The sequence below is a fragment of the Erpetoichthys calabaricus genome, chromosome 5 (assembly GCF_900747795.2).
Source record: "Erpetoichthys calabaricus chromosome 5, fErpCal1.3, whole genome shotgun sequence".
In the NCBI taxonomy this organism is placed as follows: domain Eukaryota; kingdom Metazoa; phylum Chordata; class Cladistia; order Polypteriformes; family Polypteridae; genus Erpetoichthys; species Erpetoichthys calabaricus.
The window spans coordinates 21681601-21743575 of record NC_041398.2 but is presented as its reverse complement, the minus strand read 5'-3'; the positions used below and the strand labels follow the sequence as shown (position 1 = coordinate 21743575).

The following is a 61975-nucleotide window of genomic DNA, read 5'->3' as shown; positions in this document are numbered from 1 at the left end:
TGCTCATTCAGCCAAAAGAATATTTGTGAGGTCAGGCAATGATGTTGGGCGGGTGAGAAGACCCGACTCGCAACTGGCATTCCAGTTCATTCCACGGCTGTTGAGTGAGTTTTGTCAAAATAGCAAATGGCTGAGGTTTCTAAAAAGCCCACAGAACAGGGGGGTATTTTTCGTACGTGGATTAGTCGTTTAGCCGGATGTAATTATTGACGATTTGGCCTGATCCTGGATCTGTCGGTTTTTCGAAACTCTTGCTGGAAGTGTTGTCATAGCAGCACATCCTAATCCTCAAAGCTGCTCGGAGCAGGTATGTTCTACGTAAACAAGGATTAGCTCACACACTTAATCAGTGACAGTGCGTGGAAGTCATCCAATCATGGCTTCGCCATTCATGAATAAGCGAGCAATTGATATCCGTACGCAAATTATAAGAAGAGAATTTCATATAGAGAGGGTTTTGTGCGATCGGCAAGATCCTTTATTGCTCCCGGAGGAAATTCTTTTCGAAAGATACCGCTTTAGCCGAGGGGGAACATTATACCTCAAAAGATTTATTAGCTCCGTATATTCAAAGTCAAACTCGGTGAAGTCGGGCTCTCACAACCACACAGACAGTAGGCATTGCTTTGAGGTTTTTTACAAGTGGCACTTTTTTATATACTGTAGGCGATGCGGAACAGCTATCGAAAAGTGCAGTTTGCCAGGCAATTCGTAAAGTCTGTTCGGCTCTGAAACATTTCCTTCGGGTTTTCATTGTGTTTCCTGGACACCTGCGTGTGCAGACACAAGAGGCGTTTCATGCCATTGCAGGTAGGTAATACACAGGCAAAAACACCCACAGTTCTGTGAAGAATCTCACAATCAGCCTAACATTCTCATTACCAGGATTTCCAAATGTGATTGGGGCACTTGGGACTGATCAGAGTGGAGTTTGATCAAACATTATTTGGAAAATGTACCTCTCCTCCTGATGAATAATCAGACACAGTGTCTTCATCAAATATTTGACCTTCGTCAATATCTCGTTGGTCAGACACAAGTTCAAGGGATATGACATTCCCTGCAACTGACCCAACAAAAAAGAGAAGGCTATATGGAACATACCTATAGCACACATGGAGGACAAATCTATGCAATGACCATCCTTTACCTGAAATGAAGTGACCACTGCATCCTGCCACTGGTTCTGAGGAGGAGCTTCCCCCTGGAATGCCCTCACAAACAGGGCGATGGGCATTTTGCTGGAGAGCCAACTCTTCTGCAGGGGTTAGGTCTGGACCGCGTGGACCTCCACCTGTTTCTTGCTTGTCTGCCTTCTTATTAGCTTTAAAATTAATGTTCTTTACATTATATATGATTCTTTATGTCATCAATTCTTTAAATAGTTATATACCAATATTTACCAGTTTGAAGTATATTCTTGTACTTCACTTTAACCTGTTCCCATATTCTCCTTGTGCTCATGTTTGATCTGGAATTATGACATATTAAATAATAATTAATCTGACACATAGGAAATGAAACGCTGCATTCAGCAAGTACAGTGGACACTACTTAGCGTTTAATTTGTCGGCCACTTTTTGCCAGCCGTCTTTTCGAGTCTGGGCTGCTTTTGCAGTGTTACCCCTTGTGCATATTAAATCTTGAAATTCTTCATGTCCTTCGAATAAAACTGTCTTGTGCCGCGTGTGTGAAAAAAAAATGCGCCCGTTCTTTCGTCATTTTGTTACAGTCTAGCAAAGACTTGCTGATCGTGTTTTCTAGACTCGATATATATTTGGGCTTTTCACTCAGCGTGGGTGCGCGCATTCATCTCGGATGATTAGATCCAGCTCGACTAATCTACTACACAGCTGCGTTTGAAAAACTGACTTATCCCGGATGAGTTTCACTGGCATTAACTTATCCAAGAAGAGGCATCTGATCTCGGATGATTTAAACGACGTACGGAAAATACCCCCCAGATCTCACCCAAGGCAAGCCTGACCTAGGAAAATGGGAGGCTTAAGGCCTGATGAGACCTACAAAAAAGTTAATACGCCTCAAAGTTCAAAAAAGAGCAAATAGTCTCATGAAGCACCTTGAGCATGGGAAAGGCACTATATAAATAAAATGTGTCATTATAATATTATTATTATTGTTGTTGTTATCAACAACAACAATAGTAGCAATAATAATAATATTGTTGTTGCTATTGATGTTGTTGTTGTTATAACATCTCACCAGGGTAGAACCACGTAATTTAAGATTAAGGTTTTACTGACAAACAAAAAAAATGCCCAATAAAGTAGAAGTTGCCCACAAAAGGACAATCTAGTTACAAACGCAGTCTATAAAGTGTGGTCAAAAGCCAGAACTGGAAGGTCCAAAATCTAGTAGAAACAAAGAAAAGGCAATAGGATAACAGAAAACACTCACCAAGCACAGAGGGACTACAAATCCCATGAGCCTTTAGAGGGCTGGGAGCAGTACCTCCACGGAGATTGACAGCAAAAGGGAAACCACTCACACAAAACAAGGGACAAGGCAGAACGTAGTTTAAAACAAAGAAACTAAATAATCAGAATTGACAAAAATAGCATAATTAGGACAATAATAAAAATAAATAAAATGTACATAAATAATGACAACCAAAGACTAAAACATAAACTAAATTGTTTTAATAAAAGGAATTTAAGAATAAGCCAAACAGGAAACTCTCACACAATACAGGGTTGAGGTAGGGACTCTGTGCAGTTCCTCCCCACATCTTTATGGACCTGGTGTTGTGCACAGAGATGCAGACACACTGCATCAGTAAAGGACCTTCACAAAGTGTAAGCACACCACTGCCCAAAATGTCTTTGCATATTGTAGTGTTAACAAAACAATTCACTGGATACAAGGGGTCGAGCCCAAAACATGCCATTATCTCTTTTCTCCAGCAAACTTCACAGACCAGAAGGTAGCGTTCTCCTGGCATCCACCAAACCCAGATTGGTCTATCAGACTGCCAGATTTGAAGTGTGATTCATCACTCCACATTTGTACTACCTCATAATTCAATGGTGGCGTCATTTACACCATGCCAGCTGACGCTTGGCATTGCGCCGAGGGATATTAGGCTAAGTGATCAGCGGCTCGACCATAGAAACACAGGTCATGAAGCTTGTGATTGTATCCAGCAGGGGGCGCATGCTCTCTGAGGATGTACAGTATGATCTTTTAGAAATTGCAGCTTTACTTAAAAACCTATATGTATCTATCTATTATATAGTGCCTTTCCCATCTATCTATCTATATCTATTTCATATCTATCTATCAATATCTATATATCTATTATATAGTATCTTTCACATCTATCTATCTATAGTGCCTTTTACATGTATACTGTATATCTATATCTATCTATTTCATATCTATCTATCTATTATATTGTGCTTTTCACACTTATCTGTTATATAGTGCCTTTCACATCCATCTATCTCTATTATATTGTGCTTTTCACATCTATCTTTCTGTACATCTTTTTGTTATATAGTGCCTTTCTTATCTATCTATCTATCTATTATACAGTGCCTTTCACATCTCTCTATATATACATCTACTTGTTATACAGTGCCTTTCTTATCCATCCATCTATCTATCCATTATATGTTCCTTTCTCATCTATCTATCTATCTAAGTGCCTTTCACATCTATCTATCTATTATATAGTGCCTTTCACATCTCTCTATCTATACCAGTGGTTCTCAAACTGTGGGGTGGGCCCCCCTAGGGGGGGCGTGAAGTAAAAAAAAAGGGGATGCAAAGATGTGAAAAAAAGAAAACAAAAATCAAAAATATGAAAAATAACAAATTTACTTAAACTGCATTCTGATATTAGAAAAATAAATATATAGTTAGATAGGGGGGTGCGATTAAAACTGTTATGAAAACTCGGGTTGCAAATACTTAAAGGTTGAGAAACGCTGATCTATACATCTATTTTTTATATAGTGCCTTTCTTATCCATCCATCTATCTATCTATCTATTGTAACAAGGCGCTATATATGCACCTGACCCGACACAGATGGACACAAACACAAGTTTTATTTATCTTCATCTGTGGGCACACGTCTTCCCCGTGTCCCACAGGCAATACACCGTCCATTAAGCACTCAACAACCACCAACAATCCTCTCTCCTTTACCACCACTCCTCCTCCTCCTCCTTCTCCTCCTCCTCCACCACCACCACCACCACCACTCCTCCTCCTCCTCCTCCTCCTCCTCCTCCTCCTCAGGCTTAGTCCTCCTCCTCCCGACTCTCGCTCCTGAATGGTGCTGGCTGGCCCTTTTATAACCCACCTGGAAGCGTTCCAGATGCTTGACCACCTGGACCTAATTGCATTTCCACGTGGGGCTGAAGATTCTTCCAGCCGGGCTGCTGACTCCATGCAGCTCCCCCTAGCGGCCATCCCAGTCCCCAACCAGGCTGTGGAGGACTCCATCTCCCATGGAGCCATGCGACAGGTTGGGGGATCACCGTCTGCCAGGGAGGCTGCCACCAAGCGTCCCGGGGGAGGTCTTGAGCTGCCCATGGTTGCTCCCCCGGAAAAGATGCAGCAGGGGCGTCCCTGCCGGGCATGGGACCCGGCTGTCCGCCACACTATCTATCTATTATGTAGTGCCTTTCACATCTATCTATCTATACATCTATTTGTTATATAGTGCCTTTCTTATCCATTCATCTATCCATCTATCTATCTATCCATTATATGTTCCTTTCTCATCTATCTATCTATCTATCTATTGTTCTCCATAATGCTTAGACCAAAGACCCCCTTTTCTTTGATTTCCCCCTCTGCTCCTCAGTTTCAGATTACAAATTGCAATGCACATTGCAGTCTTTCATTTAAGGGGATTTGTGTTCATTTCGGTCACAGCATCTAGAAATGAAATGACAACACGTTTTCTACACATATACCCCCCCCCCCCCCCCCCCCCCACGTGTACCAATGAAACATTTCAAACTGTGGAGCAGGGGAAGGAAAAAAATTGTTGACATAAAAGTGGAAACAGGCATAACACTCCTGTCTCTTTATGATTTTAATTGCACTTCTAGTCAACATCCTTGAAACGATTCTCACTTTCAAAACTGTCATCCAGTTCGTAATCCACACTCAAGCCAATAAATGAAACTCGAAACCAATAAACGCCTGTGTGAGTGACGTGAGCCCCTCGAGCACCCATACTGATCAGAGGACGCTGGAGGGGCTCACGTCACTCACATCAAGGGGATTGAATACTTTTGTACGCCACTGCAGATGATACAAAAAGTTCATTCTGTTCAGGTTGTCTTTGGCAGACAGTGGAGAAATGACAGAATCTAACAGTGTAATGACCTGTCAGTTTAGAACAGCGTTGATAATTATATACAAAATAAAGCTTGTCTTCAGCCAAAACTCTCAGTCAGGGGTTAATTAAGGTTTCGTTCTTGGCAACCATTACTTCAGAGAGATCAGTTTATATTTGTGATGAGTGTTTGGTTGGGTTACATTAAACCAAGAAGAATGGGGAAGAATTATAGAAAAGTATATTTTTAAAGTTGATGATTTGCCTATATCCAAAGAGAATCATGAGCTTATATATGAAAATAAGCATTATATCTTAGTGCACGTTAATACAGCAAGGGTTAAATCACAAGAAGGCCTGTGCCTGTGTAAATTTGTTATTTTTCTTAGCAAGCTGGAAACCCCTGGCATTTCATGAGTCAAGGTCAGGTATGCAGAGAGGGGCTGACAGACACGAAGACTTTCTCTCCAGGTGGCAGGAACTGGACGGGTTCAAGGAGGGGAGAAGGCCTGCCATGTAGGCATGATGGGTAAGACAGAGTACTCCGCTCCTCGTTAGGCTGGGAAATATGGGTGGAGCTAATCAGAGGCAGAACCAGGGCAACGAGAAGGGGGGAGTCAGATAGGCAGTGAGGTAAACTCTTGATACGGACTCTGAATAAATGAGAGGGAGCCCAGCTGCTAATTGCTCAATTCATCTGAACCGGCTTGTTACTGCAGCCAAAAGGTTCTGAGCAAAATGTGAATGTGCAAGGCTTGAAAACTAACTAACTCTGAAGTTTATGTCTGCAGAAGTTGGGTTTATTTGGACTTTAGACATGTCTTGTCACAGCAGAAGAGTTCACATTCACAATGCTGCGAGTACAAATCTTAAGGCAGGCAAGAAATTCAGAGGACTTTCAATACTTTTGCATGGCACAGTAATTCGCAGATGTCAGCCATGACAGCTTCGAGGCTGCATGTCCCGGCCTCAATTTCTCTCTCTCTCTCTCTCTCTCTCTCACCTTTGCCCACATTTCCTTTTCTCAACAACACTCTTCAAATTCTGTTGGGCATCATGATGACTGTGATTGAACAGCTTTTGTCAGGTCCAGCCACAAATTCTCCACTGGATTGAGTTTTGGACTCTCCAGGACATTGATGTTGTTGTTTCTCCTGTGGTGCATTGGCTTTATGCTTGGGCTTCTTGTCTTGCTGGTCTTCTCCCACTTGGGCAGGATTCTTGCAGCATGTGTTAGGTTTTCCTCCAGGATTTCCCTTTATTTTCCTTCATTCATTTTCTCCTTACAAGTCTTACAGGTTTTTTGGTCAGACCCTGGGAGTACTTCCAGTACTGGAACATAGCCCGACAGAAGCACTCCTGGGTAAGATGGAAGCAGGGACTCCTGTCCTGGCAGCACCCCAGGACACCAACTCCCATACACCTCTGTGGGTGTCCTTACTGGGTCCACACCAGCGGAGCACTGCCATCTACAGTACTGGGGAGGAACTGTCCTTGATGCACCAACTTCAACACATTATCCATTAACTCAGTGGTTCTCAAACTTTCGTATTTCGCAACCCTGCCCCTTTTCTATCTGGAATAATAACTCCCTACATAATAAAAGATAGTTGAGAATAACCCATGATACAACTAACCAAGGTATGATACTCGTGCGGTGTCACGGTATCCTATCATTTTTACTTCCATAAGATTTGCTTGTGTTCGGCTAACTTCGATGAAATATTTGCAATTTATTTTTTTTTATAGTGCTTTAATAACTGTTAAAATTCCTTGTGTAGTTTTTGGTAGTAATTCTAATCCCAAAAACAAAGAATAAATTATTTATTCTTATTATTTTTTTATGTAAAGAAACGATTAAATATGTTTTGATTTTTTTAAATCTCGTAAGCGAGGACACCGATAAAGTCAATCTGCTCGAGACGAACATACAGTGGTGTGAAAAACTGTTTGCCCCCTTCCTGATTTCTTATTCTTTTGCATGTTTGTCACACAAAATGTTTCTGATCATCAAACACATTTAACCATTAGTCAAATATAACACAAGTAAACACAAAATGCAGTTTTTACATGATGGTTTTTATTATTTAGGGAGAAAAAAAATCCAAACCTACATGGCCCTGTGTGAAAAAGTAATTGCCCCCTTGTTAAAAAATAACCTAACTGTGGTGTATCACACCTGAGTTCAATTTCCGTAGCCACCCCCAGGCCTGATAACTGCCACACCTGTTTCAATCAAGAAATCACTTAAATAGGAGCTGCCTGACACAGAGAAGTAGACCAAAAGCACCTCAAAAGCTAGACATCATGCCAAGATCCAAAGAAATTCAGGAACAAATGAGAACAGAAGTAATTGAGATCTATCAGTCTGGTAAAGGTTATAAAGCCATTTCTAAAGCTTTGGGACTCCAGCAAACCACAGTGAGAGCCATTATCCACAAATGGCAAAAACATGGAACAGTGGTGAACCTTCCCAGGAGTGGCCGGCCGACCAAAATTACCCCAAGAGCGCAGAGACGACTCATCCGAGAGGTCACAAAAGACCCCAGGACAACGTCTAAAGAACTGCAGGCCTCACTTGCCTCAATTAAGGTCAGTGTTCACGACTCCACCATAAGAAAGAGACTGGGCAAAAATGGCCTGCATGGCAGATTTCCAAGACGCAAACCACTGTTAAGCAAAAAAGAACATTAGGGCTCGTCTCAATTTTGGTAAGAAACATCTCAATGATTGCCAAGACTTTTGGGAAAATACCTTGTGGACTGATGAGACAAAAGTTGAACTTTTTGGAAGGCAAATGTCCCGTTACATCTGGCGTAAAAGGAACACAGCATTTCAGAAAAAGAACATCATACCAACAGTAAAATATGGTGGTGGTAGTGTGATGGTCTGGGGTTGTTTTGCTGCTTCAGGACCTGGAAGGCTTGCTGTGATAGATGGAACCATGAATTCTACTGTCTACCAAAAAATCCTGAAGGAGAATGTCCGGCCATCTGTTCGTCAACTCAAGCTGAAGCGATCTTGGGTGCTGCAACAGGACAATGACCCAAAACACACCAGCAAATCCACCTCTGAATGGCTGAAGAAAAACAAAATGAAGACTTTGGAATGGCCTAGTCAAAGTCCTGACCTGAATCCAATTGAGATGCTATGGCATGACTTTAAAAAGGCGGTTCATGCTAGAAAACCCTCAAATAAAGCTGAATTACAACAATTTTGCAAAGATGAGTGGGCCAAAATTCCTCCAGAGCGCTGTAAAAGACTCATTGCAAGTTATCGCAAACGCTTGATTGCAGTTATTGCTGCTAAGGGTGGCCCAACCAGTTATTAGGTTCAGGGGGCAATTACTTTTTCACACAGGGCCATGTAGGTTTGGATTTTTTTTTCTCCCTAAATAATAAAAACCACCATTTACAAACTGCATTTTGTGTTTACTTGTGTTATATTTGACTAATGGTTAAATGTGTTTGATGATCAGAAACATTTTGTGTGACAAACATGCAAAAGAATAAGAAATCAGGAAGGGGGCAAATAGTTTTTCACACCACTGTATTTTCGTCCGACAAATATTATACCGCTGTTAGCTGTATCATGAAAATAACCCAATACGCAGTAAATTATTTATCTCAACTTGGCAATATTGGTGCAGTCACGCCGCATTTTCACCTGATTTACGGTTACCCGAATGTTCGCGACAGATACCGATACATCTCGAACTTTCTGGATTGAAAATACGCGACTATAAAAGCAGCAGCAGCGGCGGCGCCGCTTGTCAGTTAGTAGTCATTAGATCTATGCCTTAGAAATGTTCTATTTTAATTTTAGTTATAATGCATTCGTTGTGATTATATGCTTGCAAATTTTAATTTGAAATAAAAATGTAAAAAAGTAATTTTGATGTCTTGTTCATTTATTCGACGCCCCCCTTGTCCCCTTGTACAGCTTGGGGGGGGGGGCGCCCCACCGTTTGAGAACCGCTGCTTAACTTATCCTTTAAGGGTGCTAAGGATAGAGCTGCCAGGGAAAAGGAACAGAGGAAGGCCTAAGAGAAGGTGTATGGATGTAGTGAGAGAGGACGTGCAGGTGATGGGTGTGACAGCAAAATGACAAGGACAGTAAGAGATGGAAGAAGATGATCCGCTGTGGCAACACCTAATGGGAGCAGCCGAAAGAAGAAGAAGATTGCTTCAGTCCCATCCAGGCCAAGTTATGCCTCCTTCCTTACTGTCCTTCCATTACGGTATCCCGGCCAGGAAAGGGTCCAGCACAGCACTCACAATGCATTACAAAATATGTAAAATAATAAAACACATACAGCGTCTGTCTTGAGTTGGACTGAAATATGGCTCGTTAGTGAATCAGCCTTTTAATCTTTAATAATGCGCAATTTAAACTGTAATCTTTAATAGACAAAAGAGTGGGGTGGGGTGGGGAGGTTTGATATTACATAGCTTTTTGCAATGTATGGATTATTAACATTAGAATAATCTGTGTGCCTAATAGCCGACAAGTATCAAAATTATCATGAGGGTGTACCTCAGCATCATTGCACTTATCGAGCATGGCTGTGGTCTACCCTGTATATATGCACAGTACACAGGGACACTTCCAGTCTGATATTGTGCCACTATAGCCTCACCGGGACGCTAACATAGTATAGTGCAGACACATACTGGACAGCAAGACACTCAATAAGCATTATGCATGAACCGCAAAATGTCAGAGAGTTTACAACGAGAAAAAAAAAATACTTAACAAAGATTCTGGACTTACCGTCAGGTTGTTTATTTCGTTTTATTATTTGTTTTCAGATGTTCCGCTATTTGTTTCGGGTACAAGCCTCGCGCGTCATTTTCCACATTTACCTGCCGGTGTTTTAAAGGTGGCGTTGAATCTAAGCGCAGTCGCGGGTGCCTGGCAAAGTCGAAAGACAGCTATAGGGGAGTCCAGTTTGGATTAAAAGTGTAGGCGTACTTTATCTTTTCTGTTTTTGTCTTAGTAACATTAGAGATTAGCTTTAAAAATATTTTATTTTTGTTATTTAGTGTTTAAGTATTTGTATGTTGACATGACTCCCCCGGCAAGCCAGAAATGGTATCTCCCTAGTTTAGGCGAGCTTACCTGGGGAATTGAGAAGCCTCAGTTATGGCCGCAAGAGAGGGGGGAAAGAAGGGTTAGGTTGTGCGAGGTACGCTAGGCTGAGAGGCGCCTGGTGGCTGAGCTGTTGGTTGATGTTATGGAGCCGTTTAGGCTTCTGGGTTTTTTTTTTTGTTTGTTTTTTCGAGGAGTTGTATATATCTACGGAAGCGTATTAGGGCCACGGCGAAGAAAAAAAAATACGGAAAAAGTGATGAAAACCCCCCCCATATATGTCGAGAATAAAGTCGACATGTTGACTTTATTCTCGACATTTCCGCTTTAATCTCGACACTTATGACGAGAATAACTTTGACATGTTGACGTTATTCTCATAGTTTGTCATTAAAGTAGAACATCGTAAACTAAACTTGTTCTTAAAATGAATGTTTAATTTACTAGATTTTCTCAAACCCCGTCATAAGTTAATGGAGCACATTACATGCTTTATATTAAGTTTTCCCTGACCCAGTTGTTAATCGCTACGCGCTTCTTAAACGGACGTCCTCTTGTACTGAGAGGAGCCGCAGGCAGCGATCGCTGCACAGAATTCCTACACTTCATGATATTCCTGCTCTCTAAACATTTAGAATGCTAAAATAAATACTTGATAATATTTTCGTGATGAAATGATGAAATGCATTAATCATTAAACTTGCACGGTAATGTGCTGCTCCCTCGCAGTAAGGGGTCCCCAGGTGTAAGTTCAGTGTAGAGAACTTTATGGCAGGTGTGACGAGGCTCCAAAAAACTGGATGTATGAATGGGTATCGCAGAGGTTTAACTGAAAGATTATGTAAATGTTGGGTTCGTGATCTGGTAGTCGGAGACACGAACACAGAATTCAATGGATGTTTCTTCTGAGCGGGCTTTCTTTATTGCATGCGTGCTATCTCTATCTGACGTACCAAACCCCCAGTTCCTATCCTTCCTTTTTCTTTCTCCACCTAACCAATCATCACACGATAGACGTCTTTGTGAAATTAACACTAGTTGTAAACTTAGACCACGGAGTGTTCAGAACTTTAAAAAAATCTTCGTTATACATATTTAATTATGCCATCCATTCAGTGTTGCGCCCATCCAAACAAGCATCGTGAGCGAGGAAGGAGCGAATCCTGAACGGGGCGCCAGGACATCGCAGGGTGAATAGGAGCAACACAAACACTAGCAGGGTCAATATAGCAGAACAAAACCCCACATCCCACATGACTTTGGAAGGAAACTGAAGCACACCGAGTAAACCCACCAGAAAAACATGCAAACTCAAGGTAGGGAACACCCGGGACCCCCTTGCCTCCACACCACCGTGCCGCCACGTGTTGAATGCATGCTTTAATGCATTTCATCATGAAAATGATATCAAGTATTCATCTTAGCATTGTAAATGTTCAGGGAGCAGGAATATCACGAAATGAATGTATATGGTGATCGCTGCCTGCACCTCCTCTACGTGCCTCAGTTTAAGAAGCACATAGCGATTAACAACTGGGTCGGGGAACACTTAACACAAAACATTAACTTATGATGGGGTTTGACAAAATCTAGTAAATTAAACATTCATTATGAAGTTTAGTTTACGATGTTCTACTTTAATAACTACGAGAATAAACTGAACATGTTGGCCCTAATACGCTACGGTATTTATAACACGGGCTGAAACAAAGTCCAGTTTTGTTTTATTTTAAGGCTGCTGATTCCCTTACATGAACTATAAGTGACTGCGTATATACTGTATCAGGGTATGAGCCTCTGTGTTTTACATATTTTGTTTTTCTTGTTTGCGTTTTCATAATTAGATTTGTTTTGTCACATGATTATATTTTTTTTGTGCAGCCATTTACATCAGCAACTGTTTTCCTTCTCTATCGTGAAATAACAAAATTACAAACTCCACAGAAAACGGTGAACATGACAAAAAAGTCACATTTATAGGCATTGTAAAAATTCATATATTTCTAACTTTCTTATACATGTAAATCTCACACTATTTGCACTTTTCTGAATATAGAGTAAAGCAGGGGTGTTGTGCTGAGTTCAGTATATAAGAAAAACCTTAGGCCTTAATGTTGGGACTCACCTTGAGAACCACTGGTGTAAGAAATGAATTGCTATTGAGCAAATGCCCCTTCCTACATTTAAAAATTGAAACTCCCATGCAGATTTTTCCCTATTGTACACAATATTTTTAAAGTATAAATTATAATTTATTAATTTAGGGAGAAAAAAAACAAAAATGCCAGCACAGTAAATGTAGCAAGAGTTAAACAGAGGCCAGTAAGGACCTCAGGGTCTTGGCAAGCATTAATACCAGCACAACAGATGTTCCCCAACACCCAGAGCTGAAGATGAACCTCTATGTGACTACTGGGCATGTAGAGGACCGGACTGGACAGCTTTTCCTGAATGAATCCGAGTGTGTCTCTGAAGCCCACTTTTACGTGAAAACCGCTTCCCACACTCAGAGCAGCTGTATGGCTTCTCCCCAGTGTGAATTCTCATATGTCTCTGCAGACTGTTCTTTTTTGAGAACTGATACCCACATTCAGTACAGCAATAAAGAGTCTCCCCAGTGTGAATGCGGAAGTGTTTGTGAAGATCACTGAGTCTTAAGAACAGCTCGCCACAGTCGGAACAAGAATGTGGTTTCTCTAAAGTGTGAATTTTCATATGTCTTTGCAAACTGCTTGTACATGAGAACCGTCTTCCACATTCAGAACAGCAGTGCGGTTTCTCTCCGGTGTGAATTCGTCTGTGATTCTGAAGGTGAACCAGTTGTGAGAATCTTTTCCCACATTCAGAGCAGCAGTGCGGCTTCTCACCGGTGTGAATCCTTTTATGAATATTCAGACTGCTTACACAGGCAAAACATTTCCCACATTCGGCACAGCAGTGTGGTTTCTCTCCTGTGTGAATTCTCATGTGTATCTTAAGACTGCCTATTTGTGTAAATCGTTTGCCACACTCTGAACAAGAATGGGGTTTTTCTCCCGTGTGAACTATGGTATGCTTTTGAAGATTGCTTATTTGTGAGAATTGCTTTCCACATTCAAAACAGCAATGTGGCTTCTCCCCAGTGTGAATTCTCATATGTCTCTGAAGACTGCTGATGCATGAGAATCGCTTACCACATTCAGAGCAGCAGTGTGGCTTCTCCCCAGTATGAATCCTCATGTGTTTTTGAAGACTACTTAACCGTGAGAAATGTTTACCACATTCAAAACAACAGTGCGGTTTCTCCCCAGTGTGAATCCTCATGTGAGTCTGTAGATTGCTAATACGGGAGAAAAGTTTCCCACATTCAGAACAGCAGTGCGGCTTCTCCCCAGTGTGTATTTTCATATGTCTCTGAAGAATGCTTACATATGAAAAGAGTTTACCACATTCAGGACAGCAATGACGCTTCTCTAATGTGTGAATTCTTCTCTGTCTCTGAAGACTATTTCTGATTGAGAAACCTGTGCGACTTCTCTTGTGCTTCTGAAGACCACTCACATTAGAGAATCTTCTTCCATGCAGTGAGCTCAGATTCTTACTTTCCGACAAGACTATCAATTTTCTTATGTTTTCATGTTGCTGAGTGGCCAGGAAAGGTAGGGTGCTAGTGCCTTTGTCTTGAAAATCTACTGTAAGACAGAAAATAATTAGTGCAGATATGGACTACAGTAAGTAACTATATAAAAAAAAAGTAGTTAGGATAAGGAAAATTTAAAAAAATTCTAAAATTATCAAGACAGTAAATTTTAAGAGGGCAAAATTGTCCTTGATGTGTTAGCGGTTTTAGATACTGCTGTTGCTATAAGCAGCAACCAGCAAAACTGTACAAGGAGAAAACTGAAACTCATTGACACAGAGTAAAAGATGGAAGAAAGGAAGTTGCAAAAACTTAAATGCTCAAAAGTTGTTGAAAGTCCATCCTATTGGACAAAAATTAAAGAAAGAAACAAACAAACACATATGCAAATAAATGTGACAATAAATAACAATACAAATCTGACATGTGTACAATAATAACTGAATTTGTATTTTGCAGCTTATTTCTTTATGTGTGGTCTGACAGGATAGCCAAGAGCAATTTTTTAATTAAACTTTGTCTGTAAATATGAATTCACTTTCTCACTGTGGGCTACTGCTCGCTATATACATGTAATGAATTATTATTATTATTATTATTACTGAGTGTAGGCTGATGGCCCAAAAATGGCAAAAGTATCCAATGCAGTGTGCAGAAAGTGAAAGGATATGTACCTGCCATTGCCATTTTTTTATCAAAGTCATCGGAATGATCATGGAAACCCTGTGGAGTCAGGCTGGCTCGGCTAATCCATTTTACCCAGTGCTCAGGCACATGTGGACTTTCACATTGCCTCCTATCAGGATCTTATAGTCCCATCCAGTAGAAATGTCAAAACCATTGTCTAAATTTAAAAATTATAAGCTTCAAACCTCGCCCAGGGCCCTAAGCATTATGCCTATCCTGGGGTGTTTTCCACGAGTTGCAGGTCCCTTACTAGCCACAGGGGTCCAAGCAGTAACTTACGCCAAGAAATCCTCCAATTATGAGAATATAAGAACACAGCAGTTGCCATAATAAATTATTTTTAAATGCTCCACCTGCTGCACGGCTGCGCTCGGGTCCTAATTTGGGATCCTGAGGTGGTCCGTCAGGTGTTGGGTGTGGCAATGCATTGTATCAGTACAGGCTCCCAACCTAATCATTAAAGTTACAAGAGTGACCTGAAATGTCAGCATTCGTCACATATTGTCACGTATTAAAGAGGTTCAAAAATGACATCGATACCCACATTAACAATGGAACGAAACCTGACAACCCACAACCCGAGGGGACAATGACTGTCCACAAGTATGCGGCTGCTTCTAAAAAAAAAAAAATTTACGTAAATCCAAAAACGCATTCAACCCTCCCTTAGGAAACGTTTGTTACAAGTGTGCAGACAAGTGAAAATGGCAGCACCCCCGTTTAGCATTTGCACCCGTGTCATAGCTAATCATCAGCTTTGGGATACAACTAAGGGGGCAAAGTCTATAAAAAAATGGTAAGTTAAGAACAAAATGGTAAAAGGAGCATAAGCATTCCAAGCTATATCAAATCACGCACATATTTAGATAGTTTTTGGAAATATTCATAGGCCAGATAACTAACGAATGAAATTAATTAAAAGTAAGAATGAGACGTACAGATTGTAAAATTGGTTTGGATTAAATCCTGCAACCATGTGGAGTCCCCACACGACTGGACCCCCCGGAGGTCGTAGCAATGGAGATAATTAAAACAAAACTGAGTGCCATTATGAACAACGCTGCACATCCTCTATGCCAGGGGTTGCCAAGTCCGGTTCTGGAGGACCACTGTGGCTGCAGGTTTTCATTCTAACCTTTTTTTTTTTTAACGAGTGCCCTGTTTGTGCTGCTAATTAACTACTTTTGAATTCATTTTAATGGACTTGTTTTTTAAGATTTGTTCCTCTGAATTGCTTCATTTCTTTGCTTAAATGGCACCCAAACAAAAATGAAATGTGAGGTGAGGGAGCCAACAAAAGACCAACTAAGTCAGGGCCTGAAACTCCAACCAGTTGCTTAATTAGGCACGGAGTCTTGTCGTTCATTAAACCCGTTCTTTAATTCCATGGGTTGTCACTGCTCTCATTGTGCAATAGCAGATATTTCTGAAATTGTTGATTTTCTCTTTTAATAAGAGCACTGGTGACATGTCTTGTGGACCTGAGCAGAACAACATTCCTGAGACCTTCATCTTTCTTTATTTTCCAGATATTGTATGATGGACATCTGCTGTTTTGGCTCATTTTGTATCTCATTATTGTTTGGCTGCTAATTAAGGAAAAAGAAACAATTAAGGGGTCCGGGTCTTCAATAGCAAGTCAATTACAATTAGATCAAAAGAAGTTAATTAGCAGCAAAAATAGGTCCCTAATTAAGAAAAGGGTTAGAATGAAAACCGGCAGCCACGGTGGTCCTCCAGGACTGGAGTTGGCGACCCCTGCTCTATGTGACCAACACTGAGGACTTCCAGCCAATGAAGTGTGTCAGGAAATGTGACTGGGGGTCCTTTATACCAACAGCAGTATGTCTGTATTTACTAATTTTTATTTTATTTCTATTTATGTTATTTATGTTAATTGTATGTTTTTTTTTCTTCTTTTATTGTAAAGCACTTTGGCCACAGACATTGACATTGTATAGCGACTCACTGGGACTGGAACTGCCCAATCAGATATTTTCTTCCATCTATCCATCCATTATCCAACCCGCTTTATCCATGGTACACTAACTGCATGCAGTTGTTCAGTACATGTAATGCTTCATGTAAGATGAGGGTCTACTGTCTTGCACGTCATACGTTACACAGACTCTGCTCTTCCAGTCTTATTACAAATGGTGGGACACAATGACTATGGCAAAGGTTGTTACATTTTCAATGCCACTTATTTTACTGATTTTATGTAAACACTTACATTTCTCAAGCTGATGAACAGATGAGAGTTGATCCTGTTCTTCTCTGCCATAACTGCCATTTATCCCACCATCGGATGCCAACACTTCAGTCTTCACTGTAAGAGAATCTTGATGTGAAAAACAATCGGTCTCCTGCATAGACTCAAAATCAGTCATCTCCTGTTTAACTTCCAGATGCTCGCTTAAGCTGTACTCATTCTCTAAAGACTCATCTTCCTTCAAACTGTTTCCAGTTGCACCGCTTTGCAAAACAGACAGAAGCTCAGGATCTTCTATTTTGACAATGACAAGCCCCTGTTCAAAACCCCTGTCTTGAATATCACCAGTCCTCCACTCACAGGTCTCCTGTTTCACACCGAGAGCTGCCACTGTAGCAGGAACGGACTCCCACTCACAATCCTCTTCTTTGATCAGCTCTGTTCTTTGCTCCATGGCCTCAGCAGCACTTGAGAAACACACATTCAATACCACATTCTCCTCTTTCTGGAGTATAGGCCCTCGTCTCAAATCAGTTGATCTCAGTTTAAAACTCACATATCTAAAAAATTAAAACAGAGCAGGCAACAGGTGAAACAAATATTTATGATTTATTCCGAGGAGTAGGAAAAAAACAAGAAAAAACCCATCTTAAGAACCAATAAATTCACAAAAACATACTCAAATGGTATATGAAATTGATCTTCAATGTAATATTAAAAATAAAAAACACAAGGTAAACTCAAACAAAAATTAGATATATTGAACCAATGTGTAATTCTTAAAATTAACTAATAAAGCAGATGAAATGAATTCATGTAGTTGCAACAAATATTTGTAACCTCTTTGCAACTCCCTACATTTTAGAATCTCCTAATAATGTGGTCAGATCTTCAACTGAAGGCCGTGTCACATTTGATGAATTTTTTGGTGAGTTTCAGTTGTAGCTTTCATTTACTTTATTTTATAGCAATATATAACAATTTGAATATTTTCTCCTTTGTAAGATAATTTTAATAATCGGCTAATCTATATTTATATATATAATCTATATATCTATCTATCTATCTATATATATATATATATATAATCTATATATATATATATATATATATATATATATATATATATATATATATATATATATATATATATAATCTATATATATATATATAAGGATGTCCTGCGGTGGGTTGGCACCCTGCCCAGGATTGTTTCCTGCCTTGTGCCCTGTGTTGGCTGGGATTGGCTCCAGCAGACCCCCGTGACCCTGTGTTCGGATTCAGCGGGTTGGACAATGGATGGATAGATGGATATATCTAAGGAGAGAGAGACCACTAGGGGGCACCACCTAACCTTAGACACAGCAATACCATGCACAACCCCAAGTTCAAATAAAGAATTTTTAATTGCCAAAACACCTTCTTCACGCAAACACCAATACAAATAAACCAATCACAATCCTCCTTCCTCCTCTAAAATTGTTGCCCTCTGACTCTTCCAGGTGAGGCAGTGGACTTCTTTTAAACAGGACCTGGGAACGCTTCTGGTCCCACAGCATGTCCTCTTGGAAGCACTTCCGGGTTATAAGAAAAATAGGGAGGTCCTCTGCCGACAGCGCTCTCCAACGGCACTTAGGGACTATGACAGGATTGCAACTCCCGACTCCAATTCCCATGTACCCCTGCGGGTGTCCAAACTGGAATGCCTAGGGAGGAGCACTGCCATCTGTTGTAGGGGGTATGGAACTGCTCCTGGCATCTGGCTTCTGCTGGTCCATCCATTATATGCCTCTAGCTGGGCAAGAAGTTTTTCCCTCATCCAGCTGACGTGCCCATCTGTCCTCGATGGTAGATACTATATACAGTATCACCTGATGAGTGCCAATTAGGGAGAAACACATGTTTGTATTATTTGTCAGGTACTGTATCACATATCTATGAGCAGCTTCTCACAGCTGAGAGGACGTGGCAAATGTTTGCCATCTGGCTGACAAACCACTAGCGTTACCTGGTAGGTAATCACCTAAATAATCAAACCTGAATGTAACACTCCGATCTTCACCCTGTCAAATAAGCAAACTAGCCGGCATGGCGCAGAGTCAGAGGCTTTGCCTCAGACACAGATGTCTGAGACTACACTGATAAAAATTAGGTACAAAATACTAATAATTATTAACTGGTTACCTACTTTTTAAAAGTAATTTTGAACTTAGTAAGAAGGTAGATTATACTAAAAAATATTAGGTAGACTTCACTTGACTGAAATTCTGTATATTATTTGCTACATTTAGATAAACTTCACTAAAAAAATGGGTTAAATTTACTCAAGAAAAATGAGTGCAAACTGCTGCCTTAATATTATTGAGTAAATTCTATACCCTGCTTTTTACAGTGTAACGTAAGGGGAAGCAAAGGTGCGAACACCTGATGAGCTTTGATTATGGTGAAAGACGTGTTCTGTACTCTTTGTATTATTTGGCAGGTACTGTGTCATACATATATACATATATATATATATATATACACACACACACACACACACACACACAACATATATACACACATACATACAGTATATATTATATATATAGGCGGCATGGTGGCGCAGTGGGTAGCGCTGCTGCCTCGCAGTTGTGAGACCTGGGGACCTGGGTTCGTTTCCCGGGTCCTCCCTGTGTGGAGTTTGCATGTTCTCCCCGTGTCTGTGTGAGTTTCCTCCGGGCGCTCCAGTTTCCTCCCACAGTCCAAAAACATGCAGGTTAGGTGGATTGGCGATCCTAAATTGGCCCTAGTGTGTGCTGGGTGTGTTTGTGTGTGTCCTGCGGTGGGTTGGTACCTTGCCTGGGATTGGTTCCTGCCTTGTGCCCTGTGTTGGCTGGGATTGGCTCCAGCAGACCCCCGAGACCCTGTGTTCGGATTCAGCGGGTTGGAAAATGGATGGATGGATAGATATAGTAAGGCATTCACGACGAGTGTTCTCCAGACAAGCCAGAACAATTCCAGAACAAGAGGGGGCACTGCTGCTAACGGTATCCTACCCTTTCTCCACAGCCAAGAGAAGATACCCATGTCCATGACTTCCGAAAAAAGTCCCAGCCCCTCCTGAAAAAAAAACCTGCTTTATTTAGAAGAAATGTTGCTTTCTTGCTTGCTTCTGGTATTATTGCAGTGACAGAGTAAGCAGACAGTTAGCATGCAATCAGCGCTCTTGCGCGAGCTGTCCTTACACATATACATTTAGTTTTCATCAAGTTATTAGTCCTGATGTTTCAAAATGGTCGGAGTGGCAATACACAGCTAGTGTCCCAGTCACACAGCCCCATGAGCTCACGTTTGATTGCTAACCTGGACAGGGTCTGTAGGAGTCTGCATGTTCTCCCTATGTGTACGAGGACCGAGTGCGCATAACTGCAAATGTTGTTTTACAGGTGGATATTCAGTGTCGCATCTTTTCATTCCTACATGTGTTGTTGGAAGCCTTGACCTGTCACCTTATCATGTTAAAAAGGAGTTCTGTCACAGATAACATTACGCTGACAGGTACAACATGAATGATACACAATCTGACAAGTATATAAAAAAAAGTCTGTGTTTACAAATTTACAAAATACTGCCGTGTGGACATTTTTGGTGAGCAAAACAAAACCAATAATCAAGTCGGGAGGAGACATCATCACACTGACTGAAGAGGAACCTCAACAATAAAAGCCGAATCCCGCTGGTCCTGCAATTCCACCCTAGCACACTCTCTCTTTCTCTTCCTGACAGGTCATCCAGCAAAATGTTCTCCTTTTGCAGACTGAACAACAAGTTTGCACAAACGAATCACTTTGTGTTGCTAACATACCTGGTACGAACGGTAGCGTCTTCTTAAACTGCGCTAATCACGCATACCGGCGCTGCCACCTCATCCTTTCACGCTCTGCTCCTTTTGCCCGTTACACCCTCTCAGTCTCCTTGAGTCTCGCACCTGGCGTGTGAGAGGCGCCTCGGCATGCTCGCACTCTGAACACCACCGTTACACTCGCACGATTCACTTCGGGGTCGACTTTTGGAACACTTCTCGAAGCGACAGCCTTCCCGCTTACTTAGAAATCCACACAAAGCGGAACGTCGACCTCATCCACAAGCGACTCTGAGCAAGTCTACTGCCGATGCGCATGCGCATATAAAGTTCACGAAAACCGGACTTCAAATCCCAGAAGCACATACGAACCAGCGCTCCCACGTTTTCATTGGACGACGCAACACCATTGAGTACCGCGCACTTTAGCTCCGAGAGCGAATTCCCGTCCCAAAGAAGAGTCTCCTTCTGATACGAAAGCAACGTTTTTAAGTCTAGGGTTTTTTTTAACAACTTTTATTCGATTTTAATCATTTAAATTATTATTCAGGAAATGTATTTTTTAAACAAGTAAACAGAGCGATATAAAATTAGGATAATCAAAAATAAAGTTTAAGACAGTGTTATATTTCAGCCAGGACTCCATCCTTGGCAAGGATTCAAATTCTTTTTTTTTGTTTGTTTTGATTCATTCTTGATTCTTTTATTTATGTTCATGTCAGTGACGTGCGGTGAGGTTCATGGCTTGTGAGGCACTGACTCCTTCAGAGTCAGATTTACAAATATATGAACCCCAAAGAGTAGCTTATTGACTATTCAATTGGCAGGCAGCATGCACATTGACTACTGGTTATGTTTCATAGCTCATCAGCATTCTTTACACACACACAGGTAAGGCACATATTTGGATAAGAAAGAACTTTACCTTTATAGCGGCGTGAGAGAGCGCATTTGCTCCTCACCCTCCATGAGTTCTAAATTTGCAATTCCATAATTCATACTCGCCCTGCGACGGACTGGCGCCCTGCCCGGGGTTTGTTTCTGCCTTGCGCCATGTGGTGGCTGGGATTGGCTCCAGCAGACCCCCGTGACGCTGTGTTAGGATATAGCGGGTTGGACAATGACTGACAATTCATACTCATAATAAACGTGTCTGCATTGGCGACATACAGAGAGACAGCAACAGGCACGCGCCAACTGCACACATCACCCCTGCAGTTTGTGACGGAGAGCGCAGTCCGAGGTGAGGTGAGTCTCGTCCCTGCTGCACTTCGCGTTTCTCCGCTGTATTTGAACAGGTAATGCGCCGGTTCAACGATTTTGACTATTAAAATAATGAAAATTATTGGAATCATACAGAAAACAAATTTATAGCACAGACCAGTGGACAAATTTATTTTATATTATCATTAGATTTTTTTTTTTATTTTTCATGATGACAGTTAAGGCTCTCCTGACCGCACGTCACTGGTTCATGTAACAATGGTTGAATATGTGCATTTATCTATTTATTTATTTTTATTTTTGATGCTGACTATGTCTGTTAGGCTACCTATGTTACATTCATGTGTTTTGTAGGTGATCCCCCAAAAGGCGGCAACTCCTGTCAATCAGTAACAGAAACTGCCCTCTGGCCTGTATATGTGGAGGGTCTCGCACAGTTGCTCGTGCTTCATTTTGAATCTGCTTCCGAGTTTGGTGGTTGTTTCTTTAGTTCTCTGCTTTTGTGATTTAATTATTTTTTTTGCCATTTTTTGTATTTTTGACCTTATTACTCCATTTTTGACCATTCTGTGAATGTTGTTCAATGTGGTGCTGAGGTGTCACCCATTGCATGGCTGCACTTGGATCTCAATCCAGTTGGTTCGCCGTGTAATCAGCGATTGTTCCCAACCCTTCTCTCTCTCTCTCTCTCTCTCTCTCTCTCTCTCTCTCTCACTATGAAGGTCTGTACTGCGACTTGTTGGCTTTGGATTGCCTTTTGTGTTACAGAAAACTCCTTTTTGCCTTTGGTGCTCCTACTGAGCTTCACTCTTAGAGAATTTTGTATGCTGAATGCATCTTTTTTTTTTATTTTGTAAAGACTATGCTTGTCCTTATTATTAGCCAGGGTTTGACCGTGAAATCCCCCACTAGATTACATTTTTGGAAGTGTTTTTGGGACACCCAGTTCATAACAGTTAAAATCTCAACCTATTATTTAGTTGCGTCAGTAGAAGTCAGGGATATGTTACTTGTCCTTTTTATTTCCATCCTAAAAGCAACAAATGATGGTGAAGGTTAGAAACCATGCAGATAAACTATTTACCCAAAATACAAATAAATTTACTCAACAATTTGAATATTTTCTCCTTTTTTACTGCTTAAAAAACCTGCTAACCTTTATATTATTTAGAGACATCCGTTTCAATCTTAAAATGCATTTCATTAGCTTTAGGAGGTATGGATAAAGAAAGATCCATTGCTCTAATACTCTCGTGTTTAGAATTATTAGAATAATAACTGAGAATAATTCATTTGCTTCTCTTTATAGCAGGAGAGCTGCGAATATGTTAAATATTCTATAGCCAGATCAAACTTAGTATTGAATTATTCATAGGACTACAGCCTTTTAACGAACAACTCACAATATATCTCTTTACAAAGTCCTGACATGTAGGAATTGGAACAAACAATTCAGAATACGGTACACAAAAATGACAGGATAATAAGAGGCTTCATTAATCATTATGGAATATCATTGGATTTCTAGATGACCAAAAGTTCCGGCAAAATGCAAAGGGTATCGGCCAGTGGTAATTAACCCTAAAAGCAATTAAAAATCCGCGAATCGTCCTGAAACGAGCACCAGAACACAGCATGAACTGCGCAGTCATTACATGAACGATCGTATACGTGGCACCGTTCTGATCGTCCTTGGCCGCTGAAACCGCGTTTAGCAAACAACACTTCCACGGCAGCCTGTATTCGCCCACCCTAGTGACTCGCCTTTAGCAACGCCCCACAGATCGTCACATTCTTGTCACGATGTCGTTATTTTCATATTGACATTTTAAACTGTTGCTGAGGTCCCTTCACGTTGCCCACTTTCAGCACCAGTTAAAGCACCCAATGGACTGCATTGGGGTGTTTTTATGGGCATGTGAACCCGCACAGCGACTCCCACCCCCAGAAAACCTGCCTTTATATACTGCGCAGGTCGCTCTGCACACAAAACGGGACAGCGGGCTGAGACACACCTAAACTATTTGTAGTACAATGGTGACATCTAGTGGACTTGTCTTGTAATTTACTGAGTTTATTTTAATTATGAGAGCGATGCATTATTATTATTATTATTATTATTATTATTATTATTATTATTATTCCATCCATCCATTTTCCAACCCGCTGAATCCGAACACAGGGTCACGGGGGTCTGCTGGAGCCAATCCCAGCCAACACAGGGCACAAGGCAGGAACCAATCCCGGGCAGGGTGCCAACCCACCGCAGGGCACACACAAACATACCAAGCACACACTAGGGACAATTTAGGATCGCCAATGCAACTAACCTGCATGTCTTTGGACTGTGGGAGGAAACCCGGAAAACAAACCCAGGACTCCATAGGGGAACCAGTTTTGGCTCCCAAATGAACCATCCAAATGAAGGTTCTAGAAAAAATAAATTAATATCCATAACAGGAACGCTAAATAATCATGAGTAGATGGTATATATATAACATATACTTGCTGTCTTCCGCGGCTCCACCCTGGTAGTGATGGGAACTCCGGCTCTTTTCAAAGCTTTGGCTCTTTTGGATCGGCTCCCTTTAAAGCTCTTACGGCTCCCGAATGACTCTTCGTTTAGTATCACTTGGATGCTTATATTTTAGCCTAATTAAGCAATTATGAATGGTTTGTGATGTATAAGCAATTTCTTATTCATTGTTTTCAGACATTTCATATTTTTATGCATTTTTTCCACAGCAAATAAAAGGTATCATTTTGCTTGGCGGGCGGCACGGTGGTGCAGTGGTAGCGCTGCTGCCTCGCAGTTAGGAGACCCGGGTTCGCTCCCCGGGTCCTCCCTGCGTGGAGTTTGCATGTTCTCCCCGTGTCTGCGTGGGTTTCCTCCGGGCACTCCGGTTTCCTCCCACAGTCCAAAGACATGCAGGTTAGGTGGATTGGTGATACTAAATTGGCCCTAGTGTGTGCTTGGTGTGTGGGTGTGTTTGTGTGTGTCCTGCGGTGGGTTGGCACCCTGCCTGGGATTGGTTCCCTGCCTTGTGCCCTCTGTTGGCTGGGATTGGCTCCAGCAGACCCCCGTGACCCTGTGTTCGGATTCAGCGGGTTGGAAAATGGATGGATGGATGGATTTTGCTTGGCTTTTCTCTACTTCCACAGCAAACAAATTAAATAAAGGCCAAACTCAACAACAACAACACAACACTATGACTTTTTGAATAAAAGTTTTTAGGCCAGGTTGGCAATCAGAAATGCCAGATTCCTCAGCTTAGATGGGCTGATGTGATTTCTCCTCTCCGTGATTATTTGTCCTGTTTTTGAGAAGACTCTTTCTGAGGGGACCGATGTAGCGACAATGCAAAGTCTTCCTACCATTACCTTAACCAGGCGTGGGTAGACTGCAGCCTTGGCCACCCACCAGCTCAGTGGGTCTTCAGCTCTTTGGATGAGGGGCTCCTCAAGATAGGACCTCAACTCCAGCATAGCATCAGCTGTGGGATTTTCCCTTGCAGTGTCTCCTGTTGCTCTTTCGTCAAAGAGCCTCCACACAGCAGAGGCTTGTGGTTCCTGTGAACATGCCCTTGCTCCAATTTCTTCCTCTTGGCCCTCTGATGGAGGAGCAGACAGGCTGCTGGGGTTGCATCTTGCTGCTGCTGCACTTATTCTTTGAAATGCCTCATCCACAGCTCTGTTGTCATTAAATGCTACCTTTTTTCCAGAGCAGTGGTTTCTGAAAGCACAGTGTTGTACTCCATCCTCAGATATATAGTTATGGAATAATTGTTTGGGACAAAGTTTTTCTGCTAGGGAGAACATACATGGGGTTTAAGGCCTGTACAAAAGTTGTAAATCTTTTGTCCTCCACAATGGAAAATGGTTGAAAGTCGCTAGCTATCATTTTAGCCAGCTCCTCATCGACACTTATTTGTTTGTTTGGCGTCATTTGTTTTGGAATAAATGTGCTTATTTTGGTTTGAGCTGACGACCGTAGTTTTCGGTAAGACAGTGGATGCTGCAGCAGAAGTACTTGGCTCTTTTCCAGGGTCAGTGGATGGCAGGAGAGAGGGCACGCTCTCCTCCAGTTGCACGGATGGGTGGGTGGTTCTTATATGTCTGTGCAGGTTTGTTGTTGACCCTGCCCTAACGGATATTTTCATATTACAAATTCTGCACTTAGCTTTGCAGTCTCCAATATCACTGAAATACAGCCAGATGCTGCTTCTTTTTCGGCTTTCACTCATTTCTTCACGATGCGCTTACATTTAAATCTGGCTCTCGTCAGAGTGTCGCTCTGTGTACCTGGCCTGTACCAACACTCGCTGTATTCGGAGCGTCTGCCCCCCTCCCTTCTTTCACATAATGGTACGATCCTAGTCCAATGTGTTGTTCGTGAACGAGCCGGCATTATGAGCCAATGTTCTGTGTGCCCATATAAGTAAAGTCCCGCCCCTGACGAATGGATTTTCAGCAGAGCTGAGCAGGAGCCGCTGAAGCTTCGGCTCTGCTCGACGGGCATTAGCTCCTCTCGTTCGCTTCAAAGCATCGGCTCTTAGAGCCGGCTCGTTCGCGAACGACACATCACTACACCCTGGTACTAGTGAAGCAGGACAAACTTTAAAAATGAATAAAAAAAATAATTTCCGTTTAGAAGAATTTATAATGATAGCATTCGTATTTGAGGGCTTCTTGATATACAATATGTTTGGTTTTGCTATCAGGGGCGAGAATGTAGCGCTGATCTCTCTCTCTCAAAAACGTCAAACGTTACTCTTTAACGATCTCTAGATGATAATGTCTGCTGAACAAACAGGTATCGCTAGCTAAGCGGAGGCGAGGTACACTAAAACACTTGGCGAGACGTGCAGCGACTCGAACGGAGGCTGGCGCGTGAGTGAGGAGGACTCCGCCTCCCACTCCCCTCGGCCTGCAGCCTCTCTGTCGGTTTCGCGCAAAAAATCACTGCCGCAACCGAACTATAATATTTTGCGCGATGAGTGAAGTCAATGTTCAAGCAAATTCTAGAAAAAAAAACCCGATCTAAATCCGTTAAGTAGTTCTCTGGTTCGCTAACTAAGCGAAGTTAAGGTTACGCCCCGAGGCAGACACGTGAGTGAGGAGGGCCCCGCCCCCCTGTGTCTCTCTCAGATTCGCGCAAATAGATCGATACCACAAATGAACTATGATAGGTAGTGCGATGAGAGAAGTCGCAAAATCAACCGGAATGTTCAAGCAAAGTACAGAAAAAAAACAATCTGAATCCATTAAGTAGTTCTCTCGTGAAAAGCGGACAGACAGACAGACAAACAGACAGGCGTTGGATTTTATATTTATAGACATATAGTCATGATCTTAAAATGAAAATAACACAGACTAATTTCAGGTTTTCTTCATCTGTTAGTACCTTGTACTAGATAGATAGATAGATACTTTATTAATCCCAATGGGAAATTCACATTTTCCAGCAGCAGCATACTGATACAATAAATAATATTAAATTAAAGAATGATAATAATGCAGGTGAAAAACAGACAATAATTTTGTATAATGTTAAATGTTAACGTTTACCCCCCCTGGTGGAATTGAAGAGTCGCATAATTTGGGGGAGGAACGATCTCCTCAGTCTGTCAGTGGAGCAGGACGGTGACAGCAGTCTGTCGCTGAAGCTGCTCCTCTGTCTGGAGATGATCCTGTTTAGTGGATGCAGTGGATTCTCCATAATTGATAGGAGCCTGCTGAGCGCCCTTAGCTCTGCCACAGATGTTAAACTGTCCAGCTCCATGCCAACAATAGAGCCTGCCTTCCTCACCAGTTTGTCCAGGCGTGAGGTGTCTTTCCTCTTAATGCTGCCTTCCCAGCACACCACCGCGTAGAAGAGGGCGCTCGCCACAACTGTCTGATAGAACATCTGCAGCATCTTATTACAGATGTTGAAGGACGCCAGCCTTCTAAGGAAGTATAGTCGGCTCTGTCCTCTCTTGCACAGTGCATCAGTATTGGCAGTCCAGTCTAATTTATCATCCAGCTGCACTCCCAGGTATTTATAGGTCTGCACCCTCTGCACACAGTCACCTCTGATGATCACGGGGTCCATGAGGGGTCTGGGCCTCCTAAAATCCACCACCAGCTCCTTGGTTTTGCTGGTGTTCAGTTGTAGGTGGTTTGAGTCGCACCGTTTAACAAAGTCATTGATAAGGTCCCTGTTCTCATCCTCCAGCCCATTCCTGATGCAGCCCACGATAGCAGTGTCATCAGCGAACTTTTGCACATGGCAGGACTCCGAGTTGTATTGGAAGTCCGATGTATATAGGCTGAACAGGACCGGAGAAAGTACAGTCCCCTGCGGCGCTCCTGTGCTGCTGACCACAATGTCAGATGTGCAATTCCCAAGACGCACATACTGAGGTCTGTCTTTAAGACAGTCCACGATCCATGCCACTAGGTATGAATCTAATCCCATACTATACATTAATATTTCTGTTTTCTCCACGTTATTATTACTTTCATTTTGGCTGACACCTTTATCTATTTGCAAGATACAACTGGTGAAGTGGTTTGCACATAATCCTGGGATTTGAACCCACAACCTCCAAAGCCTTAACCACATATGCCTGCCTAACATATTAAGAACCTTTTTAAAGCCCAACTAACCAATTTCATATGCAACAAACAGAACCGTTGGTCGTTTTTTTTGTGTATGAAGTGATGATTCAACGAGGATCTGTTCATATTTTAAGAGTGTTGGGTGAGACGAAAATGCAAAGTTCTGTCTATGAAGTTATAAAAGATCCCTTGACATATTTCGAAAGGATTAAGATGTACGATGATGTGCATGCTAAACTGGCCACCATGGCCTTGTCCGTTCTCATCCCCTAATAATACTCTAGTTGGCTTTCTTAACCCTTCACCACCTATTACTTAATAGCTGATGTGTGGTGAGCGTACTGGCACAATGATGGCAGCCGTCGGATCATCCAGGTGAATGCTTCACATTGGTGGTGGTTGAAGTAGTCACTCCACCCTCTATATAATGCGCTTTATTATTATTATTATTATTATTATTATTATTATTAGTCGTAGTAGTAGTAGTAGTAGTAGTAGTAGTAGTATGATGATTATGTCTCTGAAGTAATAAATACCAAATACAGTACTGTAGATTCAGAAAGTTACAAAATGGCCACTAGATGTCAGTATTGTATTACAAATGATCTAGATGCAGCGTGTCCTATTTATCCCTAAAGGAAAACTGAGCTTTTTTACAGAAGTTCACAACATCTTACAAAAGGCAAACAGTGACAACTTCATCAAATACACACATACATTACAAAAAAAAAAAAAAAGAGAAAACTACTGACTTTATTTTTATTTATTTATTTATTTTTTAAGTATAACTCCCACGTGGGCACTGTAAAGGATGTGCACCATTGTTCATAATGGCGAAAAGGTATTCACATCCATGGCCAACAGGTATTCAAGGGTCACTTCCATGAAAAAAAATCTTCGTTAAACAAGTTGCTTTACGTTTGTCTTGTCACAGGCTCCAGGCCTACTGCTTTTGGTCTACTTTGGTCCAGTGCTTATTTCCATATCCCCCAAGAACAGTTTGATGAAGGTCCAATAACTGCCATTGGAATTATTCAGTTTAACTAGGGTTTTTTGCCGTCTGCTCCATTTAGTCATGAGATCAGGCCTATTAATAGGCAAAATATTTGCACAAATAGTTTATGAGATACGTAATTCATTTTAATATACATGCATGTACACACACATATACACATGCATTCAAAGAAATGTACAAGTGAAGAGAGCTGACAGCTTGTTTGCCCTACCAGAAGACATGCTGGATGATGAAGAGAAAGAAATGAACAAACAGAAACACACACACACACACACACACACACCGCACAGTAGATCTGCAAAAGCTGACAATGCTGCACTAATGGAATAGTGCTTGATACAGTTTTTCAAGGCTCCCCTGCTGCTATTTCCAAAGCTGCTCATTTTCATGACAGAATGCCATGCCATGCTCATCCCTAACTCATCCTTGCCTGATGCACCTTCTCAGGGCAGTTATAATATAATATAATATAATATAATATAATATAATATAATATAATATAATATAATATAATATAATATAATTCTTGACATCTTTAACTGGCAGTATAGCATCTAACATTTTGTCACTTTGTGATGAATATACTGGAATACATTCATTTAAGTGTAGGATGGGTAAATATGGACGGACAGCCAAATAGCATCCCACCTAGCGGTGTAATGTCAGACTCTGTTGCGCTCTGACCCTCAAAGCCCACGAGAAAAGGCAACTTTAACAAAGTAAAAAGGAAGGTTAGTGAATAAGGTGGGTGTAGACTAATTCATCCCCCCCCCCCCCCACCTGTGTAAAATGGCCTCGATTGGGTCTGAGGGCAGGTCAGTGGCTAACTGATTGTAGAGCAGCAAGAAGGTAGAATCCATGTGCCTCGTATTTTCAGGTTTATATGGTTATTTTTTAATTATTTAAATGGTTTAATTTTAAATTTTAAACAATTTATTTATAAACAATTTTAATGCTCAAGGTATTTTGGTTAATTTTAAGTTATTTATTTTGTAGAGGCAATTGTCACGTTTTTATTTATTTTTTCACTGTGTCGTTATATTGATTGGCTGTGTGTTATTGCTGCACAATTGGATTATGAAGTTTGCTGTTTTAATATGATTCCACTAGTTGTTGTTAAGCAGTGGTAGTGCTGCTGCTTTACAGTAAGAAGATTGTGGGTTCGCTTCCCGGTTCCTCCCTGTGTGGATAGCGCTTTGAGTACTGAGAAAAGCGCTATATAAATTTAATGAATTATTATTAATGCACATAGAGAAGTTCACTTGTATTCAGATATTAACAGATGCCTTGACTAGTCTTTTTTTTCCTTTTTATAATTGTTTATATGTTATTTGTAACAAAACTGATTGTATGACTCATTAAAGGTATGAGCATTTATTCCACTAAATGCCGGATCTGTGCTACTTAGGCAATAGCGGCTACATTAGAAATGCTAAAAAACACACACACACATGTCGGAACCTTTCTCAGAAATTTTGTTTCTCACCGAGCTGGCATTTGATGAACTCTCCTGCCGTTAGACTCTCACATCGGATCAGTTTAGCCGGTACGGAGCAGCGAGCTAAGGGGTGACACTTACAACGTTTCGGTTACCGAGCGCGACTTGCTTTAATCCCTTTTAAGGGATCATTCAACAAAAAGAAGAGTTCGTCGAATTAAACGAAGCTCCCAACCCAATACCCCATCATACTTCTGAGCTCACGTGTGTTTTTGTGACGTAATCATCGAGCGTCGCGGTGTTCAAGCCACTATGGCGGTTGCACATTCGTTTAGTGCTTGACGACTCTGACTTTCTTCATTGAATACTCACTCGCCGCAGGTAAAGAATCGCCTTTTCTAAAAACTTCAAATTCCTTGACACCGTCCTAGTGAGCTGAGGATCTTTACCCGACTTTTCAATTTCTATTACTTGGTTTATTTTTGTAAGGTAGTTTGTTTTAGCCTTTCTAAGCGCATACTTTATTTCCTTAGTTGTTACTTTTTGTGTGGTAACCGGTAATGTTTTTGAAATGAAACATATATATCTGTATGTATATACAGTGTGTGTGTGTGTGTGTGTGTGTGTATGTATGTATGTATGTATGTATGTATGTATGCACACACACAGGCACACATACACATATATAAAGGAACACTTTGAGAACACATCAGCTCTCAATGGGAAAACAAATCCTGTTGGTTCTCTCTACTGCTATGGACTGATATGGTGATGTGTTAGGAACGAAAGGATGGAAATGAAAATAATGAACCGGCAGAGAGAGGTCAGAATTCAAAGACACCCAGAAAATCAAAGGGAAAAAAATGATGTGACAGGCAGGCAGGCGATTCCATTTGATAAAATGTCATTGCAGCACCTCCAAATCGTACTCAATAGTTTGTATGGGTCCGACGTGCTTGTGTACATGCCTGACAATCTCGGGGCATGCTCCTAATGAGACGACGGATGGTGTCCTGGGAGATCTCCTCCCAGATCTGGACTAGAGCATCACTGAGCTCCTGGACAGGTTGAGGCGTTGGATGGACTCAAACAATATTTCCAGCAGAGGTGTTGTGTTGGATTGAGGTCAGGCGAGTACGCGGGTGGATGCAGACAGTGGTATCAATTCCTTCCTCCTCTCGCAGACACATGAGGCCGAGCATTGTGGTGCACCAGGAGGAACCCAGGAGCCACTGCACCAGCATAGGGTCTGACAAGGGGTCCAAGGTTATCACCCCGATACCTAATGGCAGTCAAGGTGCCGTTGTCTAACCTGTAGAGGTCTGTGTGTCCCTCCATGGATATGCCTCCTCAGATATACCATCACTGATCCCCCCACCAAAGCGGTCATGATGAACGATGTCACAGGCAGCATAATGTTCTCCACGGCTTCGCCTGACCCTTTTACGTCTGTCACACTGCTCAGGGTGAACCTGCTCTCATCTGTGAAAAGCACAGGGTGCCCACCAGTGGTGGACCTGCCAATTCTTGTGTCCTATCACAAATGCCAGTGAAGCACTACGGTGCCCACTAGCGGACGTCAGGCCCTCAGGCCACCCTCATGAAGTCTTTTTCTGATTGTTTGGTCAGAGACATTCACCCCAGTGTTCTGCCTGCCTGCTGGAGGTCATTTTGTAGGCTCTGGCAGTGCTCATCATCAAGGAGCAGATACCAGTGGGTCCTGTTGATGGGTTAAGGACCTTCTACGAGGGGCCCTGTCCAGCTCTCCTCAAGTAACTGCTTGTCTGTCTCCTGGAATCTCCTTTATGCCCTTGAGACTGTGCTGGGAGACACAGCAAACCTTCTGGCAATGGGAGGTATGTATTGATGTGCCTGCCATCCTGGAGAAGTTAGACTACCTGTGCCACCAGACTCTGTAGGGTCTAGGTATAGTCTCATACTACTAGTAGTGACACTGACCATAGACAAATGCCAAACAGATGAGGAGGGAAAAATGTCAGTGGCCCTCCAGGTGTGAAACCATTTGTTCCTGTTTTGGGGGTCGTCTCATTGTTGCCCCTCTAGTGCACCAAAGCAGCTCTGATGAACGAGCCCCTCTGCTACTTCACTGACCAGATCAATAGCCTACAAGTTTCATTGACTTGATACTATACTCTCATTCAAAAGTGGGCCTTTTTTTGAAAGTGTGTGTTTGTCTGTCTGTCCCGGATGTGCAAGGCTACAGCATGAAGCTGAAAAAGCTGGCACCTGCTGAATCCTAACACGGGGGTCTGCTGAAGCCAATCCCAGCCAACACAGGGAACAAGGCAGGAACAAACCCCGGGCAGGACGCCAGCCCACCGCAGGGCACACACACCAAGCACACACTACACTAGGGACAATTTAGGAATGCCAATGCACCTAACCTGCATGTCTTTGGAGGAAACCAGAGCACCCAGAGCAAATCCACACAGACACGGGGAGAACAAGCAAACCTAGATCTCCTAACTGCGAGGCAGCAGCGCTACCACTGCGCCACCGTGCCGCCCGTGTGTGTGTGTGTATACTCTTAAAACCAATTGGCAGTGTCAGTAATGAATGGGGCTCAAGGTGGGGGGTTGATTGTGTCATATTGAAGGGGTTGAATACTTCAGTTATCAGTTGATTACAGTCAGTTATTTTGTGCTTTAAGTTTGTATTTAATTTAAACCACTTTGCTGAGATCTACCTTCAGTTGAACATTAGAAACTCTTTCTGTTGATTAGTGCCGAAAAAGCCCCATTAAACCCACTCTGATTCAGTGTTGTATATTAGTTAAACGTGACAGCTTCCAGAAATTTAAATATTTTTTATCAGCACTTATGTGGAGGCCACAAGTCACCAACATTGAATGTAGGCCCTAATGGAAGCATTTCTCACCAAGCATTAAATTACAAGTAAAAGGTTACAAAAGAGAGAGGCAAGGCTAAGAAATGTAGCTTAAACTTCAATATAAGTACATACAATATTAATAATCTGCATACTATCTGGTAAACAAGTATAGGCTGACCGTGCAGATGGTCAAAATTTGAAACTCTTAAGAAAAATGTAGGCTGCACCACTTCTGTTACTTCATTGTTTTAGTTTAAGTTACTTCTAAGCTTAAATGACTGTAATAATGCATTACTTCTTGCTATCTTTTTTTTTTTTTTTATTCAGAACGATAAAGAGTTTCTGACTTTTAAAACAAGGGTCCCACTCTGAGATTCCAAGACTTTAGAAGAAGTGGTCCCAGAAGAGAAAGGCAGACTCAGAGAAGCAGAGAATTCTACATTGAATGTAAATGTGCACTTAGCAGATGCCATGGATCCAATAACAGGTCAAGTTAAGAAAGAGGATTGTGAGCAGGGACCTCTCCCTCTTGCCCAGACGGCGCTCCGTGTGAAGCAGGAAGATCCTGAGCAGAGAATTTCTGATGCTGAGGATGAGGATTTGGGGCGGCAGTTTGACAGCCTGAAAAAGGAACCTTCCAAACAAGTGTGTATCAAGTTTGAAGGTCTAGATTATAAAAATGTCCCCACTCTAAACAGAGACGTGTCTTCGGAGAGTCACTTTAGTTTAGTTCACTATCCAGATGTGAAAGAAGAGATGAGTGACTTTGAGTCAATTCAGATCACAGAATGCTTGTCGCAGGGCCCTTCTGTCCATGTGAAGCCCAAAACACGGGATGACAAGTTGATCACGGACATACCATACAAGGCAGAGGAGGACAGTGAGCCGTCATTGGCTGAGCACCTTGGAAAATGTAAGTCATGGAATAAAAATAATTTTAAACTGGAATGTTGGGAGGTCGTACTGCTGGAAATAAAATGTGAATAATTGATTATCTACAAACATGAACAATGGGGAGTGCACTGGGTTCAAATCCTGATCCAGTAGTGGTCTGTGCGGGGCTTGCTTGTCTGACCCCATTGTATTTACTTGTTTTTTATTTTCCTGGGTATTTCGCTCTGCTCCATGACTCAAAGAAGTGTCAGCTTAGGTAGATTGACAACTTCAAATATGCCGTATGTGAGTGTGGGCAGTTCATGCCCTGCTCTCGGTGTTCCTGGGATAGGCTCGAGATCATCTTACCCCTAAAAGAGATCAAAAGAGTTTAGATGGATATGTGGATAGCATTGAAATGTTCTGTGGCTATCTATCTATCTATCTATCTATCTATCTATCTATCTATCTATCTATCTATCTATCTATCTATCTATCTATCTATCTATCTATCTATCTATCTATCTATCTATCTATCTATCTATCTATCTATCTATCTATCTATCTATCTATCTATCTATCTATCTATCTATCTATCTATCTATCTACAGTGGGTACGGAAAGTATTCAGACCCCCCTCAATTTTTCACTCTTTGTTATATTGCAGCCATTTGCTAAAATCATTTAAATTAATTTTTTCCCTCATTAATGTACACACAGCACCCCATATTGACAGACAAAAAAAAGAATTTTTGAAATTGTTGCAGATTTATTAAAAAAGAAAAACTGAAAAATCACATGGTCCTAAGTGTTCAGACCCTTTGCTCAGTATTTAGTAGAAGCACCCTGTTGAGCTAATACAGCCATGAGTCTTCTTGGGAAAGATGCAACAAGTTTTTCACACCTGGATTTGGGGATCCTCTGCCATTCCTCCTTGCAGATCCTCTCCAGTCCTGTCAGGTTGGATGGTAAACGTTGGTGGACAGCCATTTTTAGGTCTCTCCAGAGATGCTCAATTGGGTTTAAGTCAGGGCTCTGGCTGGGCCATTCAAGAACAGTCACAGAGTTGTTGTGAAGCCACTCCTTCGTTATTTTAGCTGTGTGCTTAGGGTCATTGTCTTGTTGGAAGGTAAACCTTTGGCCCAGTCTGAGGTCCTTAGCACTCTGGAGAAGGTTTTTGTCGAGGATATCCCTGTACTTGGCCGCATTCATCTTTCCCTCGATTGCAACCAGTCGTCCTGGCCCTGCAGCTGAAAAACACCCCCACAGCATGATGCTGCCACCGCCATGCTTCACTGTGAGGACTGTATTGGACAGGTGATGAGCAGTGACTGGTTGTCTCCACACATACCGCTTAGAATTAAGGCCAAAAAGTTCTATCTTGGTCTCATCAGACCAGAGAATCTTATTTCTCACCATCTCAGAGTCCTTCAGGTGTCTTTTAGCAAACTCCATGCGGGCTGTCTTGCACTGAGGTATGTGTGGAGACAACCAGGCACTGCTCATCACTTGTCCAATACAGTCCCCACAGTGAAGCATGGCGGTGGCAGCATCATGCTGTGGGGGTGTTTTTCAGCTGCAGGGACAGGATGACTGGTTGCAATCGAGGGAAAGATGAATGCGGCCAAGTACAGGGATATCCTGGACAAAAACCTTCTCCAGAGTGCTAAGGACCTCAGACTGGGCCGAAGGTTTACCTTCCAACAAGACAATGACCCTAAGCACACAGCTAAAATAACGAAGGAGTGGCTTCACAACAACTCTGTGAATGTTCTTGAATGGCCCAGCCAGAACCCTGACTTAAACCCAATTGAGCATCTCTGGACAGACCTAAAAATGGCTGTCCACCAATGTTTACCATCCAACCTGACAGAACTGGAGAGGATCTGCAAGGAGGAATGGCAGAGGATCCCCAAATCCAGGTGTGAAAAACTTTCCCAAGAAGACTCCTGGCTGTATTAGCTCAAAAGGGCGCTTCTACTAAATACTGAGCAATGGGTCTGAATACTTAGGACCATGTGATATTTCAGTTTTTCTTTTTTAATAAATCTGCAACAATTTCAAAAATTCTTTTTTTTGTCTGTCAATATGGGGTGCTGTGTGTACATTAATGAGGGAAAAAATTAATTTAAATGATTTTAGCAAATGGCTGCAATATAACAGAGTGAAAAATTGAAGGGGGTCTGAATACTTTCCGTACTCACTCTATCTATCTATCTATCTATCTATCTATCTATCTATCTATCTATCTATCTATCTATCTATCTATCTATCTATCTATCTATCTGTTATATAGCACCTTTCACATCTATCTGTCTATTATATAGTGCAGGGGTGCCCACACTTTTTTGACTTGTGAACTACTTTTAAAATGACCAGGTCGAAATGATTTATCTACATTATAAATGAGATATATACACATACTGAGTATACTTTATTCATAAAATATATGTTATCGTACCTTGCATAACTGAATAATCCTTATGGCACAATAACAATTCAATACATTTATGGTCACTACAGTATTTGTATTTAATAGTCTTCATGTGGGAAAAGGCTGACTCACATAAATAAGTAGAGCTGAATAATGCAGTCAAGAAGGCAGCACATTTCCTCCTGTTTGGGTACTTTTCCTCTGTCAGTAAGTTCCAAAACTGTCCATGAGCCCCAGACTTCAGCTGAATGTCATCCTGCAGTGTCAAAATCTCATCCTCCACTGTAGAGGAGGTTTAGGTGAAACAGTGTTGCAATTTTTGATGCGGGTGAATCCCCTTCAACATCTTCTCTAAATGGATAGCACTTAAATGTAGCGATTGGCTCAAGTAAAGCGGAGTCTTGAAACCGTCTGTCAAAGTCTGACAGATAATTTTCAATCTGCTCCGTGTAGTGTATGCTGTCAAGTTGCGCACACGCCTTCCATTGCGTCTCCAGCTCTGACGCGAGGTTTTGGATGTTCCCCAAATCAAGGCGTTGCAGCTTTGAGGACAGATGTTGCATTTTTCGTTTGAAAGCATTAACTGAGCTAATCATATTGACCATGGAGTTCTCTTTTCCTTGCAGCTGTAAATTAAGCTCATTCAACATGTTGGTCAGATCGGAATAAAAATGCCAAGTCTAGCGGCCATTGATCGTTATTAAGTTGCTTGTGTTCTGCATGTTTAATGACAAGGAGAAACTCATTTTTCTCCGGCCAGGGTTCTTGAAATCTCAGCAGGAATTTCTTCCTAGCCATCTGCCTCAACAAAGGCCTCTTTTATCATCTCTCCATCTTGGAAGGACTTCTTATGTTTAATGATCGAGTGACTCACCTGGAACGATGCTTCGTTGTGTCTGCCTTTGCTTTTGAATTCAGCGGAGTGAAAAATGACGGCTGTCCGATTAATTGCGATTTTAGTTCCCTCTCCTTTCTCTTTCTCAGATCGCTTTTCGGAAAGGAAGTCAGTTTCGTAGTTTTTATGAACAGTTTGAAAGAGCCTTTCCACATTTTCCTTCTTTAGAATAGCAATGATAGATTGGCAGATCAGACAAACGCACTTTGATTGTGACATTGTGAGAAAAAAAAAATTCTCTTCCAATTCCAAATCCAGCCCATTCCCCGAACAATTTTTTTTTGAAATCCCTTCTTTAGTCGATATAAATTGGAAGGCTAACTAGATCACAGCCAGAGTTTTGCAGTAGATGGCGTGTTTGATCGTGTGTGCGGGATGACCAGTGTGTTAGAAGAAAAGAGATCTCAGACTGGCCGCCCTGTATGTCAATCAAGTGGCAAATGCCATAGGGAGGATATATGATAGACTGACATTTAAAACAAAAAATTTTTTGAATGCAACACGATCTACCTGCACTACCTTTCCGATCTACCGGTCGATCGCATTGGGCACCCCTGATATAGTGCCTGACATAGTCAGTCTGTCTGTCTGTCTCTCTTTTCTATCTATCATGAGAACTGGTCCAAACACCATCAGACAGACATCAGTATAAGTATAAAACATACACATTTATTCACCAAAAGTCCCCGCACACACACAGTGCTTCCAGCACCAAACAACCCCAACCACGGGTCTCTCCAATGTCCATGGGCCGCCTTTCTTCCTCCTGTCGCTGGAGCGTTATCCACCTCCAGCTCCCGACTCTCGCTCCTCGACTGTAGGAAGGCGGCTCCTTTTATTGTCACCCGGATGTGCTCCAGGTGTTTGTTGATGACCTTCCGGCGGCACTTCCTGGTGTGGCGGAAGTGCCGCACGAGCACCCGGAAGCACTCCAGTGTCCCCGGAAGGTTCTTACTCCACCTGCCCAGGTGTGGCGGAAGTGCAGATTTCCCGGGCTTCACGATGCTGAAGGTGCCCCCTGGTGGCAGCCACGGGCCCCAATGGGTTTGAGCCCCCTGGCTCCATCCCTGTGGTCCACTCATTATCCAGGGCGGTTACCCCCTCGTAGCCCGGGGGATGTATAAACTGCCTCCCAGTCCTTCCAGGCATCCCTGCTGGGTCTGACCCCCCAGCCTCCTGCCACAATAAATAACCTACAAAGCTTTAAATAACCTCGCACCAAACTACATAACTGACCTTCTCCATCACTATGTGCCTGCCCGCCCACTAAGGTCTTCTGATTCTGGCCATCTTGTTGTGCCCCACGCTAATCTACACTCCATGGGTGACAGCAGGCCTTCAGCTGTATAGCGCCCAGACTCTGGAATGACCTACCAAAATTAATCAGGTCAGCTGACTCCATGAATTCTTTTAAAAAACAACTCAAAACTCATCTGTTCAGGAAGGCTTTTAGCTCTACTTGACTTTATTACCCCTCTCTGTCAAGATGCTCATGTAACCTGTGTGTGTGTGTGCTAGACCAGGGGTAGGCAACGTCGGTCCTGGAGTGCCACAGTATGTGCAGGTTTTTGTTCTAACCCAGTTCCTTAACGAGAACTCAATTATTGCTGATGAAGCACATATTGCTTAAGTGACATTTTGATGCTTCATTTTAGTGGTCTCGCTTGTTAAGGTTCTCCAACCTTAATTGCTTATTTCAATCTTAAACTGCTGCGTTCAGTGTTTTAATTGCTCCTTATTAGCAATAAGATGTAAAAGACAAAACAGCCAGCAGTTCTCCAGCTAGCTTTTTTCCAATTACATCTGTGTGTGTTCATCATGCACGGTTTGATTTAATAAAACACTTAATAGAAAAATGTGACAGACTGAAAATGATCTGTTTTAGGCTTCAAATCATTTGGATGATATCCTTGGAAAGGAAAAAAATCTACGATATAAAAGCCTTACATTGCACAGACTAACAAGCCATAAAATTAAATAAGGTCTGAGATTGGCAATGATTGGTTTCTAATTAAGCAATTGGGTTGGAATGAAAACCTGTAGCCACTGCGGCTCACCAGGACCGACGTTGCCTACCCCTGTGCTAGACCATCAATTATGTTGTCTGTTTTTTTCAGAATTCACTGTCTTAATCTTCTTTATTTATTTATCTGGTTTGTACAATGCTATATACTGTATATTCTGCCGTTCTTTATTATATTCTGTAAGTGCCTTGAGCATGGGAAAGGTGCTATATAAATAAAATGTATTATTATTATTATCTATCTATCTGTTTTATAGTGCCTTTCACATCTATCTATCTATCTATCTATCTATCTATCTATCTATCTATCTATCTATCTATCTATAGTACCATTCACAATCTGTCTGTCTCTCTGTTTATCTACCCTGCCAAATATACTAAAAATAATTGTCTGTCTGTCCATCCACGTGAATTGATTGTACAGTAATTGACTTGTAGAGATTAACAAAGTAGCTTTAAAAGTGATATAAAGAATGTCTCATAAGGCAGCGTTTTTCAACCTTTAATTATTTGAGACCCGAGTTTTCATAACCATTTAAATCGCGCCCCCCTAGCCCACTAATACCAATTTGTTCTTTTTTAATTAATGATATATCATAGATGCATATTTTATTATACCTACTTAACATTTATCGACATTTATCTAACTCTATATTTATTGTTCTAGTATCAGAATGTAGTGTAAGTTAATTTGTTTTGGTTTCAATAGATGTATTTTTCATATTTTCGATTCTTGTTTTCTTTTTTCACATCTTCGCACCCCCCTTTTTGTTACTTTGCGCCCCACAGTTTGAGAACCGCTGTCATAAGGTGTGAAACTACTAGGCAGTAAGTGAAACAGCTCCAGTGTTAGCATGAGTCGAGCTGCATTACTTCACAATCCCAATGTCTGGTTTATGACAAATATCTGGAAATTTTAAAGTCTGGAAAATATTCCAAAGAGCATAATGTCACTTGCCCAGATAGTGCTGGTCGGTCTTTTAGTCTTGACACCCTTGTGGTTTGTTTTCCCCACCATCTTGCCAGCTGGAGTTTTTTGTTTTGTTTTCTTCTTCTCTCTGGCCATCTAAACCTCATATTTGTTATTATGACGGACTTTCTGTGTCTCATGCCTGTGTTTTATATAGCCTTTTATACAAAAATGTTCTTTAGTTTTCTTTCTTTCTTTCTTTCTTTCTTTCTTTCTTTCTTTCTTTCTTTCTTTCTTTCTTTCTTTCTTTCTCATACAGCGTGTGTGGGTGTGTCTGTATATACTGTATAGAGTACTCCGATAGAGTTGTGTTATATTTAATGCAATTGCTTATTTTTGTCTTAAAACAGATTTTCATGAAACCAGCAGCATCCCTCACCTTGCCACTCAGTCTCTTGAAAATAACAGAAAACGCTTATTAATGTCAGATGCTAAGAATTCACCCTCTCCAGAAAACGGCAAAGGTGATCTTGAGAAGCACCAAAGAACACGCGCCAAAGTGTTGGAATCAGCCAGCCTTCAGGATCAGCCAAGTGTTGACAATGAAGTCAAGCTGCATTGCTCTTTGCCACGTTGTAAACAGTTTCCCTTTGTGGGCTCGGAATGTGACAAAGAATTTTTAGACCGAATCCACGCCGGAGAGAAGCCACACTGCTGTTTTGAATGCAAGAAGCAATTCTCCCACATAAACAGCCTTCAGATTCACTTAAGAATTCACACCGGAGAGAAGCCATTTTGCTGTGCCGAATGTGGCAAGCGATTTTTTAACAAAAGAAGTCTTCAGGCACACGAGAGGATTCACAAAGGAGAGAAGTCGCATTGCTGCTCTGAATGTGGCAAAGGATATTTACACTTGAGCGGCCTGAAAAAACACAAGAAGACTCACAGCGCTACGCCGTATGGCTGTTCTGAATGTGGTAGAAAATTCAAGCAGCAAAGTAGTTTTCAGATGCACATGAGCATTCACACGGGCAAGAAGCTGTACCGCTGTTCTGAATGTGGTAAACAATTTTTATTGCTTGCAGATCTTCAGCGACACCAGGTAATTCACGCTGGAGAGCAGCCATTTTCTTGTGTGGAATGTGGCAAACAGTTTTCATGCAAAAGTAATCTGGGTGCACACATGAAAATTCACACTGGAGAAAAGCCATATTGTTGTCCAGAATGTGGTAAACGATTCTTATTTCTTAATGGTCTTAAGAGGCATTCAGCAATCCACACTGGGGAGAAGCCATATAGCTGTACTGAATGTGACAAGCGATTCTCACGGCCGAGCAACCTTCAGAGACACAAGACAGTTCATACCAGACCAAAGTCATATTGTTGTTCTGAATGCAAAATGCAGTTTATGGACAAAAACAGTCTCCAGGCACACAAGAGAAGTCACCCCAGAAAGAAGGTGTATTGCTGTTCGGAATGTGGCAAACAATTCTCCCAACTGAGTGGCCTCAAAACGCATAACCTGACTCATTCTGGAGAGAAGCCATTTAACTGCTCTGAATGTGGGAAGAGATTCAGACAACTGGGTTCTCTCCAAACTCACAAGAAAGTGCATACCGGAGAGAAGCCTCATGGCTGTTCAGAATGTGGCAAACGATTTTCCCAACTAAAGGGTCTGAAAAGACATGAGAGAATCCACACTGGAGAAAAGCCATATTGCTGTTCAGAATGTGGGAAACGAGTCTCGCGTTTAAGCTCTCTTCGGATCCACATGAGGATTCACACTGGAGAGAAGCCATACTCCTGTTCCGAGTGTGGGAAGCGATTTTCAGAACCAGCAAGTGTTAAGAAACACATGAGAGTTCACACTGGAGAGAAGCCTTACAGCTGTTTTGAGTGCGGGAAGCGATTCTCACACCTGAAGAATGTTCAGAGACACATGAAACTTCATACCTCATCACAGCAGACCCATAACAGCTCTCATTAGTCTGAAACTCCTTAAATAGCTTGATAAAGGATCAAAACCTACTCCACCACCTGTCTCCTCTGCATTTATAGGAGATTACGGCGGTAAAAACACTCCAGCATCTTTAGATTCACTTTCATGGAGAACACAGATGAAGTTCAGATTACTGCAGGCCAAAACAAAATGACCAGAAAATAACATCCAAGGTAAAACAATGAAGAGAACCTGATACATTCGTCCAGTGGTCCTCGGAAAATAAGGAAGAGATTGTGCACGGCCATTTTTATACAACTCACCCTGGTATCGTGCTCATTGGATATAATAAAAGGGCTCCTTCCAAAATAAGCCTACCTTTGCCTTTTTACTATTTTATTATGTTTTAGTTTTAATTTGCATCTTGCAGGTCAAAATGCGATAAAGTCAAGTGGTAAGCAACTTCAGAGCCAATGTCATTGAAGATAATGCCATTTCCATTTAAAACACTCTGTATGAAAACATGCAGTTTACAAATAATCTACACCTGGCTACAGTTCTTGCTGTCCAGTTTCCACTTGATTTTTTTTTTTTGCACTTTGGTTTTTGACGTGAAAAAAAAAAAATTAGGAATGTCAGAGTAATTGTACGGTCGTGGCCAAAAGTTCTGAGAATGACCAAAGTGTTGGTTTTCTCACAGTTGGCTGCTTCTGTGTTTTTAGATCTTTGTGTCAGATGTTTCTCTGATACACTGAAGTAGAATGACGAGCAGTTCAGAAGTTTCAAAGGCTTTTATTGACAATTCAATGAAGTTTATGCGCAGAGTCCATATTTACAGTGTTTGCCTTTCAAATTTCGATGTTTTGTTCCCCCAAGCTACTTAGTTGTCACTTTTGCCTTATGGCCCGATGTTCCATCATGCTGGATTGTTCATTATTGGTCACCAGACTGTTGTTGGATTTTTGGGAGAAGTTGCTCTCAGAGGATGTTTTGGTTCCCATTCTTTATTCATGGCTGTGTTCTTAGTGAGCCCACTGCCTTGGCTGACATGAATGGTCTCAGGATGCTTCACTGTTGGTATGACACAGGACAGATGGTAGTGCCGCTCATCTTTTCTTTTTTCCAATCAGAAAGGGGATTCATCAGAGAAGATGACTTTACCCCAGCAGTCCTCATCAACCCAATCCCTGTACCTTCTGCAGAATATCAGTCTGTCCCAGATGTTCTTCTTTGCTACCCTTCTTGACACCCACCAGGCCATCCTCTAAAAGTCTTTGTCTCCCTCACTGTATGTGCAGATGCCCTCCCACCTGCCTGCTGCCATTCCTGACCAAGCTCTGCACTGGTGGTGCCCCATCCCTGATCCCAAGCTATAAATATTGTCTGTTACACCTGCATTGTTATCACTCTTTAATATTGTTCTTTATCAGTATGCTGCTGCTGGAGTATGTGAATTTCCCCTTGGGATTAATAAAGTTTATCTATCTATCTATCTATCTATCTATCTATCTATCTATCTATCTATCTATCTATCTATCTATCTATCTATCTATCTATCTATCTATCTATCTATCTATCTATCATAGTGCCTTTCATATCTATCTATTAGATAGATAGATAGTGAAAGGCACTATATAATAGATAGATATGAAAGGCACTATGATAGATAGATAGATATGAAAGGTACTAGATAGATAGATAGATAGTGAAAGGCACTATCTATCTATCTATCTATCTATCTATCTATCTATCTATCTATCTATCTATCTATCTATCTATCTATCTATCTATCTATCTATCTATCTATCATAGTGCCTTTCACATCTATCTATCTTATATGGTGCCTTTCATATCTATCGATTTATCTTATATAGTGCCTTTCCTATCTATCTATCTTATATAGTGCCTTTCATATCTATCTATCTATCTTATATAGTGCCTTTCATATCTATCTATCTATCTATCCTATCTATCTATCTATCTATCTATCTATCTATCTATCTATCTATCTATCTATCTATCTATCTATCTATCTATCTATCTACCTTATATAGTGCCTTTCACATCTATCTATCTTATATAGTGCCTTTCATATCTATCGATTTATCTTATATAGTGCCTTTCATATCTATCTATCTATCTTATATAGTGCCTTTCATATCCATCCATCCATCCATTTTCCAACCCGCTGAATCCGAACACAGGGTCACGGGGGTCTGCTGGAGCCAATCCCAGCCAACACAGGGCACAAGGCAAGAACCAATCCCGGGCAGGGTGCCAACCCACCGCAGGCCTTTCATATCTATCTATCTATCTTATATAGTGCCTTTCATATCTATCTATCTATCTATCTATCTATCTATCTATCTATCTATCTATCTATCTATCTATCTATCTATCTATCTTATATAGTGCCTTTCACATCTATCTATCTTATATAGTGCCTTTCACATCTATCTATCTATCTATCTATCTATCTATCTATCTTATATAGTGCCTTTCACATCTATCTATCTTATATAGTGCCTTTCATATCTATCGATTTATCTTATATAGTGCCTTTCCTATCTATCTATCTATCTATCTATCTATCTATCTATCTATCTATCTATCTATCTATCTATCTATCTATCTATCTATCTATCTATCTATCTATCATAGTGCCTTTCACATCTATCTATCTATCTTATATAGTGCCTTTCATATCTATCTGTCTATCTATCTATCTTATATAGTGCCTTTCATATCTATCTATCGATCGATCGAATGGGACCCAAACATTTTGTCCTTCAAAATAAGCAATCTCAACAGCAAAAACCATGAAATTCAAAGATGGTTAAAAAAAAGCACAACATAGTTGTTAACGATGCAGTAATTACTAAAAACAAAGAAATCAACTCAAAGTGAACTCACCTGACCAGGAGCACATTCACAATGAACCGCAAGGGACTGTGGGTTGCCCCAGTTTTTACAGGGTTGGAATGTTTTGGACAGTTGGCACCATGTCTTGGGAGACCACCTTCAAAACACATGGCACTGATGAAATCTGCTTAAACATACAGAAACAACGATAACTTAAAAAATAAACGACCGAGATACCGGCCTGGAATTTGGATCCCAGCCCGGGGAGAAGCACCTTGTAGGGTATATCTTGAGATGTTTTAGGATTTAAAGTGTATTTTTTGAACTTTAAAAGCCTTTTTTTAATCCCCTGTTTTTTGGACCTGTTTAGGCCACAGCCTGCTTATCGCAGTTGGGAGTTGGTTTGATTTGAAGTGATTCTCTTATGGGCAGGCCAGTGAAGATCTCGCCACCCCTCCTCGCCATCGTTTGTCACCGTGTATCACAGCAGACATCCACAGCATGGGAATCCCAGTCATGTGCTTTAGTCACCAGGCATGTCATTAACAAAAAAAAAATCTAATTTTATACTGTATTTTGTATTTGTTACGACTGACTCTAGATGTATTACTTGGTAAAGTTAGACTGTTTTCCTTAATTTGGTGCGGATGTCTTAATAGAGTCCTTCTCTAATTACCCATCTATTGAGTTGCCCACTGTTATCAACTCACCTGGGCTCATAGGTGGGGTATCATATATAGAAACGTCTACATATGGAAGTGTGTGTCTGTCTGTCTGTCTGTCTGTCTGTCCGGCCTGGAAGTGAGAGGTGGAGTCGGGGTAAGGGCTTCACCTCTGAGGAAACAGAAAACTCACTTAGCCGCTAATAACACAAGCGAGGTGAGCACATCGGCAACACAAGTCCTCCTAGGAGAGAGACGCTCAGAGGAGTTCCTTTCAATTACCTGACATCTCGACATTTCAATAGTTTCCAGGATCCCATGCGTTTTACAGCACGGGCTTACACAGTTAATATATATACAGTGCATCCGGAAAGTATTCACAACGCATCACTTTTTCCACATTTTGTTATGTTACAGCCTTATTCCAAAATGGATTAAATTAATTTTTTCCTCAGAATTCTACACACAACACCCCATAATGACAACATGAAAAAAGTTTACTTGAGGTTTTTGCAAATTTATTAAAAATAAAAAAACTGAGAAAGCGGATGTCCATAAGTATTCACAGCCTTTGCTCAATACTTTGTCGATGCCCCTTTGGCAGCAAGTCCAGCCTCAAGTCTTGTTGAATATGATGCCACAAGCTTGGCACACCTATCCTTGGCCAGTTTCACCCATTCCTCTTTGCAGCACCTCTCAAGCTCCATCAGGTTGGATGGGAAGTGTCGGTGCACAGCCATTTTAAGATCTCTCCAGAGATGTTCAATCAGATTCAAGTGTGGGCTCTGGCTGGGCCACTCAAGGACATTCACAGAGTTGTCCTGAAGCCACTCCTTTGATATCTTGGCTGTGTGCTTAGGGTCGTTGTCCTGCTGAAAGATGAACCGTCACCCCAGTCTGAGGTCAAGAGCGCTCTGGAGCAGGTTTTCATCCAGGATGTCTCTGTACATTGCTGCAGTCATCTTTCCCTTTATCCTGACTAGTCTCCCAGTCCCTGCCACTAAAAAACATCCCACAGCATGATGCTGCCACCACCATGCTTCACTGTAAGGATGGTATTGGCCTGGTGATGAGCGGTGCCTGGTTTCCTCCAAACGTGACGCCTGGCATTCACACCAAAGAGTTCAATCTTTGTCTCACCAGACCAGAGAATTTTCTTTCTCATGGTCTGAGAGTCCTTCAGGTGTCTTTTGGCAAACTCCAGGCGGGCTGCCATGTGCCTTTTACTAAGGAGTGGCTTCTGTCTGGCCACTCTACCATACAGGCCTGATTGGTGGATTGCTGCAGAGATGGTTGTCCTTCTGGAAGGTTCTCCTCTCTCCACAGAGGACATCTGGAGCTCTGACAGAGTGACCATCGGGTTCTTGGTCACCTCCCTGACTAAGGCCCTTCTCTCCCGATCACTCAGTTTAGATGGCCAGCCAGCTTTAGGAAGAGTCCTGGTGGTTTTGAACTTCTTCCACTTACGGATGATGGAGGCCACTGTGCACATTGGGACCTTCAAAGCAGCAGAAATTTTTCTGTAACCTTCCCCAGATTTGTGCCTCGAGACAATCCTGTCTCAGAGGTCTACAGACAATTCCTTTGACTTCATACTTGGTTTGTGCTCTGACATGAACTGTCAACTGTGGGACCTTCTATAGACAGGTGTGTGCCTTTCCAAATCATGTCCAGTCAACTGAATTTACCACAGGTGGACTCCAATGAAGCTGGAGAAACATCTCAAGGATGATCAGGGGAAACAGGAGGCACCTGAGCTCAATTTGGAGCTTCATGGCAAAGGCTGTGAACACTTATGTACATGGGCTTTCTCAATTGTTTTATTTTTAATAAATTTGCAAAAATTTCAAGTAAACTTCTTTCACGTTGTCATTATGGGGTGTTGTGTGTAGAATTCTGAGGAAAAAAATGAATTTAATCCATTTTGGAATAAGGCTGTAACATAACAAAATGTGCAAAAAGTGATGAAGCGCTGTGAATACTTTCCGGATGCACTGTATACATATATATATATATATATATATATATATATATATATATATATATAATGTAAAACATCTACATGTGGAAGTGTGTGTGAGGTGGAGTTGGGGTAAGGGTTCCACCTCCGAGGAAACAGAAAACTCGCTTGGCCGCTAATAACACAAGCGAGGCGAGCACATCGGTAACACGAATGCTCCTGGGAGAGAGACGCCCAGAGGAGTTCCTTTCAATTACCTGACAACTTGACATTTCTGTTTTTTTTCTGATGATTTCAATAGTTTTTAGGACACCGGCCTTTTTACAACATAGGCTTGCACAGATAGTGAGGTGTAAAAAGAAACTTGTTGTGATAGGAGGAGGATTTGGGTTTCACAGAGCAAGGTGTGGAGAGTTTGTATTGTTATCCGTATGTTGATCTGGCAAAATTTTGCACCGGATGCCCTTCCTGACGTAACCTTCCCCATTTCATGACAGACGGGTATCAGCAAGAGTGAAAGGGAAGGTCTACAGGATGGTAGTGAGACCAGCTATGTTATATGGGTTGGAGATGGTGGCACTGACCAGAAAGCAGGAGACACAGCTGGAGGTGGCAGAGTTAAAGATGCTAAGATTTGCATTGGGTGTGACGAGGATGGACAGGATTAGAAATGAGTACATTAGAGGGTCAGCTCAAGTTGGGAGACAAAGTCAGAGAGGCGAGATTGTGTTGGTTTGGACATGTGCAGAGGAGAGATGCTGGGTATACTGGGAGAAGGGTGCTAAGGATAGAGCTGACAGGGAAGAGGAACAGAGGAAAGCCTAAGAGAAGGTTTATGGATGTGGTGAGAGGGGACATGCAGGTGATGGGGGTAACAGCAAGATGATGAAGACAGGAAGATATGGAAGAAGATGATCCGCTGTGGAGACCCATGTGGGGGGGGGCAAGGGGGGACATCTGTCCCTGGGCGCAGCATCCAGGGGGTGCCAAATTGATGTTCCCCATTGCATTTTGGCAAACAGGAGGGGGAGCGAAATCTTCAGTTGTCCCCGGGCGCTGAAAACTCTAGCTACGCCTCTGATTGGGAGCAGCCGAAAGAAGAAGAAGAGCAAGGTGTGGAGAGTTAGGTCTGGGTGGTTGAGCTTATGTTTTCTTTTTCTTTCTTTTCTTGTTGTTTCTCAATGTAATTGTTGTCAGCTGCCATCCAAGTGATAAATGTGGCTAGTGTGTGTCCAACTGGGTAAACTTTGTTTAGCTCGATAGCTACGTTAATGTCGTCCTTCTGCTTTGCTTCTGTTTTGTGTGTAACTGTCTCCATGTGTTGTGAGGTTTTCTTTTTGACAATAAATGGAGCCTGTTTTGTTTTTTTTTTTTTAATTTTTTATTTATTGTGTGTGTGTGTGTGTTTTGTCTCCCCCTCTCTAGCTTGTGTATCCCCTGGCCTTTAGCGGGCTGTAACAGTATTATTGGTGAAGTTCTCTTATTTTATACTTCTTTTTAATTGTGCTGTGTTATTAGTTTTGCTCTTTTTACTTTCTCATACAGTGGTGTGAAAAACTATTTGCCCCCTTCCTGATTTCTTATTCTTTTGCATGTTTGTCACACAAAATGTTTCTGATCATCAAACACATTTAACCATTAGTCAAATATAACACAAGTAAACACAAAATGCAGTTTTTAAATGATGGTTTTTATTATTTAGGGAGAAAAAAAAAATCCAAACCTACATGGCCCTGTGTGAAAAAGTAATTGCCCCCTTGTTAAAAAATAACCTAACTGTGGTGTATCACACCTGAGTTCAATTTCCGTAGCCACCCCCAGGCCTGATTACTGTTTCAATCAAGAAATCACTTAAATAGGAGCTGCCTGACACAGAGAAGTAGACCAAAAGCACCTCAAAAGCTAGACATCATGCCAAGATCCAAAGAAATTCAGGAACAAATGACAACAGAAGTAATTGAGATCTATCAGTCTGGTAAAGGTTATAAAGCCATTTCTAAAGCTTTGGGACTCCAGCGAACCACAGTGAGAGCCATTATCCACAAATGGCAAAAACATGGAACAGTGGTGAACCTTCCCAGGAGTGGCCGGCCGACCAAAATTACCCCAAGAGGGCAGAGACGACTCATCCGAAAGGTCACAAAAGACCCCAGGACAACGTCTAAAGAACTGCAGGCCTCACTTGCCTCAATTAAGGTCAGTGTTCACGACTCCACCATAAGAAAGAGACTGGGCAAAAACGGCCTGCATGGCAGATTTCCAAGACGCAAACCACTGTTAAGCAAAAAGAACATTAGGGCTCATCTCAATTTTGCTAAGAAACATCTCAATGATTGCCAAGACTTTTGGGAAAATACCTTGTGGACTGATGAGACAAAAGTTGAACTTTTTGGAAGGCAAATGTCCCGTTACATCTGGCGTAAAAGGAACACAGCATTTCAGAAAAAGAACATCATACCAACAGTAAAATATGGTGGTGGTAGTGTGATGGTCTGGGGTTGTTTTGCTGCTTCAGGACCTGGAAGGCTTGCTGTGATAGATGGAACCATGAATTCTACTGTCTACCAAAAAATCCTGAAGGAGAATGTCCGGCCATCTGTTCGTCAACTCAAGCTGAAGCGATCTTGTGTGCTGCAACAGGACAATGACCCAAAACACACCAGCAAATCCACCTCTGAATGGCTGAAGAAAAACAAAATGAAGACTTTGGAGTGGCCTAGTCAAAGTCCTGACCTGAATCCAATTGAGATGCTATGGCATGACCTTAAAAAGGCGGTTCATGCTAGAAAACCCTCAAATAAAGCTGAATTACAACAATTTTGCAAAGATGAGTGGGCCAAAATTCCTCCAGAGCGCTGTAAAAGACTCATTGCAAGTTATCACAAACGCTTGATTGCAGTTATTGCTGCTAAGGGTGGCCCAACCAGTTATTAGGTTCAGGGGGCAATTACTTTTTCACACAGGGCCATGTAGGTTTGGATTTTTTTTTCTCCCTAAATAATAAAAACCACCATTTACAAACTGCATTTTGTGTTTACTTGTGTTATATTTGACTAATGGTTAAATGTGTTTGATGATCAGAAACATTTTGTGTGACAAACATGCAAAAGAATAAGAAATCAGGAAGGGGGCAAATAGTTTTTCACACCACTGTATATGAAGTGCAGGGAAAGTATTGGAATCATCCAAAGATTCGATGTCGAGATTTTGATGAATCTCAACGTTTTAGACCTCCAAGAGTCCAAAAATACCATTTTCGAATTATGTCTGTGTGTGTGTGTGTAAACACACTTTCACTGAGGTCAACCAAATTGTGCATACAAGTATTAGATACAAAACAACAACTTTTGGTCTTTTTCCACTAACTAGAAGTGGTACTTTACCTTTTATTCATGCAGCTGCAGAGTCTGATTTATTCATCTTTACTTTTATAATAATTGTTCAATGTATTATTAATTTCATTTGATTTGTTGTTGATGGTTCTTTAATGTACATAATTTAAAAATCTAATCATTGTCTCGCGGTTTACTCCTCAAATATCCATCCCTATATCTGAGGATATGAGAACGTCTAGGGAAGCCCACTCCTGATTTTTTATTTTATTAAGAGTTTTCTTTGTTTGGCTGCCCTGTCTCCAATACCACAGGACGACCTGCCGAAGTGCATCCTGAATTATGACTGCGACGTCTCGGTGCTGCAGCAGAGCGCTGGAGAAGCAAATCTGAGCCGATTGCGGTCGAGTGCCTGTTATCGATGGGTGATGCAAGGAAGATACTAAATGCAGGTAACAGTGTGACTTGGCCACGACCCTGCTGTGTCTGTGTAAAGGGCAGTGGAAGATCTGCTACAATAAATAACCGCGCTGTTCCTGTTTCAAGTTGAATAAAGCTGGTTTTGCTAAAGTAGGGAGACTCAGCCTTGTGTTTTGGGGTGCAAGACAGGGACTCACACGTCACTATATATATATATATATATATATATAGATATATTTAGGCAGACGGCCGGGGCCCTTACCTGGCCAGGACGCCTCTTCTTTATATAGTCCAGGGGAATCAAGCATGGACTGAACAGTACCTACCCCGGGATGCTAAATGGCAGCCCCCCTGGGTGGCAGTGGTGCCTCGGATTCCCACAGGGCTACATGGGAGACAAGAGTTCTCTACAACCCTGTTGAGATCTGGGGGTGCCACCAGGGGACACTGCGGTGGTTCCTGAGCCCATCTGGGCGGTCCTTCCACCACACCCAGAAGTGCAGCCGGAAATGGGCCATCAAACACCTGGAGCACTTCCGGGTGGGCTATAAAAGGAGCCAGCAGCCACCACTCAGGGAGTGAGAGTCGGAAGGAGGGAGACAAAGCTTGCCAGAGAAGAGTGGAGGAGAAGAGAAGATTTATTATAAGTAGTGTGTGCTATTGTGCTTATTGGGACTGTGTTGTGCCTGTGGGAGCGGGGAAAGCGTTTCCCACAGGCGAAGAAAAGAGAATAAAAAACTTGTGTTTTTACAAGTGTGCCTTTAGTTTGTGTCAGGTTGGGTGGCTGGAGTGCCCCCTAGTGGTCTTGTTACAATATATATATATATAAATATATACAGTATACACACACATATACTGTGTATGGACAGAGTGACTTCAGAACAATTATTTAAAAGAAATTTAAGGCCTCTCCTATGACAATATATCACATGATTCACTGGGAATGGCCAACAGTTAATGCCACCGGTGTGATCTTATAAAGGTGACCACTTGCATTCATAGATTATTATCTAAAATAAGATACATCATTCCAAAGACATGCAGGTGAGGTGCATTGGCAATCCTAAATTGTCCCTAGTGTGTGCTTGGTGTGTGTGTGTGCCCTGCAATGGGCTGGCACCCTGCCCGGGGTTTGTTTCCTGCCTTGCGCCCTGTGTTGGCTGGGATTGGCTCCAGCAGACCCCCGTGACCCTGTAGTTAGGATATAGTGGGTTGGATAATGGATGGATGGATGGATGGATGGATGGATGGATGGAAGATACATCATAGCGATCACGTGCGGTTTTCTTTTAGACTCTGCTGGATTTTAGTTTAGCCTTACTGGTCTGGAAATTCATCTTTTTGACTGCCGGTGTTGATGTTTGCTTTGTTTATTGACTAGATTTTTCCTCAGAAAAACTTTTCATGAGGCAGTACAGTAACGAGCAGCACTTTTGGGGAGAGGACCCCCAGTAACTCACCATCGTATCACAGCAATACAGCCACAAAACAGTGGTGCCCCCCCCCCAGCCAGAAAACAAAATGGAGTTGGAGGAAGCACTAAACAAAGTCAAGATTGATCAAGACATAATGCAAGAACAAAGTAATAATTTAATTGAGTTCCTTGAACTTTTAAGCCGTCAAAGCTTTACAAGACCAATAAGGACAATGAAGAAACTCAAATTTGCAAACCATGTCAAATCACAGCACAATCCTTTTAATGTAACTGTTCATCTTATTTCCATTTTCAAGCATTCATCCATTCTCCTAACCCTTCAACGGTGCCAGTCTTCTGCTTTTACTTCCTTAACCCCACGTGCATTGAAATGTAGCAAAGAAAGAAAATTCTGGTCAGTTCCAGCATTCTGGTGAAGCTCGGTCTTAATGGACTGTTGGTAATCTGTAATGAGGGATTACAAGTAGAGGGTACACTGAACGTGACAGTTATGGCAGCCATTCACAATATTGCAACCTTGACACAACTTGCAAACTCCAAAAGCTGAAGGTGGTCAGGTCAGGTCAGGTTGGCGGGTATGCACTGGTACAGCACGTTGCCACACCCACCACATGACAAAACAGCTTGGGATCCTTGGCTGGCAACCCCCCCCCAGACAGACACGTGGTCCAATCCCACCCTCCAAAAATAACCCTCTCTCTGCCACAGCCAGGTGTTACGTGGGCACCCCCTTGGCCTGGTCCTCAACAATGAGGATCGTGTGAGCCGGACCAACCTCGGGGAATTGCGCCATATGGCCATAGTGCCACACACAATGAAGATCATGTGCCTCATTCGGGACTGTATGAGTAACACAAAATCAAACCAGCGATACCCAAGGATTCTCCGTAGAGATACAGTACTGAACGACTCCAGACATGTTCCCAAATTTAATGAAGAGGAGGAGGAATATGAAATTTAACAAAGTTAATTTCTCTGCAGCTAATTTCTTCATATGGGCATGTTTTATGCTCACTTGTTAGTCTTAAGATTTTAGGGTATTGCTTTTCATTCTCGTTGCAGTACCAGCATTATTCTAAGTGTTACCACTTTCTGTAGCTCCCAGAGAGGGGATTGTAAGTAGCAGGATAAGTTGGGTCTGACAATTCCAATAGATAAACGAAGCAATAAAAGAATTTCAGTTGATTTGATTTATATCTCGGATTGCATTTCTTGATATTTCACCATTCCCAGCATGAAGCCTTGTGTGTCTCTGAAGGCCACTTTTGCGTGAAAACAGCTTCCCACATTCACAACAGCAATGCGGTTTCTCTCCGGTGTGAATTCGCATGTGTCTTTGGAGATTGCTGATTTTTGAGAAACACTGTCCACATTCTGAACAACAATGTGGTCTCTCTCCTGTGTGAATTCTGACGTGTGTCTGAAGGTAGTCAAGTCGCGAGAATAGTTTGCCACATTCAGAACAGCAATGAGGTTTCTCTCCGGTGTGAATTCTCTGGTGACTCTGAAGACTGCATATCTGTGAGAATCTTTTGCCACACTCAGGGCAGCCATGTGGCTTCTCTCCAGTATGAATCCTCATATGTCTCTGAAAACTGCTCAAGCATGTGAATCTTTTTCCACATTCGATACAGCAATGTGGTTTCTCTCCTGTGTGGATCCTCTTATGCGTCTGAAGGCTGCTTATCTGTGAGAATCTCTTATCACACTCAATGCAGACATGCGGTTTCTCTCCAGTGTGAATCCGCATATGTGTCTGAAGATTGCTTACACACGAGAATCGTTTGCCACATTCAGTGCAACCGTGCTGCTTCTCTCCAGTGTGAATTCTCGAGTGTGTCTGAAGATGGCTGAGTTGTGAAAATCGTTTGCCACATTCAAAGCAAGAGTGCGGCTTCTCTCCTGTGTGAATCCTCTTATGAGTCTGAAGACTGCTTATTTGCGAGAATCGCTTGCCACACTCAGCACAGCCATGCGGTTTTTCTCCAGTGTGAATCCTCATGTGTGTCTGAAGATTACTCACACACGAGAATGACTTTCCACATTCGGAACAGCAATACGGCTTCTCCCCAGCATGAATTCTCCTGTGTCTGTTAAAACTGCTAATGCTTGAAAACCGTTTCCAGCAATCAGAACACCAATGTGGCATCACTTCTCCCTGAATTCTTATGCGTCTAGGTAGACAACTTCTATCCATGAATCTGGTACAAGTTCTTGTGCACTTCTGCAGTCCACCCACAACTGAAAATCTTTTACCGTGTCGCTTAGTTGTTTCAGATACAAACATCACTTTCCTCATAGCGTCATGGCATTCATTTGATAAAGTAAGTGAAGACAAAGGGCAGATGATGTTTCCTTGTAAATCTGTTGAGGCAGATAACACAATTACTGTGTATTTTACACATTAAAACTAAACAAACAGTACAAATCAAATACAAGAACACTTTAAATGGGGTGGGGAAGGCTTGTCACTCTGGTCATATCTGCAGATTTTAGACACCGCAGTCCTTTGTAGGACAATCAGATAACATCTTGGACAAGTGAAACTCCCCAATGCTAACCCCAGAGGAGACAGGATTAAAACACCGTCTCTGTAATAGTTATGTGAGTGTGTGTGTTACAGTGGGTTAATTTATGACTTAATATTCATAGTCTCCCAATAAAATCAATCGAGTTCAGATGTCAATCTAGGACACTCGTATAATGGGATGGCTGATGACACCAAAAAAGAGAGAGCTGTTGAACAATTTGGGAGTCTTCGATTTAAAAAATTCCCATTCACTTGACTATTCTTATTTAACTGAAAAAAAAAAAAAAAAAAAAAAAAAAAAATAATATATATATATATATATACTTGCTGTCCCCCATGGCTATGCCCACATAGTAGTGGAACAGGACAAACTTTAAAATTCAATAAAAACAAAAAAAAAATGGAATTCTGGCCAAATGGAAGGTAAGTACACTCCAAAGTCACACGTTGTCACTGTATCTGATCGTGTTCAGCTCTGACTGGAGAGCGTCCCTCGCATGGGAAGAAAAGCATACGGCCGTGATATCTCTGCCAATCAACAGCTACCTTCTAAAACACATGGAGCTCTGATCTCTCTCTCAAAAACATCAAACGTTACTACTAAACTATCTGTAGATGATAATGTCAGCTGAACAAATGGGTATGGCTAGCTAAGTGGAGGCAAAGTGCATTCCAACACGTGGCGAGAGGTACAGCGACTTGAACAGAGGCTGTCACATGAGTGAATGAGGAAGGCCCTGCTTTCCTCCTTCTCTGCCTGCTGTGTCTCTCTCGGATTCGCGCATTTAAATTGTTACCATCAGTGAACTATGGTCCTTAGTGTAATGAGAGAAGTCACAAAATCAACTGGAATGTTCAAACAAATTCTAGAAAAAAAAAATCAATCTAAATCCGTTAAGTAGTTCTCTCGTGAAAAGCGGACAGAGAGACAGATAGATGTTAGATTCTGTATATATATATATATATATATATATATATATGGTTGAAATAGTTAACTCTCAAATAATGCAAAGAGTACACGACACGAAGTGCAGTATTTGACAGTAAACTATTTCAACCATTCTATGATCTGCTTCTCGCAACTGAAAGAGGGCACTGTGGCGGATGTTAGCCGACTTGCTGGCCAACCACAAGCGTTACCTGGTAGGTAACCACCCATACAATCAGATTGTGATTCAGACTACGAATGCCGTGAATATCTATATTATATATATATATATATATATATATATATATATTCACGGCATTCGAAGTCTGTGTCACAATCTGATTATATGGGTGGTTACCTACCAGGTAACGCTTGTGGTTGGCCAGCAATCTGCTAAAATCCGCCACGGTGTCCTCAGTTTGTGAGGAGCAGATCATAGAATGGTTGAAATAGTTTACTGTCAAATAATGCAAGGAGTACGCGACACGTGTTTCGCCCTCATTCTAAGCTCATCAGGCGTACACACTCCACTGCACTCCCTCTCGGGAATCAAACCTCAGACGTCAGCGCCAGAGGCGATGCCCCTAACGTTGCGCCACGCCGTGTGGTTCGTTTATTTGACAGCATGTAGATCAGGGTAATTACATTCACGGCATTCAAAGTCTGTGTCACAATCTGATTATATGGGTGGTTACCTACCAGGTAACGCTTGTGGTTGGCCAGCAATCTGCTAACATCCGCCACGGTGCCCTCAGTTTGTGAGGAGCAGATCATAGAATGGTTGAAATAGTTTACTGTCAAATAAATGCAAACAGTACACGACACACATATATATATATATATATATATATATATATATATATATATATATATATACACACAGTGATATGAAAAACTTTGGGACCCCCTCTTAATTCTTTGGATTTTTGTTTATCATTGGCTGAGCTTTCAAAGTAGCAACTTCCTTTTAATATACGACATGCCTTATGGAAACAGTAGTATTTCAACAGTGACATTAAGTTTATTGGATTAACAGAAAATATGCATCATAACAAAATTAGACAGGTGCATAAATGTGGACACCCCAACAGAGATATGACATCAATACTTAGCTGAGCCTCCTTTTGCCTCTAGACGCTGTCCTCCTATAGCCTTTGATGAGTGTCTGATTCTGGATGGAGGTATTGTTGACCATTCTTCATCCGAAATCTCTCCAGTTCAGTTCAATTTGATGGACAGCCTGCTTGAAATCATCCCATAGATTTTCGATGATATTCAAGTCAGGGGACTGTGACAGCCATTCCAGAACATTGTCCTTCTCCCTCTGCATGAATGCCTTTGTAGATTTCCAACTCTGTTTTGGGTCATTGTCTTGTTGGAATATCCAACCCCTGCGTAACTTCAACTTTGTGACTGATGCTTGAACATTATGCTGAAGAATTTGTTGATATTGGGTTGAATTCATCCGAACCTCGATTTTAACAAGGGCCCCAGTCCCTGAACTGGCCACACAGCCCCACAGCATGATGGGACCTCCACCAAATTTGACAGGAGGTAGCAGGTGTTTTTCTTGGAATGCGGTGTTCTTCTTCCGCCATGCAAAGTGCTTTTTGCTCTGACCAAATATCTCCATTTGTGTCTCATCAGTCCAAAGCACTTTGTTCCAAAATGAATCTGGCTTGTCTACATGAGCATTGGCATACAACAAGCGACTCTGTTTGTGGCGTGAGTGTAGAAAGGGCTTCTTTCTCATCACCCTGCCATACTGATGTTCTTTGTGCAAAATTGTAGAACGATGTACAGATACACCTTCTGCAGCAAGATGTTCTTGCAGATCTTTGGAGGTGATCTGTGGGTTGTCTGTCACCATTCTCACAATCCTGCTCATATGCCGCTCCTGTATTTTTCTTGGCCTGCCAGACCTGCTGGTTTAACAGCAACTGTGCCTGTGGCCTTCCATTTCCTGATTCCATTCCTTACATTTGAAACTGACAGTTTAAACCTCTCAGATAGCAAGGGGACCCACATTTGTGCACAGCCAGTTTTTCACATTTGATTTAATTTCATACGACTAAATACTGCGTCACTAAAAATCTTTGTTTGGAAAACCCCCCCAGTGCTCAGATGTTCCTAGTAAATGAAAGACGTACCACTGTTATCTTTTTTGTTGAAAGGAGAGTCAATTATTATGCAGGCTGAGAGGGGTTCCCAAACTTTCTCATATGACTAGATAGATAGATAGATAGATAGATAGATAGATAGATAGATAGATAGATAGATAGATAGATAATATTTTAACAAAAATGTGCATTCTGGATGTTGTATATGGGATGTATTTTCTGTGAAAAAAGAAAATGAAAATTTCAATTATAAAATGAAAAAGCAATCTCTCTTCTGCAATTTCATTTTCAAAGTCCATGTGCAAGAATGCTGCAAAACATTCTGAAAAAAATGAAGTAACCCCATTTGCCATTTCATTTTCAGCCTGAACAGCAATGAAGGTGCAAAAGGGAAAAGTCAAATGCGTTTCCACTTTGCATTTTCATTTTCAGCTTCTCAGCATGATAATAGAGCGGGTCAATGGGTGGGTCTTTGCACCTTAATTTCCCACAATTCTTTGTCCTTCGTAGCTGTGGCAACTTCGATCAATATGAAGCCTGTCAGCTGTGAGAATTTATTTTTTTAAAAAAACATTTCATCACAGCACACTGAGAGGACAACACATCACTGTCAGCCATTTTGTCTGAAGTCTGAGTGGTCATGTAATTTAAGCTAAAGATGTCATTAGTAACTCACGGGTGCTACAAATGATGGTGCAACTTGTCCAACAACATGCTCTCTTCTATTTTGAAATGTACAAGGGACGTTGAAAAAGTTTCCACACTTTTTATTTGACTATTTATTAAGAATTTCAAAAATAAATGACATAACTTTTCTACATAGTCACCTTCATTTGTGATGCAATTTTCCCAGCATCGTACCAACTTTTTAATGCTCATTAACTCCTCTTCCCACCTTCGCTATTTCCAATGAAAATATAAAAGTGCGGAAACTTTTTGAATGTGCTTTGTATATCTATAATGTGACTTTACTCTCCTGCGGTGGGTTGGCACCCTGCCCGGGATTGGTTCCTGCCTCGTGCCCTGTGTTGGCTGGGATTGGCTCCAGCAGACCCCCGTGACCCTGTGTTCAGATTCAGCGGGTTGTAAAATGGATGGATGGATGGACTTTATTCATTAATTTTGGTACGTTCTTCAGACATTTACTGGTTTAATAAACACTTACATTGTCCTGAGTGACTATCCAATGATGGTTGCTCTGGCTCTTCCATGTTGTGACACATCTCCTCTATTAGTTTATCATCACATTCCAATGTTTCATGCTTCACAAGGACAGGCTGCTGCTGAGGAGAGCCCTCTCGTGAACTAATGAATTCAAAATCAGCCATCTCCGGTTTTATTACTGGACAACATTTTAAACTAGAGTAATTTACAGAAGGCACCTCTTTGAAATGATTATCATCATCGCTTTCCAGTTTCAAGCTGTCAGACACATGCTTAGAATGATCCTTTTCAGTACTAATTGCCTGGTCGATAGCCTTATTATTTTTGTCAGCAGGTCCCCACTCACAGTCCTCCTGTTTCATGTGGCAGTTCTTCTTTATACTGTACAAAGGAAAGACTCCCGTTCACAATTATCTTTCTCAGACAGGACCCCTCTTTGCTCCATGTTCTTTACAACATGAAAGCCTCTAATCAAGGCAGCATTTTCCATTTCCTTGTAATTTTCCTTGTGCTTTGATTTCTTCACAGGTATAGTCTTATAAAGGAGGCACCATAGACTTGAGTGTGAAAATCACTTCAGAAAGAAGGTAGCTTCTTATTTTAACAGAAAACTGAAAAAAAAGAAAAGGTTTATCTTAGAATAAATGAAATAATAATCACTTTATATAAATAAATAAATGCACACACACACACATATATATACATATACGCATACACACATATATATATACATACACACACATATACACAGATATATACATATATATGGCTGCTGCTTCACCACCTGAGGCCACAGGTCCACCACACCCTCGCACCTCTGCGGTTCGCCTACCAGGAGAAGGTGGGAGCGGAGGATGCCATCATCTACATTGTACACCAATCACTGTCCCACTTGGACAGAGGCAGTGGTGCTGTAAGAATTATGTTTCTGGACTTCTCTAGCGCCGTCAACACCATCCAACCTCTGCTCCTCAGGGACAAGCTGACAGAGATGGGAGTTAATTCATACCTGGTGGCATGGATCGTGGACTATCTTACAGACAGACCTCAGTATGTGCGTCTCAGGAACTGCAGGTCTGATATTGTGGTCAGCAGCACAGGAGCGCCGCAGGGGACTGTACTTTCTCCGGTCCTGTTCAGCCTATATACATCGGACTTCCAATACAACTCGGAGTCCTGCCACGTGCAAAAGTTCAATGACGACACTGCTATCGTGGGCTGCATCAGGAGTGGGCAGGAGGAGGAGTATAGGGACCTAATCAAGGACTTTGTTAAATGGTGCGACTCAAACCACCTACAACTGAACACCAGAAAAACCAAGGAGCTGGTGGTGGATTTTAGGAGGACCAGGCCCCTCATGGACCCCGTGATCATCAGAGGTGACTGTGTGCAGAGGGTGCAGACCTATAAATACCTAGGAGTGCAGCTGGATGATAAACTGGACTGGACTGCCAATACTGATGCTCTGTGCAAAAGAGGACAGAGCTGACTATACTTCCTTAGAAAGCTGGCGTCCTTCAACATCTGCAATAAGATGCTGCAGATGTTCTACCAGATGGTTGTGGTGAGTGCCCTCTTCTATGCAGTGG

At 41.8% G+C, this 61975-nt stretch overlaps 3 protein-coding genes across 4 annotated transcripts; 1 reads left to right on the top strand and 2 right to left on the bottom strand.

Moving 5' to 3' along the window:
• Window positions 1–12483: 12483 nt before the first annotated feature.
• LOC114642125 (gastrula zinc finger protein XlCGF57.1-like) lies at window positions 12484–21051 on the bottom strand. Of its 2 annotated transcripts, none has more exons than XM_028791107.2 (3): window positions 20773–21051; window positions 16947–17485; window positions 12484–14078 (listed from the first exon to the last, which is right to left on the bottom strand). In XM_028791107.2, the coding sequence occupies exons 2-3, from the start codon at window positions 17377–17379 to the stop codon at window positions 12817–12819; spliced, it is 1695 nt and encodes a 564-aa protein (XP_028646940.2). In that variant the 5' UTR covers window positions 17380–17485; window positions 20773–21051; the 3' UTR covers window positions 12484–12816. The 2 variants fall into 2 exon arrangements, with proteins under 2 accessions (XP_028646940.2, XP_028646941.2); XM_028791108.2 differs by having other exon boundaries at window positions 12484–14075.
• Window positions 21052–31142: 10091 nt separating this feature from the next.
• Window positions 31143–43361, top strand: LOC114642122 (zinc finger protein 260-like). Its single transcript, XM_028791104.2, has 3 exons — window positions 31143–31430; window positions 34227–34812; window positions 41445–43361. Exons 2-3 carry the CDS (start codon window positions 34371–34373, stop codon window positions 43019–43021), a joined length of 2019 nt encoding a protein of 672 aa, XP_028646937.2. The 5' UTR covers window positions 31143–31430; window positions 34227–34370; the 3' UTR covers window positions 43022–43361.
• An 11397-nt stretch (window positions 43362–54758) lies between these two features.
• On the bottom strand, window positions 54759–60550 carry LOC127527831 (gastrula zinc finger protein XlCGF57.1-like). The gene is made up of 2 exons (XM_051927794.1): window positions 60388–60550; window positions 54759–56008 (listed from the first exon to the last, which is right to left on the bottom strand). The coding sequence occupies exons 1-2, from the start codon at window positions 60548–60550 to the stop codon at window positions 54822–54824; spliced, it is 1350 nt and encodes a 449-aa protein (XP_051783754.1). The 3' UTR covers window positions 54759–54821.
• Window positions 60551–61975: the final 1425 nt, after the last annotated feature.

Coding starts and splice junctions, on each gene's coding strand:
- LOC114642125 (XM_028791107.2), bottom strand. CDS start 17,379: ATGGAGCAAAGAACAGAGCTGATCAAAGAAGAGGATTGTGAGTGGGAG. Junction 14,079..16,946: donor TGTTCATCAGCTTGAGAAAT/GTAAGTGTTTAC, acceptor TCTGTCTTACAG/TAGATTTTCAAGACAAAGGC.
- LOC114642122 (XM_028791104.2), top strand. CDS start 34,371: ATGGATCCAATAACAGGTCAAGTTAAGAAAGAGGATTGTGAGCAGGGA. Junction 34,813..41,444: donor GGCTGAGCACCTTGGAAAAT/GTAAGTCATGGA, acceptor GTCTTAAAACAG/ATTTTCATGAAACCAGCAGC.
- LOC127527831 (XM_051927794.1), bottom strand. CDS start 60,550: ATGGCTGATTTTGAATTCATTAGTTCACGAGAGGGCTCTCCTCAGCAG. Junction 56,009..60,387: donor GGATAGTCACTCAGGACAAT/GTAAGTGTTTAT, acceptor CTGCCTCAACAG/ATTTACAAGGAAACATCATC.